Consider the following 72,089-nt stretch of genomic DNA (forward strand, 5'->3'; position numbering starts at 1 on the left):
TCACCATAGCACATACCCTCCCCAATGTCTATCACCCAGCCACCCCATCCCTCCCACCCTCCACCACTCTAGCAACCCCCTGTTTCTTCTTTTATATTGAAGGGATGAGATGATTCCCAAAGTCCCTTCAAGCTGTATAGGTCTATGATTCAATGTTGTTGTGTCACTCCTTAAATTGAGAAGTCATATCTCTTAACTTTCCAAATTAGATAAGTTATAATCTTCAGAGTTGTAGAACTTAAAGAAAACTTCTCTTAAAATGATGCATGAATGACAAGAACTATCTTAGATGTACTGTGGATTTCTCTTTGCAGTATTTTGATTCAAGTATAAATGAATCATAAATATGAGGATTATATTTCTCCAAAAATAAACATGCCTAAAATCTCAGATGATATTTTCTTGGCAAAATACATTTAGGATTTTATTAAATCCAAGACATCTGAAAAGTCAGATGATATGCTGAGAACAAGATATTCACACAAGATCTACACCTATGAAATGAAGTAAATTGAGGCAATTTGTTGGGTATTACAGGCTAAGGAGTTCTGTTGCTTTTATTCCCCTGATATTAAAGTAAAAGTAAATTTGATACTTAATAGTCTCTTTCAAGGCCCAAATCACAAAGATCTTACTACTCCCCACATCCATCCACATCCATTGTATAGGCTTCTTTGTCTAATAATTAAACAAATTCCCCTACACCATTTGCCTCTCTATTGATCATTTCTTTCAGATTGGCTTAACTGGACACGGCTCTTTCCATTAAGTTCTCTTGTCCTTTCAAGAATAGAAGCTCTTTCTTTCACACATCACATATATCAGGGTTTCCAAGCAACTCTCAGCTCATGACTATCCCATCTTCACAAAAACAAATAAACAAATAATCTGTTCCCTTGAAGTTCTTGCTAATTGAGTATTCTTTATACATTTTTGACATTGTCTTTATTATCCTCCTGGATACTTCCCTTGATTGAAGCTTTGGCACCTACTCAAATCATTTATTTCCTGTTATTCTGAGTAATGTTATCATCTACTGGACAACTCACTAAAACCTGAATGCAAATAATCTTTGAACTTATCTTCTCCTTTGCTACACTTATATCCTTCTCATGGACCCATGCAGAAATGCTCCACTTCTGAAATCAGAAATGCTTCTCTCTACTCTGAGACCACAGTTTTCTATCCTTCCCACAAGTCCCTTCAATTTCATAGATTCCAATCGACAGGTCTTTCACTCTCTCCCCTGTTAGCCACGACTTCCTTCTTTCTCCTCTATATTTATGATTCATCACTTCACACTGCCTTTCATGACACTACTCTTGCAAACATCTCAATTTTGAATAAAGTCAACTAGGTTGAGACTGCTGTTTAGTAAATCACCCAAATGGGCATTAAACCAATAACTAAGTTCTCCCCTTCTTTCCCTAACTGCTAGTAAGAAGAGAAGCAACTGAGTCACATGGCTATATTAACCGTTCCTTCTTCAAGCCATGCCTCCCTTACAACCTCAACTCCTAATATATTTTCTCAACAGAGAAAAAACAATTCATCAGAGAAGCAGTCCCTCAATTTTTAAAGAAAGGACAGAGAAAAATCCAGGTGATCTTTTTATACTTTACATCTTTAAAGTAGAATTAAAATCCTTTCTCCTCTACAGAGAATTGAGGAATGGCTTTTTTTTTAACCCATCAAGTTCCTCAGAAGCCTGTAACCCCTAAAAGCTGAATGGCAAGACTCTCTTGTTCTTTATAAATTTAGAAGCCAGCACAATGACTAACACATAGTAGGGATTCAAACAATATTCACTGAATGCACGAATAAATGACTGCATAATGATCAGGGAATTTCTGACAAGTATATTTGTAACTTCAAACCTGTAGCTAATTGCTACAGTTGCATGCTTGTTATCATATGTTCAGACCAGGATTTTGTGTCAGCAAACTATCCCAAACCATTTTCATGTGTCTTTGGTTTTACTATAACTCAAAATACACTCTGCCAAGTATAATGCTCCATGGATTTTAAACACAAGATTCTTCCAAGGGAAATGTAATCCTAATGTTTATGATTCATTTACACTTAAATCATCAAAACATCACTTAAGCATACCACTTGACTATCTAATTTTGTGTTTCCCTAACTGGATAACTGTTTATATGTTTAAGACAAAATTATTATTTGCCCTTAATTTTTAGGTAATTGACTCAATTATATACTTTGTATCTTGTGTGTAGACAAGCCATAATCAAACACAAATCAAATACACTCTGATTTCAGGACACTTCAGTCTTTATATTTGTGGATAAAGACTTGCATAAGAGAATTAAAACAAGAAATGAGAAGTTAAAAAGTGTTCTTTTAAATAAATCATTTACTGGTTAATGTATAATCCATATAAGTCATCCTTAATACAGAAAAATCTTTTGATCTGGTTGGTAGTTTTGCTGTTCCTAGTCATTTTAAAATAAATCAGTTGTCAAGTCTCAAGAAAAAACAATCTAGTATTGCAAATAGAAAATCAAGTTGGGATGCTAAAAGTTGTTAAGACCTTGATGGTGAGCTAGAGGAAGAAATTAATTTTTCTTAGAATTTAGTTTTTTTTGTCTTTGAGTACTTTTCCATGCCACTCTTACTTTGTGTCTTTCCTTTCTCCTTCTCACTGATTCTGCTCTAACTATACTGGCCTTAACAGTTTGAACTAATTTCTTTCTCAAGACCTATGCCTATTCCATCCTGTCTCCTGAAGACTTTCCCCAAGATAGTCACATGGCTCATCTCAATTAAGTTTCTATTCCAAAACTGCAAATATTACTGATGAAAAAAGAAAAGATAATGTTATCTATAGCATTTACTCTGATTAAAAGATGGAGCTAATGTTTAGCAATTCTGCTTCACATATGTATGTATGGTTTCAAAATATTCAAAGGCAAGAGAAAAACGAATGAAATTACTTTTATTGTTTTGATAGAGAAACAGGAAAGGTAGGTATTTAGACTCCTGGCTGTGTAGATAATGGAATGCTCTGATCTGGATATACACTAAATATAAGTAAAAACTGACTTCTTACTAATTACATTCAACAATATAAACTGTGGTTTTAACAAAACAGTATTTTCACATTTTAGAGTATAAGAAAAAAATATTATTCACATCCAAAACTCACTACCTTATTTTTTTCTAAATGCCATGAAGATGATGCTAGAAACTGATGAGGTAAGGATAAACAGGCTATTTTAAGCACTTTTTTTCTTAAATGTATACAATTTTTATTATCCAACTTTTTTAGCACCTAAACAAAACATATGAAATGACAACACCTATCACTCTTGAACATTTACCAGGTTCCATGGACTTGATGTGCTAAGTGCTTTATATATATTTCCTATTTCATCCTCACATCAAATAAGAAAACTAAGACTAAGAAAGTTTAGCTAACTTGCTCAAGGTTATCCTGATTTGTTCTGAAGGAGACTGGCTTCCTTACCATTCTGCAGTAATTAATAATTTACCTAGCACGAGTACTCCTGTACAACGCTGCATCTGCACACACAAAGCATGGCACTAATGTGGCCCAATCTCTATACACTAATACAGATATGAATATTTTTTAATATTTTATTTATTTGAGAGAGAGACAGAGAAGTGAGAGAGAGCTCAAGCAGGGAAGAGGTGAGACACAGACTCCCCGCTGAGCAGGAAGCCTGATGCAGGGCTCGATCCCAGGACCCTGGGATCATGACCTGAGCCAAAGGAAGAAGCTTAACCGACTGAGACATCCAGGCGCCCCTAGATATGTATGTTTTTTGAAAGGTATTAAGAAAATACTGATAAAAGGTATTATTTCAAGAAATAAATAAATTGGCATTTGGATTTTTAGTATAAATTTGCAGAACTTTTCCCAAAAGGTATATGAATACAATAAAGACATATGACCCAAGTGCTATGAAATGTTTTAAAGTAGGGGCAGAAAGATTCACTTCTTTAAGACTCTTATTGAGTACTTACACCATCTTTGAATATAGGCAAGACAGTGCCTGGCACAGGATCAAACTCAATACTATTTGTTGAATGAGTAAATAAGAGAGACAAATTTTGGGCGCCTGGGTGGCTCAGTTGGTTAAGCGACTGCTTAACCAGGTCATGATCCTGGAGTCCCGGGATCGAGTCCCACATCGGGCTCCCTGCTCGGCAGGGAGTCTGCTTCACCCTCTGACCCTCCACCCCTCTTGTGCTCTCTCTCTCTCTCTCTTAAATAAATAAATAAAATCTTTAAAAAAAAAGAGAGAGAGACAAATTTCTGAGTCTGTGATCTAATAAGGGAGACACACATACAAGCACATGATGAAAAGACCCATGGGAGGACATGAGAGGGAGCTGCTAAATCTCAGAGGTCCACTAAAAGTGTAGGATAAAGTTGGTTTTGTGTAAATGGAGTTCACAATCCTAAAATATCCTAAATTGGATCCTAATAGGCGCTTAAGGAAAGGCCTGTTATGTGTTCTTTCTCTTCCTATTCATCCGTTCCTTACTATTTAAATAGAAAATAAAACTTAAATATATCACAGCTTTACAAGTCAAAATTTAGGATTGTTGAATATATTTACACCACACTTACCTAAAAACAAATATACCACTTTTTTCCTGTGAAATGTGTGGTGGATGAAGAACAATAAATCTGTTTTCCTGTTTAAAGATCTTAATGTAATTGAAAGAGCACTGGGCTATGTTGTTTTTTTTGTGTGATTCTGGTTCATTTAAACATTGGTTTCTCTGGCTCTGTATGAAAACATTCTCCTTATGTACTTTCATATTCATTTACTGAACTGCCAACAAATATTTACTTATCACCTACTGTGTGCCAGGAGAAAAACATGATGGAATCTATAGTTTTATATACAAAGTAAAATAAAGATACTCTTTGGCAAGTTTAATATACAAAGATATTAGTCAGAATAATCCTTGGAGGTTTTACTACATGCGTAAGAAATATTAATCCAGGAGGAAGATATTTAGGAAATAAAGTGAATACACATTTTAATAAGGCCTTTTTCTAATTAAATAATGATCTTTAAAATTTTATATCCTTAATAAATTGCATTGAGCTTCACAAGTTACTATAGATACCAACATGGGAGGTAGTTCTGGGCTTACTGTACATTCAGGGCAGGACAGATTAGATGTTAAAAGTTTTGTTTGATAGAATACATAGAATTTGATAAATTTCAGACAAACAAGAAAGACAATCTAATAAATGATTTTGAGAGAGATAACCCTCAGAAGATATAAAATAAAAAATACATCCAATATATGGGGCGCCTGGGTGGCTCAGTCGTTAAGCATCTGCCTTTGGCTCAGGTCATGATCCCAGGGTCCTGGGATCAAGCCCCGCATCAGGCTCCCTGCTCAGCAGGAAGCCTGCTTCTCCCTCTCCCACTCCCCCTGCTTGTGTTCCCTCTCTTCTCTGTGTCTCTGTCAAATAAATAAGTAAAATCTTAAAAAAAATACATCCAATATGAAATAAGGGAGAAAAAAGAAATAAAATTCAATATAGAAATAGAAAATAAAAAGTATTAAATAAATGGAAGTAAGTCCTATGAGAAAAATTCATTATCAAGACATAGATATACAGACTGAATTAAAAACAATCCAGTAATGTGACAAAAAGGATAAAAGTTTGAAAAGATTAGGTCTTTCCTCAAACTCCCTCCACAATGAGATTGTAATAAAGACAAAGACCCCATATTTTTGGTGTTTGATCATCCCAGACAGCTTTCAAGTCCCCAGCTTTTCCTTTACTCTTTTGCCCCATATTTGAGCAGTAAGATCCCAAACCTGTAACATCCCAGCTCCATCCACTAACCACAATAAAAACTCAAAGCACCAGAGTCCCTCCTTGTTTCACTCCCAGATGAACTGGAGTTCTCTTTCAGGAATTCTTTTGCCTCTTAACATGAGTAACCTTTGCTTTCTATCTTTTTGGTACCTATGTGTCATTCTGCTCATTATCCATAAAGGCTTGAGGGGAAGGAGTGTGGCTAGCAGCTGTCCAGCATCCAGCAGGGGATTCTAGGTACTTATATCAAACAGAGGCCTTCCCAAGGCTATCTAAAATTTCAGCTTACTCCAGACAATCCTGTTTTTCCTCCATTGCTTTTTCTATTTTTTTTTAAAGATTTTATTTATTTATTTGACAGAGAGAGAGACAGCTAGAGAGGGACCACAAGCAGGGGAAGTGGGAGAGAGAGAAGCAGTTTTCCTGCAGAGCAGGGAGCCCGATGCAGGGCTCAATCCCCAGACCCTGGGATCATGACCTGAGCCAAAGGCAGACGCTTAACAACTGAGCCACCCAGGCGCCCCTCCTCCATTGCTTTTCCAGTAGCATTTATTACCACTTGACATACAACAGATTTTTACTTATGGTTTTTCTTAATCTCTTATTATATGTTTTTCCTACTAAAATATAAGCTTCTGACAAGCAAGATTATCACCTATTTATTTATCTAGGGCCTAGAATAGAGCCTGACAGCAGACATTCAATTTTGGTAGAATGCAATAATGAAAAATATATACCAGGTCAACATAAACAAAAAGAAAGCCTTAGAAGCAATTTTAACATTAGGGAAATAAATATTTAAGGCAAAAAAAAAATCCTAAGAGACAAACGGAAGGATATAAACTAAGGATAAGGGCTCAACAAGATGTAACAATCATGATGTAATTACACATGATAAAATATATGATCTTTATGACAATTGATTTTAAAATATGGGTTAAGTAAATAGATTTTTGGAAAAATACTAGCACAAAAAAATAGAAAACTTAAGTAGACTAATAATCAATAAGGAATTAAAAATAGTAAACAAAAATCTGTCCTTTTTCCTGCCTTCAAGTACCTTCAAACTTAAGATGGTTTTACTGGTGAATTTCTCCAAATTCTTAAGGAATAATTTTTATGTCACACAAGATATTTCAAAAAATAAGAATAAAGAGGGAAGGTTTCCAGACTTATATTATTAGAACATTTTAATCTCCTATTGAGATCAGTTGAAGGCAACAGAAAAAGGAAATCATATTCCAATAACACTTATTCACAGAAATGCAAATTTTCTAAATAAATACTCTATGAGGTAATTGAATCCTACACCGTGCTCCAGTAGAATTTAAACCAGAAACACCAGAGTTTTTCAACAGCAGCATATTTGCCAATGAGGTCATTCACTTTATTAATGAACTATGAGAGAAAAGTAACAGATTCAGGGTAAAAAATAAAGGGGAATTGAATACCCAATTATGTTAACACTCTGGAAAAAATTTCTAAAAGGCAATTCCCTTACACTAATAATATACAGTTGCCAATTTTATAGCAAACATTGTTCTTAATAGGGAAATTCCAGAAGCATTCTTTTTTTAACTCTGGAAATAAGTCAAGGATGATTATTATAACCATGACTGAGCAACATAACCTAAGGGTTATGGGCAAAGTAATCAAGCAAGAAAAAAAAAAAAGGTCAGGAAAAGACAATATTGATATTTGCATATGCTATAATTTACATAGAAGATTCTGAAGAATCAATAAACTATTGGAAATAGAAGAGATCAGTCAATTGGCTGACACAAGGCTGATTATATATATGTGTGTGTGTGTGTATATATATATACACATACATATTACACATGTATATATATATGGCTGATTATATATGTATATATATACATGTATGTTGATCTTGAGTCAGCCAATTGACTGATCTCTTGTATATCCAGTAGTTTGTTTATATATATATCTATAGATATCTCAATATTTCTCTACTTCCACAATAAAATGTCGGGTGCCTGGGTGGCTCAGTTGGTTAAGTGTTTATCTTCAGTTTAGGTCATAATTCCTGAGTCCTGGGATTGAGTCCGGTATCAGGCTCCCTGCTCAGCAGGAACCTGCTTCTCTGCCCCTCCCCCGGCTCATGAGTGTTCTCTCTCTCTGTCGACCACTCTCTCAAATAGATAAAATCTTTTAAAAAATGAAATAGAACATACAGATGTGGTTTATAATAGCACAAAAAAAAAGGACTCTCAGAAACAGCCAATTCTATTAAAGGACAAAAAAAAAAATGCCTGATAAAATAGAAGTATATACCATGTTCATGCATGGTCCATCCAATCATTACAAAGCTGTCAGTTTTCTCCAAATCAATCTGTTATTACTTAAATGCAATTTCAACTGTAATCCAAGCAGAATTTTTGGAGGAAGCCTGGTAACTCGTTTTAAAAATTTATGGAAGAATAGATGTATAGAAATATCTAGGGCAATTTGTGAAAGAGTAAGAACTTTCACTGCTCTATCATTTCCATTAGTTCCACCTATTATAATGCTGGCTTATACTTTTGGACCTAGGTTTTATTACAATTGCTGCAATGCTTAAAATTCTACCAGCTGCTTGAATTCTTTTCGTATTTCCACGATTAGGTGCAAAAGAGGCAACAGGCAGTCTGTGCTCTGTTTACTCTCTGATCCTCCCCTTTACAACACTGTTATAAATATTAATCCATTCACATGTATCTCTATAGTTCTCATTCTATAATGTGATTTGTCACAAGCCTTTTTCTTCTTTATAAAATTTTTAAATATTCTCAAATATTTTTAAAGAGAAAGAATATAAAACTAAGTGGGTCCAACTGGTAAGATCCTTGATTCCACCTACGACACACTCTTCTCTGAACAAGATTTTCTCCCATCTGAGATTCTGAGAGCTCAGCACACAGTGTTCTACTCTTCAGCCTGAGTTCTCTGCATGTGATCTCAAGTGTCACAGGGGAAAGAGGAAGATCTTTGATTTAACAAACAAAACTCCCTATCACAGATGTTTGCCTAATTCTCTCATCTTTTCACTCCCTGAATTCACTTTATCTCACAGACATAAAAACAATGCTGTTCATAGTCCCTGAATTTAATCTGTAAAATGAAAGAGTTTTAATATGTTATTTCAAGCTTTTGTAATTCTATATAGTAACTGTATATGGACAGCACATGCAAATCATGAGACTGAGATTTATACTTGATCTTTGTACCATGGTTTTTAGCTTTATATGGCCATAAAAATCATAAATAAAAAGAATTTTGTGACTATAAATTTCTATCTGCTAACTCATCTTGTCTTCATATGTTGTCTCCCATCTGAACCAATTTCAAAAACCTTTTGCAATGTCTTTGTTACAGGACCAGAACATCAAGATGCACAAACTATTTAGTGAATAGCAAAATAGTATTTTAGCACAGCATTAATCTGTAAATGCACTCACCATGTATTACATATTGTAGCAGCTTCAATATAGCTTATAAACAATCCAGGTTTTTAAGAAAGACTTCCATTCTCCATTCTTTCTTCCATTCTCTTAATAGTCTACCATTCAGACTTCCTTAATTCAAATTGTTACCACATCTTACTGTTCTAATTCTTAAAGCTGCTTAAAGCAGCTTCCCATTTAAAGACATAGTCTCTGAAGACAGTCACTAGTTAAGACTACAGACACAATTTTTGTTCAGTTTTATTTTTTAAACTTTTAGGTATTTAAATTTTGGAATAGTTTTTGACAATATATTATGCATAACTAAATGAAGAGGGGTTTTTTTGTTTTTGTTTTTTTTAAGAAACAAGCAGAGCCTTTCCTGAAGTTGTAATACCAGTTCCCAAGTGTGTATGGATTTTCATTTAAAATATAAAGCTATTAAAAGGGGAACTCAGACCACCCACTGTATTTTGAAAAAAAATTCTGGATCAAAACAGAAAACATGTAGCCTCTTTAAATCCTCCATACCAGTACAATAAATATATGATTACTAATAATCATATCAAGAAAAAAATGCTAAATTGACAATAAACATTCAGAGAAATAAGCAAAATCAACATGTACTAACATTTAATTTATGCCTTCTTTAGCTATTAAATCTGTAGTTTTGGTATTGACAATAAAATTTTTAGAAGGCATATGAACTTTAATTGTTATTTACTAATATCTTAGGTTTCCTTGATAATTGTATGCTAATTTATTTGCATATAGTTCTCAAGGCTTAAAATAACTTAGATATTCAGGATTTTTGTAGTAGTTTTCCTATGTCTCATGTGCTTTGAATTAGACAAGCTGTGTTTTCTACTCTTCTTTTAAAAGTAACAGCCATTTCAGTATTCCCATCAAGTTCTCAAATATAATCTGAATGATTTATCTATTGGTAGGTTTTCTACTTTATCTATGGCTGCATAAAACACGATATTATTTCTCTCTTCTTCTTTCAAATATTTAATCTTTTCTTGAAAGAAAAGAGAAATTAAAGACTGAATGATTAAGCTTTTTTAAAAGCAATTCTTATTGTTAATGGGAAAGAAATGAAATGCGAAAGCATGACAAAGAACTAAAAATTATCTGATTTCTCTACTGTGTTAAAGTTGTATGTACTTCCTTTATTGTACCAAAATAGCACGAGAGATTTTTCTTTCCACTAATTCCCAACACATTTTTTTTTAATTTTATTTATTTATTTGACAGAGAGAGAGCAAGAACATGAATACAAGGAGGGGGAGTGGGAGAGGGAGAAGCAGGCTTCCCACGGAGCAGGGAGCCCGATGTGGGGATCAATGTGGGGCTCGATCCCAGGACCCTGGGATCATGACCTGAGCCAAAGGCAGATGCTTAACAACTGAGCCACCCAGGCGCCCCACGCCAAAACATTTCTACAGGGCAAAATAAAAATGTAAAATCAACACTGGCATAATATTAGTCTTATACCCTCAGGCATAAGAAAATGAAAGCTCTATGTCTATTTCATAATATTTTATTCCTTTTTTTCCCTCTCAAGCCTTGACCTACTTTTACCATTAAGTCTTAGCTAGCCATTTTTGTGGTTCTGAAATGTTTACATATTTTCCTCCATTTTCATTCTGATGCATATTTACAAACAGGAATAAATTATAATAATATGAAAGGATAACTAACAAATTAATGATACCCACTTTGAAGAAAGTTATACAAAATTATTCTTCTGTAATACAAATGTTAGCATATAAAATGTAATTAAATTTTGGTTTCACTATGAAGTATATGAAAATCTTAAATATTATTTTTGAAATAGAAATATAATGTCATGAGTTAAAAAGGAAGGAAAATACTACTCAGTGAAAAAAGCAGATCAGTGCAGTTCAAGTAAATAAATCAGTTTCTAAAGAATAGGTTTCATAGTAACAATGTAAATAGAATTCAATGTGTTAATTGTACTTTCTTGTTCATAATATTTGACCTTATTAATTTTAAATATCTTGACAATATGGTACAATTCTTGATGATGTAATTCTTTTCTAATCTGGATGAAATAGCAAAGATGTTGAGGGGGTTCCTATATTTCTTGGGAGAAATCCATTTTAAGATGATTAAAGTATAGCTTTCTGAATGTCTAGTCCTTATGGCATTTATAACAAATGAAACATCACCTTAAGTTAGAATAAGAATCTAGTATTGTAATCCACTCTACCTGGTTGAGGGAACCTTTTTTTTTTTTGAATTTATTTATTTTAGAGAGAGAGCATGTGTGCACAAGCAGGGGGAGGGGCAGAGGGAAAGGGTGAGAGAGGGAGAAAAGAGGACTCCCTACTGAGCACAGAGCCCATGTGGAGCTTGATCCCAAGTCCCTGAGATCGTGGGCTAAGCTGAAATCAGGAGTCAGACTGAGCCACCCAGGCACCCCTGGTTGAGGGAAACTTAATGAGTACACATTCTCTAAACGGCAACTGAAAAAGAAGCCATTTATTCAATTGATAAGTGTCTATATAAAATTTAACATTCAGAATCTTTGCAATATGTATATATTTTAAAATCTGTGGTAATGAAGACATATGTGAAAATAACCAAAGTCAGTATTTTATTTCATTTAGTCCTTTGTATCATAACTGTGCACATAAGATATTCATTACAAGCAGCTAAATGAAAAATACTGTATATATTTCCAAAAAGTTAGAAAACAAATGGAAGGAATAATGTCTGTAAATATAGAAACAAGAATATAACTAGGAATAAGCAAGAAATACACAGGGGATATATAAAAATATTTCTTAAGTATTAAGAGAAGATTCAGTATTATAATCATAACAATTTTTTTCTAAATTAATCTATAAATTCAATTTAATATTAATAAAACCTTAAGTATATTTCTCTAAATTTGATAAGCTTATTTTAAAATGTACATTAAAATATTTGTAATTATTTCTAAAAATAGGTGGAGAATTCTGAAAAAATAACATGGGATAGGGGATTCACTTGCTCAATAATAACATTCATTACTAAGCTATAATATTTTACATGCTTTGGTACTGGACATAGATTAATTAGTAGAGCAGATCTAGAAATATAACCATATGTATAGTGAAAAATACTATAAGTTAAAGGTGCTGCTTCAAACATTTGGTAGTTGAAAGATGAATTTAATACCCTTTATTTTTTGAATTGTTTAGCTGAGTGTGCATATTTTTAAAATAGTATGTGTACATAATTATTAGAAAATTTATTTATATACATATATACATATGACATAATAAACATATACACATAAAAACTAAAAATATGTGTTTCCATATTATGGTATATACAAGTAAATATGTGTATATATGTGTGTATACATATACGTCTATATGCAAATATGCATTTATACACATACACGTGTGTATCAAAGAAGAATAAATAAAAATGCTTTAAAATATATTAAATATATTGTTTTGTGATATTTCCAGTTTGTTTTGGATTTCTGGTTTTGTTTTTGCCTCAAGAAAATTATACATAATAATAATATAATCTTAAACTCAGGATTTGAACAGGAAAAAGTTTAAGGAGGAATAGCATTTGATCCTTTTTCATTTTCCACTGAAATTACAGCAATGTAATGGTGTGGAAAAAAGTTTCTAAAAAAATTATCAATGAGAAAACTATATAAGCTTTATTTAGAAATTCAGATAGTATTATTAAACATAATTAATTTAATCAATAGGCTAATAATTTTAAAACATAATTAAAATTTTTGAAAGATTGAAAATACACTTTCTGCAAAGATGAGGTATTCTGGAATTACAAAGCAAATAAAAATAAAAGAATTTTGATAATGATTTAAGAAAGCAGCACATCTAACAAAAGGATTCTGATAGGACAATAATGTAATGATAATGCTTTGTGGATGGAGACCCTCCACCCCAAAATATATTAATAAAATTTAGGTGAAAATATAAGCAAATACATTGACAGCTCTGATATAAAAAATTCAACTAGGCAAAAAACCCACCCAAATTTCATGGAGTTTAACTTTCAAACAGGATTTAGACCATTGGTCTCCAAGTTCATTTACTCTTGGAAAAACAAAGCTTTCTGTTTTAAGAGAAAAAAAGCTTATTTTTAAGACAGGGAGAGAGTACTCCTCTACTACATGTTAATGATTTCAGTATAAACGAATCCAAAATATATGGATTGAGTTTCCTTCCAAAAGCACATGGCTTATAAATTAAAGAAAAACTCCTTGAGGCTACATGTTTTATCAAACCTAGAACAAACTAAGATAGTTTTAAGAGGTAAAAAAAAAATACTGAAACTGTAGCCAAAAGTACCCATCCCTGAATTAAACAAAACACCATGACCATAAAATTCTATTTATACTATTCAAAAAAGAATACCATGAGAAAATCCAACAATTACTAGAAGGTAAAATACACTTCTTCAGGAAATTCTGAGGTTACCTACTCTCTCTTCCAAAAATATACTGTATTTATAACATTTAAGGAAAAAATGTCATCAATCCATCAAAGAATTTAGGCACACAAAAAGGCATCACTCTACAATGTGATATTCCAATATGAGAGATGGTGATAATTTGGCCCTCTGCTCCATTAAGATGCATTTCTTTCATTAACAACTATTCCCTACTTTCCCTATCCTAAACTCACACCACCACTTCCTAACACACATAGACACACAGTATATTTTTTGCTTCTTTAGAATATATTAAAGTATTTCAATGACTGTGATGCGGTGGTGATTTTATAATGGGTCAACTAGCTAAGCTGATCTATATATCTCAGAATTCCTATCTCTATATGTTTCATTACAGGGTCCAGGAGAGGTTCTGGTGGGAGGTTTTGAAGGTTGGAAGTAAAGCAGCAGTCATTTTGTTGCTGATCCTCTGGCTCACCTCCTGGACATGAGGGAGTGGTCAGGCCTGGAACTCTCCCATCCTCCTCTGTATTGACCTTCAGCATTTCCAACTCCTGGGACAGGAGTCTGTGTCTAGCTCTATGATAAAGAGCCCTGGTTTTTATAGGAGACCCACACCAAAGCAGGTCAAAGGCAGTAAAAACTGACAAAGGATTTCAGTCCAAACTCATGGGCTTTTTTTTTGTTCTCCCCCACTGTGTGTTTGTGTTTCCAGCTCGTTCTTGCTCTCCTGCACTTTATACTCACCTTTCCTTCCCTAGGACAACAAGAATCCATCATCATATATGAAAATAAAAGCTGTATAGGGGCTGTTTAACCAGCTGCCACAATTGTATTGGGTTAAATCCCTGAAGCAAAATAGCTACCATACACATACACACACACGTGCACACACACACCCTCCCATTTCTTTAATTGAATATTGACTGGCACAGACACTGAAAACGTCAAGTCTCAGTAGAGGCAGATAGGCAGTTTATTTGGGAATCAGAAAGACCCTCAAAGTGCACTACCATTTACACAGCTATATATACTGCTGATTTTCAAGATCAGCTTGAAAATGTGTAAGCAACAAGTATTTGTTCAGATGCAGATGTTTATTAAAAGTTCTTGAAAATTCTAGCCAGTATTCTTTTAGTTGCAAATGACAGAAACCTAACTTAAACTAGTTCAGGTCAAAAGGGAATCTACTGAGTTGTGGAAGCAAATAATAAGAAAGCCAGGAAAAATAGAAACAGGAATGGAGATACTATCTGAACTTTCACTGATCTCTAAATTGACCCTCTCTGTTTTAGCTTCTGTCTCTCAAACTAATCTTTTTAAGAAAGCTTTAAAAAATACTGGTGCTTTCGGGCTTTATATGCGTAAAACCATAGATGTAACCCCAGAAAAGAAAAGGGCTCTTTCTTTCAGCTCCCGTATAAAAATCTTGGTGGAGGCCTCTAATCAGCCTCTATGATTAAGACTCAGGCAGAAAAAAGAGAGTAACTAAGTACTAGTTGGCAGATCCCAGTAGAACTACAGGATTCAGGAAAGGGGTATATTTCCTCAAGTAAGACAAGGTATGGCTATCAGAAGAAGGGAAGGGGTATAGAATTCAAAAATAAAGCTACAGATATCCATGACACTGGGTTGGTACTAATCATAGGGTATAAATTTCTTTCAAGCCTTTGCCTACTTTCTCTCACATATAGGAATTATTATAAAACATGGCTTATACAGAATAGCAGGATTATTCATGGTAATGCAAACTTTTTTTTCAAAAAAGGGTCATGGCTAATGAATTAATGTCACTTTGGTGGAAGGTCTATGCCCTTAAGTTAGTCTGTTGACAGATCCATCTTGTTCAACATATTTATCAATCATTTGAACTAGGCCAAAGATATGTGCTTATTAATTTAACAAGAATCTGAGAGGGAAAGGAAACATGCTTGATGACAGAATACAAATCTAAAGGCACATCAACATAGGCTGTGGTAATAGGAACAGAGTATTAAAATAAGAGTTAGGATTCTTCCCAAACCTGTGATTTTATAGCTCTTATACACTGCAGATTAAGAAATAATTATTACAATTAGTTTCCACATATATTTTCAGAAATTGATGGGAGGAGTCAAATGTATTTTCTCTTCATCTATATTGGTTTCATATGATTTTTAATATAGTATATATAATATATACTACATATGTGAATATATATTACTCACATGTGTGTATTTGCAGTTACATATCGGACTTAAATTTCTAATCTTAGGCTTGATCCACTAGTCCAGTGATCACAGTGATTATAATTTGCTAACTGAACTCTAACTAAAAAGTTCATCTGTGACTTTCTTAAATGACCTTTTTAGAATTAAAGTTTATGACTCAATCTGGAAAGGACATACATACATATAAGAAGTGTGATTAGAATCTCAACTACATTGAGATAAGACTGAAAACACTGAGATTCTGTGACGTAAAGATGAGAAACAACCACAAGAAGGAGAAATCATTTGTCCTCCTGAAATATGTTCTAGCTTATAGTGATTCTTACACCCCAAAGCATTACCTCATTACCATCTGCCCCAACATTCAACTCTCACCTCTGACATTGTTCAGTGAGGCAATGGGAACAGGCCTGGACTGCCCAGATCTTGTGAAACTATTATAAAACTGAGTCTTGTCTGCATACACATATTACAGAGCTCAGATCTCACTGGAAAAGACACCAATTCAGAGTAGAGTAGGTATCTGATAGAATTTAAAGAAAAGTCTCAATGACTAGAAGGTCAAAGAGTACATGTAAAGTAATAGATTTTAAAAATGAATATGAAATTAAATATTACAATGAAACATTAGAGACACAGTCACAGAATGATAATAGAATTTTTAAAAGCAAAATGTAGACAGTGTAATAAGAATTAAATTCTAATGAAGGAATGAGAGACCTGAGTGCCAGTAAAATTGGCCATCGTTGTTAAGTGATAGAGTTGAGAAGAAAGATAACATTAGATTGATTGTGGAAAGATAAAACTGCTCCTGAAGTTCCCCACTGTGTTCTTTATTAAATTTGAATGTGATTCATTCATGGCTCAATGATCCATTGGTGCATAAGCATTTGCACCAATCTATTCGGTACATGGAACCATGCCAGAAACTTAGTTAAGAGGCAAAAGAAATATAAGACATAGTCCACATAACCTACAATATCCTACAATCTGGCATATGCATGAAATAAATAATAATGCAAGATACTATTAATGTAAATACAAAAAGAAGAAAAACAGATACTCCAGGAGTTCAAAGAAAGAGCATCACTGTCAACTTGAGCAGTTAGATAATTACGTAAGCACAATTTGAATCTGTGGTCAAACCTTCCATAGGAAGACCTCCAAACGGAATAAGTGCTATTTGTTTACAAAGGGGGAACGCTCCGTCTCCTTTTTTCTTCACATCCCCTATCTAGTTAATCAAAAAGTCCTACTGAGTTTACACTATGAACATATCCATCCCCACTTGTCTCCATACTCACAGTCCTCTCCTAATCCATGCCACCATCTTCTTTTGTCTAAATCACTGAGCCAGCCTTGCAAGTGTTCATTCTTCCAGTTAAAACTGGGTTAATGATGCAGTATTGAGGTGAATATGTCCTATGGTCAAAAGGGAAATAGAATCGGAGGCACAGATTTAAAATATCACAATAAAAGTGGCAATCTGTATAGCAGGGGTCAGCAAATTAAGGCCAAATTCTGTTTTCATAAATGAAACTTTATTGGAACCCAAACACACCTATTCATTTGCACATTATCTATAGTTGCTTTCCTACTACAACAACAGAAATGAACAGTTACTGTAAAGATCACCTGGGCTATATCAGTTGCAAATATCTTCTCCCTTGCAGTAGGTTGCCTTTTTGTCTTGTTGATGGTTTCCTTCACTATGCAAATGCTTTTTATTTTGTAAAATTCATTTAGTCGTTGGCAATTGGCTGAATGTGGGATCATATTTAGAAATCTTGGCCAAAGCTTAACCCTCCTTCAGTTTCACCTCCAAGTTAACTTAAGGGTAAGACTAGATTGGACTAGAAAGTATCATCTAGACAGTGGATAGAAAGTATCACCTTTCAGGGGCATGCAGTGCTCAGCAAGAGGGGGGGCTACACACACTGTAAACCTTACATGGATGCTACCCCTCCTGGACATCAAGGATATAAGATCCCCAAAAGAATTACTTCCAATGATAGGGGTTGCCTCTAAGGAGGGGACACTAGAGTTTAGGTCTCTGGACATCTGTTTAGTTAGCAAAAACAAGCTAACATACAAACAAACAAAAAACACCAGCAAATATTCTAGATGAGACATTTTCTCTAAAACTGCCCACCTAATTCCTTAAACTGTAAAACCAGTTTCTATTTTGATAAACTTCAATTGTGTGCTTCTTAGGCCAATGTTTTCCATTTGCACCAGCAGTTAGGCACAGCTACTACTCTTTATCACCATGTCAAATTAATCTACAGAAATTTATTTGCAGCTTTATTAATGTTTTCTTGCCCTTTGACTCTGAAAACAGAGATAGGGTCTTAAGATAAGCTATGTAAGCTCAGAGTAGTACCTACAGCTTAACACCAAAATGAAAACCAGAGCTGTCAGAATAGATTTTCCTTTCATGATGGTAAAATATGCATGTGCTCTGAACTCTGTTTTCTTTGAATATTGAAGACTTGAGATCATTTTAGTTGGCTTACTTTCTGCTTTACTATAAAGGAGAGAAAAGTTAATATTTTTCTATATGCTGTTGACAAGATTTTTTATGGTCTTATAATCAGAGTTGACTCAGTATATTGGTATTCTTTCAATCCAGTTAATCTGAGTACTGTCCAAATGAATGCCTCGCATCTAGGCAAAATAATCCAAGCCATCGTTTTGGAGAACCATTCCCAGATACTGATTTAAAAAAAAGAAACCTTTAAATGAGTTCATTTCCTTACTAAGGAGGCATATTTTGCAAAAAGTTTACCATAGAGGGTCCTCAATTAAATTGTGGCATCAATTAAATTGATTTTCTAGGATTTTAATGGCTGTAGGTGTTTTGAAACATCTGTCTAAAAAATATAAGATAAAAAATAGAGGCCACAATGATTTCTGCTATGTACTAGGATAGTAGAACTTTGAGGTCTCCAGTGCCCATTTTTACCTGTGGTTAGTGGGGCCAGAAGTGTATGGTGAATAATTAATAGCCCTGACTAGAGATCTCCATTCTGAGAAAGGTAGTTTCTCTATTGAAAGCCTGGTTAAAATTCTCAGTTTTCATTTGAAGGTATCATCTGTCTCTTATATAAGGCACAATTTTGGATCTTCCCTTTAATCAGCAGCACAGAGTATCTATACTCCAGATATTATCAGAGAGCAAGCCTAAATCCTTTTTGCCCCCAATACTAATAAAAATATTCATTGAAATAAATATTGAGAGCTGCCTGGAGCCATATAATTCATCTTTTTCTCTTGACATTTTTTTTTTCTGATTAGATGAGAATATCGGAGAGCTTCATATACAGACATTTTATCACCCAATCATCCTCTTAGATTAAGGCATATGTGGTAGTCTGAATAATCATCCCCCAAAGATGACCACATCCTAATTTCTGTATATGTTAACTTACACGGCAAAAAGGATTCACAGATCTTGCGATGGGGAAATTATCCTGGATTTTCCCACTGAGTCCAATGTAACCATGATAGTCCTTATACAAAAGAGGCAGGAGGGTCAGAGTCAAAGGAGACTTAATTACAGAAGCAGAGGCTGTAATGGCCAGGAACCAAAGAATGTAGGTAAACTCTTGAAGCTAAAAAAACGTAAAGAACACATTTTTCCCAACAGCTTCCAGGAAGAATCCCAGCTCTGCTAATATTTTGGTCTTAGTACTGTTAGACCCATTTCAGCACTCTAACCTCCAGAGTTATTAGATAATATTGTTTTGTTTTGCTATTTTAAGCCACTAGGTTTGTGTAATTTGATATAGCACAATAAGAAACTAATCTAGCAAGCTAAAAGAAAATGTATGTAAAACCTCTCACGGTTTTCACTGTACTAATATTTGTTGAGAATGCAATTAACTCCACCACATTAGGTCTTCCTTTTAGAGTTATTCGAGAAAAAAATTTTTTCAGGTGTCAATACACAAATAACTTGTCCTCTCTTGAGCTACTAAAATCTGTGGATTATATCCCTGATTATTCTTTCTCAAGAGGCCATCACTACTAAGAAACTCCAATCTAATCCATTATTATGAACACTAATTTTATCCCTGGTTCAGCTTTACTTTTCTGTTTTTGTCTTCTCTTTGCTCTTTTTCTTATTTACTGTTATAGCACCTTGTTTATGTATAAGCCATTTCAAATCATTTTTGAAGATGAGTATAAATAAGTCAAAAATTAAACAAATAAATTTTTAAAAAAGATTTATTTATTTGACACAAAGAGAGAGTGAGACAGAGAATGCATGTAACAGAGGGAGAGGGAGAAGCAGGCTCCCCACTGAGCAGGGAGCCTGATGTGGGACTCCATCCCAGAACCCAGGGATCACCACCTGAGTCGAAGGAAGATGCTTAATGGATGAGCCACCCAGGCACCCCTAAACAAATAAATTCTTATAAATCTTTTATTAAGAAAGATCTTCTTCATGCTTAATTGAAGTTCTCCCCCATTGTAAATTAATTTCATTAAAGATCTGGCTATAAAGAGATTTGGAAAGAAACCATTTTGAAAAAAAAAAGTATAAAGCTTTCTCATTTTCAACTAGACTAGCAAATAACATTTTTAGTGTATAACTTTTTTTTTAAGTTCACTTATGTAAAATCCATTACATAGCCTCCACTCTAGAAGTAGAATCACTGATTACATGATTTCTCAAATAATGTAATGAACAACTGTATTCCTTTTCTACATACTATACGTTTATCATTTTTTATTTCTCTTCATAGGTGATAATGAGAGATTGATATTGGCTATGTCCAAATAGGGATTTGATTAAGATTGGTAACTGTGTTTTAAAAAACTGTTCTTTGGTTTCTGACAAGAGCTGCTTACTTTTTGGTTAAGTCTTTGTAGTCCATAACACTGGCCTCCTGTGTTTGAAGGGCTCTTGTGTAAGGATGAAGAGCTGGCTTTCCCTGCTCTTTACCCTGTAACTCATGACATTGAAACAGCCTAACTTTGTCCTCATTGGGATAGAAATGTTTTCATTTAATAGCTGTCACTGACCACAGCTCATTCAATGAGCTCCACTTAGCTGTAACTCTGCAAATATATTTCCTATAGTTGGTGCTGATATTGGGGAATTAACCTTTCATGCCTCTTTCCATTTGATCCTACCTGTTGACATTTGTATGCCAAAAAAAGAATACCTCAGTGGCATGAGAAAGAATAGATATGAAGTTCCAAAGTGCTTGCCTGCCAAGTCGACAGGTTTAACTGAGGAAGGTGACTGGGAAAAGTGTAAAGATCATGCCAGACATTGGGATATATGTTTAGAAACAGGAAAAAAAAACTGACTAGCAGGAAAAGCTGGTGGGAACAAAGTCTCTGGGAAGTAAGCAGATGATGGCATGTGACAAAGTGGACCACAAAGAGGTGAACAGAGGAAGACAATATGCAGAAATGCTTGCAGCACTCAACATGAAAATTGGACAGCGTAGTCAAAGAAACATCAGCCTAAACTGGTCAAAAGCACATTTGGATTTGGCTGTTCACATCTTGTTGTTGAGCAAGAATTCCTTGATCATGTGGGAAAGCAGGGAAAGTCAGCACCCAAAACATTCATGGAGGCTCATAGACAGACTAAGGGTGACAGAAAAATGGCATATTATAATACTGCAGGGCCAAATAACAAGATTTCATTCTGGGTAATGAGTATCTGTTTTTTTTTTTAATAGAAGGAATGGGGTAAAAATGCTTCCAAATCTACCTGTATACAATGACAAGTGCTTATATTCATCTTGCTGGTCTGTTTTCTAGCTTTCTGTAATTGCATTTCATCTCTTTTTGTTTAATGACTGTTTTCTTCAATAGGCTATAAGCTCCAAAAAGGCAGAAATTATATTTTGTTCACTATTCAGTATCCAGCAGCAACTCTAATGCTCATCACACAGAAGGCATTGATATTTATCAATATTTAGATATTTATCAAATAAATTAGTATATGAATAGCAAAATTCAATTTACATGGGTACTTACCGGTATTTGGCTGACTTGTTAAACTATGACCACTCAAAACTAGATTTGGTTTCTGTTTCGACAAAACATTAGTATATTTGAAACATTGAAATAAGTATTTCTGTGTTTAACTATTTATCATTTTCTAGGCATTGTATTAAAAAAATAGGACTTAGCAATACTTTCAGTCTTTTCTGGCTCTGGATGACTGAGAACAACCATAAATAGAACTACAGACCTATTTGGTTTTGAGTTTTTGTTTTTTAGTTTCTGATGTATGGAAACCATTAAAAATACTAAATATTTAAAAGGTGAAGAATTTAGATTAGTTTTAGGATTTAACAACAGGTATAGTCTTTCCTCCATTTGGTTGTCAACCTCTGTATTCACATTAAGGGGATGTTTGAACCTATTCGTCACCCCTAGATAGCACTGGGTAATCCAATGACTTAATTTAGACATTGCCATATTCTAAGGAGACAGGGATATTATATTCTCCAGAGCTCAAACAACCTCAGTCTATCTAATCTCTAATTTCTGTTTCTGGGAGAGAATCTAAACACAACCTATTTTGTAATGTTTTAGGAGGCAGCACATTCCTGCTCACCAATGATACTAATAACATCTTGGGAAAAACATGTGCCTGGACATAAAGGTCTCTCAGCTCATAGGGTCCTGATGAATCCTTTCTTCTCACTGACAATCAACATAGTCCCCATTGCAGGAGGTGGGTTTTGTGGAAGAACATCTATCTTCAAACCCAGGAGTAATCAATGGCATGACTGAACATATTATACCACCATATGGAACGGTGAAGGAAATTAGAGAAAAGGAATAGTCATGTAGGCACTGGCAACTCTTAAGCTGAAACTCTTACTATAATTTACTTTCAAAACCATGAAACTAGATTTCAACTCATTAAAGCCTGCATGAGGATTTATTTTCAGAAATCTTCAATTGATTACAATCGATACATCTTTAAAAGAGTCTTGCCAAACCCAAGAGTCCTCTGCATAGATTATTACTTTGTGTGGCAGGAATAAATGGAGGGGAGCCTACAGAAAAACATGTTCTTTCCTGAAGAAGCATGCCCTTGAGGACAATAATGAACTCAGGAATCAGAGCTTCAAATTTAGAAAGCATCTATTTTATTAGTGAAAAGTGTCTGCTGAAAAGTGCTCTCCATTTATTCTTGCTTTTACTCATTTTTTTTCCTGAGAGGTGAGACCTATAAACAATAAAAAGATTTAAACATATAGACTGAAGAAGCAGCAACACAGGAAAAAATATATGTGTATATTGGTATAGTGCTGTCAAATCTATTAGTAAATGCTCTGGAAATACATAAATATGAGATTAACCTCAGCCAAATTCTTATTTGGTGTTGTTTTGTTCTATTGCCCAGAATACATAGAAAGTTTAAATCAAAGGCAAAGATATATTTTACTACCTTTTTTCCTCCAGTAATCTAAACTCTGTGTTGGAAGAAAGGTTTTGTTGTTAGAGGCCAAAGCAGAGGCACCAAGTTCCAGAGAACTTATGTGACTTATTGAAAGCAGACTGGTACTTAGGAGGCTCAGCTCCTAAATCAGATTACAGAATTTGGGTTCCAGGCTCACCAACTGTAGCTGCTAAAGCCAATTATTTAACTTTTCTAAGATTTATCTCAAAATGAAGACCTATTTGTGACATAAGTGTTGCAGATGATTGGTATGTGACTAAGCATCAAAAATGTTAGCCAGTAGCATGATAAATATTAATGATTTCCTATGAATGAGTGTGTGTGTTTTAAAATTTGGCAGCAGAGTGTAAAGAAAGGGGTATGTATATAAATGATTTTTTTTGCTTTAGTTTTTGTTCTTTAAATACACTTTAGATTTTACAGCTGTTTTAGGTTGACAGCAAAATCGAGGAGAAGGTTCAGAGTTGTCATATACTCTCTGCCCCCACACATGCACATGCTCTGCCATTATCAACATCCCTACCAGAGCGGTATAGTTGTTACAACTGATGAATCAACATTGTCACATCATTATCACCAAAGTACATAGTTTATGTTAGTGTTCACTTTTGGTGTTGTACATCTTACGGATGTGGGTTCAAATTATTCCCCAAAATGCCAAAGAACAGTCCATTGCCAGTATATTTAATAATTCAAAATTATTAATTAATAAAACAAATCTTATTTCATTGAAACTATAGTTGACTGGGATATAACAAAAGAACGCTAAAAGACAAATCCTTGCGTGCAAGGACTTTACTATTTTAATGGAATAATAAGTGACACTATAACATAAAATTCTTATTAAAGTGCTTTTTTGAGAGTTTATACCAGGGAAGGCAATATCTTGGGACCACTGTTATAGGGAAAGAGACAGGGAGATGAAAATAATTTAGATGTATATTCTGTTTCATAAGCTTTTTATTCTACCGAGCTTTAAGTTATAAAATAAATAATACATCTAAATAATTACAATTAAAAGTGACAACAAGATGTGATCTAGAATTGTCAGAATATAAAGAATTGTTGGAACTCACAAAAGAGGAAAGATTTATTCTGGCTAATCTGACACTGTTTAATGAGGGAGTGGGTTTATTAACAGATTTTAAACAAAGGCTGAAGCTTTATTCAGAGAAAGAGAAAAGATAAGCAAAGTTACAAAATCAGGGAAATGTGGAAAAAGGCCATTTATTCATTCAATCAATTCATCATATATTTATCCAGTGCCTACCAGGAGCCGGTTCTGGGATCAAGCCCCATGTGGGGCTCCCTGCTTAGTGGGGAGTCTGTTTCTCCCCACCCCTCCCCCTGCTCATTCTCTCTCTCTCTAGCTCTTTCTCTCAAATAAATAAATAAAATCTTTTAAAAAAAAAATCCTATCCAGAAACAAAGCATAGGATCATAGGGTAAGAGAGAAAAAAATGAAACAAGACGAAACCAGAGAGGGAGACAAACCATAAGAGACTCTTAATCTTAGAAAACAAACTTAGGGTTGCTGGAGGGGAGGGGGGTTGGGGGATGGGGTAACTGGGTGACGGACACTGGGGAGGCTATGTGTTGTAATGAGCACCGGGTATTATATAAGACTGATGAATCACAGACCTGCAGCCCTGAAACAAATAATACACTATATGTTAATTAATTGAATTTAAACTTAAAAACTTAAAAGAAAATTAAAAATTTAAAAATTTAAAAAAGTCCTATCCTTGAGGAACTTACACTTTATGTTAGGAAAGCAAAGTTTCAGTTTGGTAGAAGCCAAGGAAACCAGAAAATTGATCAATCAATCAATCAAAAAACATTGGGAAGAAGAGGAAGATAATGCTTGGAAAGATACAACAGAGCCAGGTCATAGAAAGTTCTGAAGGTTAAGCCAGAAAGTCAGACTTTTGTTGTTTAGATGAGGGTAAGCCATTAGTTTTTTAAGGAGCAAAATATCCTAATCAGATCTGTACTTTAGGAAGATTAATTAGGTAGCTAATTAGTAAGATAAAGCCAAGAGAGAAGTGGATAGACTTTGCAGTAGTTCTGCAAAGAAATAACATAGACAAGCAGGTCAAGGGAAAAATACGTCAGTTTCTGGAAGAGGACATACAAGTGTTTAGAGGTGAAGTAATGCTATAAGGACACACAAAAGTCTGTGTCTTCCAAATAAGTCAAGGCAGTACATGGCCTGCACTTCATAATGTAGCTCTGTACAGGGGAGAATAAATTTGTGGTGTCCACCTTTTCCTCCGATAGATTAATTCTCTTCAAAGCGGTCAATTAACTTGATCTTTACCCCTTTACAAGCCTTTACTTTTGCTGAAAGCAGTGACTACTGAGATAGAATGCATCAGCTTCAGATAATCAGATGGACCTCCCATCATTAAATGTCCCTATTCTGAAAGGAACACTGAGGAACTTGGCTAAAGGGGCCTTTTTGTTCCAGTTTAATTCCATTGTCTTCCTTGCTATTCATCTGTTTAGCAAATGAGGAGAGAAATTAATGACAATGATGAATGAAAAGCAGAGGGAAATGTGTAGGCATTGTAGACTTAAGCCAATCCACAACTGTCTCCAAAATGAGTCTGATGCTTATTTTCCCAGTCCTTAGACTCCTGCCTCTATTCTGTTTTTCTTTATTTTTCCATTGTTCTCAATAGACCAAGGTACAAAGTGAGTCCGTGGTCAGCTTGCAACAAGAGAGGTAAAGAGCTGTCTACAAATTAAATTCCCAGCTCCAATCTGTAGGAACTGATAACTTTTTTCAAACATTACCAACAGGAGATTACAAAAGAGACAGAAATACAAGAATCTCAAATTACCAGAATAAAACACAGAAGATTATCAGTACTCACAACCTTTTTGAGCACATAAGAAAACTGGAAAATGAGAAAACACATACATACAAAGAGTACACACACACACACACATAACACACACACAAAATATACTCTACTGAAGAACACTGAGAAAGAAAGGATTTAATTGGTACCTAAGTGTTTTATATGATCCTCACCTACCCTGCCAAACACACATGCACCTTTCCCCACCCTCCTTTGCCAGCCTTGTTTTCTCAGAATAAAGAAACATAAAGTACAGGATCTCAAGTTATGGGATCCTTGCAGCAAATTCAATTTCATCACTTATGTTCTATTTCCTTAGGCATTTTACTTAAACTTTCTGAGCCTCAATTTTCTCATCTGTAAACAGGACTATAATATCTACTTCTAGGTTCTAGTGTGTATCCAGTGAGATAATACAGATAAATGCTTAAAACATCAAGTAATTAACAAGCAAACAGTAAATGTTATTTGTCATTGCTCTTATTAAACCTCTTAGATGAACGAAGCCACATAAATAAAAGGCACAATTCCTTGGACATATAATGCAGTTGAAATCCCAACGTGTGCCAGCATGTCTTGAAAGTGCAAACTCACTTAAAATGCAGGCATCCTGGGTCACTACTATCACTCCTAAGAAGAGTGAGATACTTACAATCCAAAACTTAAAATAGCTCTGAAGTGTTGGCAAAGATATCCTCCTTGTGAAGGTACAATAAGTGCCCTTTGTGAATTTCACTCCCCAAGTGTTAACTGACATACAGCATGCAACACTTGACAGTCTCATTCAAAAGCAGTTTAAAAGAAAGTGCCTGAAATACAGAGAATTTGGCTGCTCATTATAGACACCACTTTGGCAAACATCATGTTGAGGCATCAAAGCTTTTCAAACAGTGGAGGACCTAACTCAGACTCAGATAAGCAAAGCTGATAAACAAATTGTCCCTGATTCCAGGGTATATCTGTTTAATATAATTGTTCTGACCAGCTGAAACTATGGCTTAGTATAATTTAACTTAAATATTCCCAACAGAAAACTATTTTTTAAATTTCTGTGTGGTTTCTTTTACACCTGACTTTTCTGAAGTAGCAAGTACAAGGATGGCAAGTCCTCACCAGCAGATCCTAACCCTTCCCTCATGTGAAACCCTCTCTTTCACAGATTCCACCTTTCTTAAGGGTCCCTTAATTCTCCAGTCTATTTAAGAAGTCATCTCTAATACTGTAATGACACAAGGGCTCTCACTTCTCCCTGAAACTGCCCATGTTCTGTCTACACTACTAAAATGGGAACAAATTTTTAAAAGAAATCTAGATGTAAGAAATGTCCTATAGTTGTTTGTACATGATGCAAATACTGGATACATCAGTTGTGATACATTCATAGTTCAGACATAAAGAACTACAGAATGTGGATCATTTCATGAGTTGTTATACTGCACATTTCCCTTTATAAAAACTTAATATTATGTACCAAAAGCATAAATGTGCCAGAACAGAGGTAGCTGCACATGCTATCAAATTATTCATTATTTTCAGCTGTTCTTTTCAGAACTACCTCCAAGAAGGCCTTTCGTCCTCTATAAATAACCCAGTTACCTTTAGTTTACAAACTTCTTAAACACAACAATTCAGAAAACACTTCTTGAGCGTTGACTGTGTACTGGCAGCACCATGCTAGGCCTCAAGACAAAATCATGATAAAAGTATGAATAGATTGTTTCATGCAGTAGAATAGATGCTATCATAAAGATGAATTGGGGTAGAAGTAGAATTAAGGGAGTAAAAGGGTCCAGATCCCAATTCCAATTCATGGAGGGGAGGAAGGGCTTACCCCTACCACCACCAAGAAATTCTCTGGATGCTGACTGGATGTTGTACAATTCAACTCAATTCTAACACTATCTACCCAGAGGTAGCAATTAGATTCCACAGGTTAAGGGTTCAATTCTACAAGTCTGCTCCCCATCCCAACTTCGGACACTAGTCACAAGCCTGGCCATAAATGAAAGGTCCCAAGACCTCCTCTTTAGGTTCCATTAATTTGCTCGAACAGTTCACAGAACTCAGAAAACACATTTACTCACTTGATTACCAGTTTATTAAAGGAGGATATAATAACGGGAAGAGCCAGATGAAAGAGATGTATAGGGCAAGATATGCGGAGAGGGTGTGGAGCTTCCGTGCCCTCTCCAGGTGTGTCACTCTCCCAGCACCCCAACATGTTCACCAACCTGGAAGCTCTCTGAACCCTGTCCTTTTGGGGTTTTATAGAGGTTTCATTACATTAGCATGACTGATTAACTCACTGGCCATTGGCAACTGAACTCAATCTCCAGCACCTCTCCCCTCACCAGAGGTTAGGATGGATGGGAGCTGAAAGTTTCAACCCTCTAATCACATGGTTAATTCTCCTGAAAACCATACCCCTATCCTTAGGTTACCCAGAAGCTTTCCAAAAATCGTTTCATAAGCCTAAAAAAAGACATCTTCATTGCTCTTATCACAGGAAATTCAAAGGGTTTTAGGAGCTGTGGGCCAGGAACCATCGACAAAACCCAAATATATGAGAAATATATTTTGGTCATCTGAATTATCAAATATATATTTCTTATAAATCACAATGTCACAGGGAGCACAGAAAAGAGTGCTTATTGACAAATAGAAAAAGTATTGGGAAGGCTTCCCATAGGAATGAAATCTGAGCTAAGTATTGATTAGCTTGGCTGTGGTATAGGTGGAACTGGGGTTGACATAAGAGATGATATGAGAGAGGTTGGGGAAGAACCCTGAGGCAGAGAAAAGCCAGACCAGGAAACACATAAGGCAAGAATTTATGCAAAACAACTCTGAGCAGTATAGTGTCAGTGGAGAGCAAATTATAAAGCATGGAGCTCAGATGTGAGGCAGAAAATTGAGTGAGATCCAATCTTGAAGGGTCTTAGAGACAAGGCTGAGGACTTTGGATTTGATCACAATCACAGTAGGATGATGCTGTATTAGTTTCCTATTGCTGCTGTAATAAATTGCCACAAATTTAGTGGCTTAAAACAACACAAATTTATTATCTTATGCTTCTCAAGTTCGAAGTCCAAAATGGGCTACCAGCACTGTGTTCCATCTGGAGGTGCCAGGAGAGAATCCATTTCCTTTTCTTTTCTAGCTTCTAAAGGTTGCCCACATTCACATCCCTTAGCACATGGCCCCCTTACATAAATTACCACGTCAATGTTACATCTCCTCTCCCTTTCACTCTTCAACTTCCCTCTTTCACTTTTATAAAGGGATTACAGTGGGCCCACAAGGATAATTTCCCCATCTCAAGATCCTCAATTTAATCACATCTGTAAAGTCTCTTTTGTCATATAAGGTAACATATTTACAGGGTTCTGAGATAAGTATGTGGACATCTTTGGAGGTCCATTATTCTACCTACACAGAAGCTATTTCAGGTTTTTAGCCAGGAGCCAAAAGACCTGAGTTAACATAAAGTTAATTGAGAATCAAGGATATTTTATAATTTAAGAGTTTCTGTATTTTAGCAACATTCAGGTAGTCATGTTAAAAAATATTTCTTTCTTAGGTATCTTACTGTCTTATACCTAGTATTTCTCCTTTCTTCTCTCTTCCCCACTCAGGGAAAGAGTATGAGAGAGAGAGAGAGAGAGAGAGAGAGAGAGAGAGAGAGTGTGTGTGTGTGTGTGTGTGTGTAATTTATAATGCCATTTTACCAAGCGCACAAGGGCTTCTATATCTAAAAGAATTATGTATGTTTAATAAATACATTTGGATTCTTAGCCTGAAATCATAACCATGTGGCAATCAACACTTTATGGCCATTAGAAGTCAAGGGCAGCCCACGGAGCAAAGACAGGCTGATCTGGAAATAAGCCTGGCTTTGCTACTTCACAGGTCTGTGTTCCTTGGACAAGCTGCCTGGCTTTTTGTGACCTATATTCCTCATCTGTTAAAGGGACACAAAAATCCCTGCCCAGCAGCTTTGTTTTAAGAGTTAAATAATATAATATTAGCATTTTGAAATTCATGGCATTAGGCTTTTATAATGGGGAGGATACCCTACACACATGTTCTACAGCACCTTACTTCTCAAATACAGTAATTGAGTATGACTCATATATATTGCAAGCTATAAAAAAATACTAGACAAAATCTCTTATATTTAGTCTTACCTGACAAAACAGTGTTTAAAAACGTCAATATAATTATTCTCATAATTATTCACCTATTCAAACACACACAAAAATTATGAAATATTTTCATTGGGTATTTTATAAAGCTACCTTCGAATCAATATCTCTGTAGGAACAACCACAGGACTGGAGCTCCCCAGTGCATTTCTGTGGGCCCACGCTGGCAGACTTAATCTTTTTCTTTGTTATCAGTACTCCCAGCTACTGAAGAACAGAAACCAGTAACATTTGTGCTCCCAGGGTTCCAAAGTAATTTTCAATCTTTTTATTTCCTCCAAACTATAGTCACCTTAAGGGTGTGAGTGCACAAGATATTCAGAAATCTGAAAAAGGTTAAAATCACATTTTCTCTGAAATACTGAAATGGTCCTCAGGCCTCTTTAGCATTCAGTCCATTAGAAGATGTGTATAGCATGGAGGACATTAGGAGAAGGAAGGGAAAAAGGAAGGGGGGTGGAAATCGGAGGGGTAGACAAACCATGAGAGACTATGGACTCCAAGAAACAAACGGAGGGTTTTAGAGGGGAGGGAGGTGGGGGGATGGGTTAGCCTGGTGATGGGTATTAAGGAGGGCACATACTGCATGCACCACTGGGTGTTATATGAAAACAATGAATCGTGGATCACTACATCAAAAAACTAATGATGTATTGTATGGGTGACTAACATAACATAATAAAATAAAATTTAAAAAAAGATGTGTATATCAATTTAAGCTAGGACAAGCAAAGGAAGGCTCCAATTATTAATATGTTCTTGTGGATGCTCATCTCAGCCAACATCAGGGCACAGATAAAATAAATTAAATAGCCTTCAGATGACAGACATTGTATAGAATGCCTCCCCCTGCTTTGTGCTCTCTCTGACACATAAATACATTACATCTTAAGGGGAAAAAAAAAAAGAAGGAAAGAAAGAAAACAAAATAATCTGGGCCTGGAGTCAGAAAGCCTTCATTTTAATCCTGCAAGCTGGAAGGGCATGTACAAATCGTTTATTCCAATTCCCTCAAGTTGTTGACTCATTTACTCAGAAAATATTTATCCAGGCCCTACTATGTGCTGGGTACTGTCCTAGGCACTAGGAATAAAATGAGCAAAGAAGATAGTGGACATGAAGCTAAGAAGGTATGTGCACAGCAGGTGCATGCGCCGTGGAGACATTTGTGATATATATGAAGTCTTTTCTCTTTTTTTAAATAGAGTATTTTATTCCAAGGTTTGTGAAATAATCAGCTTTTAGAAAATAATTTTAAGAGAAAGGTAAAACATTTGTGGAAATGAGTAACAATTCAATAAATATTATTTGAGTGTTTCTCTTTTTTCTTATATGCAAAAAAAATCCTTGATGATCCTGAGTTCAATTAACTATTCATACAACTTTTTTCTTTTAACATTTAATTTTGACATTAACTCTTTAACCCATTCCACTTTAATGAATTCTGCTCAATGAGGGGAAAAAGTCCAATATTGGATTGAGCAATGAGTAATCTATGAATTAGTGATTCTCAGTCCTTTTTTTAAAAAATCACTGTTGAGGCTGTTTTAGCCTTTCCTATTACTGTATTATACCTGCTAAGTCTAGTACCATACCAGGTTATTATAACTACCCCAATCTTTTAACAAATTTTCACTTGCTAAGATGAATTCTGTCTTTTGGCTCTATTATCCTATATTTTATTAGCATTTAGAAGATGTGTTGGCCTTCATAAGAGATTTCAGGGGGTAATTTGGATTACATGTAATCTTTATTTTAAATGCTGATCTTAGAATAAAATGCCTGATCTTTTTTATAACTGATTGTTTCTCACTTATATGGGACCTATTGAGCAGGATTTCTGGAGAAATGACTGACATCAGGGCTAATACAGGGTAGTAATAGGATGAGCCTGAAACATCCTGCAGTGCCAGAAAGTAAGGAAGTGGTAAAAAAGTAAAAATAAATGTTAAGAAGATGGGTGTGTCATAAGGACACAGGAGCTAGAATGAGGGTGTTCCCACTGACCAAATCTGAGACCAATTGAGCACCAATCAAGCTCAGTAATTAATTATAAACCATTGAAAAACAGGAATTTATGAATCCATACCAGTAATAATCAGATAAATAAATAAATGGAGGAGAAGGGAGGACTTTGCTTATAGGAGAATGATAAATGCTGACTGAAGATATGAGGGGAGCAGTGGGGGTAGAAAAAAATCATTATTTTACAATGATCGCAGTAAAGACTGAACAGGAAAGAAATGTCAGTAGATACAAATCCAGAGAAATATTTTGCTGAGAAGGATATGTGCATGGTCTTAAAATGTCTTCCTGTAGACTGCTTTGTAGTTATTAGAATTTAATCATGAGGAAATATCAGACAAACTCAAAGTAAGGAATGTTCTATTTAAAAAAAAGGGGGGGGGGGCCTGGGTGGCTCAGTCAGTTAAGCATCTCCCTTTGGCTCAGGTCATGATATGATCCCAGGGTCCTGGGATGGAGCCCCACATCAGGCTCCCTGCTCAGCAGGGAGTCTGTTTCTCCCTCTACCGCTCACCCCATTCTTGTGCTCTTGCTCTCTCTCTCAAATAAATAAAATTTTAAAAAAATAAAAATAAAAAAGGGGGGGCAGATATTCTTCAAAAATGTCAATGTCATAAAGACAAGGAAAAGCTGTAGCAATGTTCCAGGTTAAAAGAAGCTAAAGAGCCATGACAACGAAATGCGCTATTTGATCCTAGATGGGCTCTCATACTAGAAAATAGAGAGAAAATGCTACATATAGGATAGTATTAGGTCAACTGACAAAATAGGAACAGAAATACTAGTTTGGTTTTTTTTTTTTAAAGATTTTATTAACTTATTTGACAGAGAGAGACACAGAGAGAGAGGGAACACAAGCAGGGGGAGTGGGAGAGGGAGAAGCAGGCTTCCTGCTGAGCAGGGACCCTGATGTGGGACTTGATCCCAGGACCCTGGGATCATGACCTGAGCGGAAGGCAGATGCTAAATGACTGAGCCACCCAGGAGCCCTGAAATACTAGTTTAGATAAAGCTATTTCCTCAAGGTTAATCTCACTCAAGTTGAGAAGTCTATTGTGACTATATAAGAGAATATTCTTCCTTTGGGGAAATACACACTAAACAATTTACAGTTAAAGGCCCATAATGGAAGCACACTTACATGACTCAGAAAAACAAATTATGTAATATATAGGTAGATGGATAGAAAGAGGTAGATTTAGAGAACAAATGATAAAGAGAATGATGTAAAATATTAGCATTATGCAAATCTGAACAAGTATATACAGACATTCCTTGTACTTAATTTTGAAATTTTTTGAAAGTTTGAAATTATGCCAAATAAAAAATTTAAATAATAAAAAAATAAAAATAAAATAGCGAAACAACAGAGGGAAATGTGAAAAACCTTTCCACTGAACCATCTCATCAAAGCAGATTTTCCCATTATTTTGTTGCTTCACCTAGCTAATTCCTTTTGTAGTAGTTAAATGGTTTGAATTATTTATTTGTTCATTATTTACAAATTGTCTCCCTAGGAAACAAAATCCCCAAGTACAGGGATAATGCTTATTATGATTTACCACCACCCCATCATCTAGCTTAGTGAGTGGCATAATGTAGGTACTAAATAGATATCTGTTTATTAAATGGGGAAAAAGTTATCGATTTTCATATACTTATCTTAATATCTAGGTACTTTATCTTTTATTTCTAATTTTTCATAATGAGACATGTAATACTTCCACCATGTGAGACTGAGTGGGGTAGAGAATGCATATATCAAGTTTACTTACATAAGGTACTGTGAAGAGTACTATTAGAGAGTTATTATTAAAAGAATGTGATATCTACATTCAAAGGACTAAAATTTAGTTAAGAATAAAGCAAATTATTTTATCTCTAGAATTTGAAACTTTGGCCGAAAGAGTATACAATATTCGTTAATCTCAATAAATGAAAATACTGAAGTAAAATAAAACTTTTATAAACACTTCCGGCTTAGTATCTGTACCCATGTATGTGGATTTTGGAGCACAGTCATATAATGAATCAATTATACAGCTAAGGAGCTGGAAATCCTCATTTTTAGAATAAATATTGAAATTATGACAGCTCTTTAAACACTGGAGTAGCAAATTTGAAACTTTCAAAGGAGAAATAAACCACTGAAAAATACCACACTACTCATTATATTAATAATGACTAATTAACAGTGAGTGACTTTAGCGTGTGAATACTTTTGGTTATTCATCAATTACTTCTGTCCTTCAAATATCACAAAATATCCATGAATACATACAAGGAATAAAATATATTTTTGCAGTTATTTTACTTGGCAAAAATTATAAAATATATAACTGCCTAGTTCTGATTTTAAAGTTCTAAACAATAAAAAAAGGTATAAAAAAAGAGTTCCTAAGCATAAAGTAGCTAACCTTTTAAATATTGAAACTAATTTAGAGAAAAAAATAATATAAAAATAAGTTGTTTCCAACTTTCAGCCTGTGGAAAACCAACTATATAATTGAGCAAAACTGCCAAAAACAATCATTTACTTTTGCCGATTCCACCAGAGTGGGCTCCTTTGATATGAAGTGTTGACAGTTAAAGTGGTGACCCTGGTGGCAAGCAAAGAGTGACAGACAGCAGCTCCCCTAGTCTGAGTTTATGGTCCTGTTTGAGGCAAGCAATAAGAGAACAGTTACATATACAATAGCATCAAAAAAAGATAAAATATTTAGGAATACATTTGACAAAAGAAATTAAAGATTTGTAAATTGAGAACTATAAAATATTATAGAAAGAAGTTTAAAAAGTCAAAATAATTAGAAAGAGATTCAATGTTCACAGATTAGAAGACTCAATATTGTAAAGTTTTCAAATACCCCCACCCCAAATTGATCTATAGATTCGTCATAATTCTCATTAGAACCCCAGCAATCTTCTCTATAGAAACTGACATGCTGATTTTAAAATTTATATGGAAATGCAAAGGACTCAGAAGAGTCAACAATTTTGAAAAAGAATACATTTGGAGAATTTAGATTATCTGGTATCAAACCTTACTATAAAGTTATAATGATTAAAATAATGTGATAACAGTATAATGATAGGCAGGTAGATCAATAAATTGATAGTCCAGAAATAAACCCTTACATTTATGGCCAATTGGTTTTCTACAATGGTGCCACAATGTCAGTTCAATTGAGAAAGCACAGTCAAAAAAAAAAAAAAAATGATGCTAGGACATTTTGGACAATTGGAAATAATTTGCAAATAATAAGATAAAAAACTAAATTTAGACCCTATATCATAACCATATATAAAATTAAATCAAAATGGACCAGAAACTGAAATACAAGAGCTAAAACTATAAAACTTATAGAAGAAAATATGAGAGAAAAATCTTCATAATCTTGGGTTAGACAAAGTGTTCTTAGACATGACAGCAGATACATAAGCCATTTTAAAAAGCTCTGACAAAAAGGACTTCATTAAAATTAAAAACTTTTGCTCATCTATTAAAAAACTGAAAAGACAAGTCACAGACTGGAAAAATTATTTAAAAACTATCTATCTGATAAAAGACTTGTATCAAGAATATATAAAGAAATCACACAAAGCTGTGGTATATATATACAATGGAATATTATGCAGCCATCAAAAGGAATGAAATCTTGCCATTTGCAACGACGTGGATGGAACTGGAGGGTATTATGCTGAGCGAAATAAGTCAATCAGAGAAAGACATGTATCATATGATCTCACTGATATGAGGAATTCTTAATCTCAAGAAACAAACTGAAGGTTGCTGGAGTGGTGGGGGTGGGAGGCACAGGGTGGCTGGGTGACAGACATCGGGGAGGGTATGTGCTATGGTGAGCGCTGTGAATTGTGTAAGACTGTTGAATCACAGACCTGTACCTCTGAAACAAATATTACATTATATGTTAAAAAAAAAAAAAAGAAGATAGTAGGAAGGGAAAAATGAAGGGGGGTGGATTTGGACGGGGAGACGAACCATGAGAGACTATGGAATCTGAAAAACAAACTGAGGGTTCTAGAGGGGAGGGGGGTGGGGGGATGGGTTAGCCTGGTGATGGGTATTAAAGGGGGCACGTACTGAATGGAGCACTGGGTGTTATACGCAAACAATGAATCATGGAACACTACATCAAAAACTAATGATGTAACGTATGGTGATTAACATAACATAATAAAAGAAAAAAAAAGAAATCACACAATTCAGTATTTTAAAAAAAAACCCAATTAAAAAATTAGCAGAACACTTGAGTAGATAGTTCACCAAGAAAATATATTACTGGCTAATAAGCATATGAAAGATGTTCAATATCATTAGTTATTAGAGAAATACAAATTAAAACCACAATGACAAACTACAATACACATACCAAAATGAGTATAATTAAAAGACTTATAATACCAAGTGTTGACAAGGATGTAAAGAAACTGGAACCCTCATACATGCTGGTGGGAATGTAAGAGTACTGCCTCTTACAGTGTGGTACTTCCTGAAAATGTTAACGATAAACTTATCACATGAACCAGCAAACCCATTCCTAGAAATCTACCCAAGAGATATGAAACTTTACACCCACACAAAGACTCCTGTGTGACTGTTCATACGAGTCTTACTGATCACAGCCAAAAGCTGGAAATAATTAAACTATCAACTCGTCAATGGATAAACAAAATGTGGTATATCCACAAAATACTATTTTACTGGGATACTATTCAGCAGTAAAATGGAATGAAGTACTGATCCCACTAGGATTGACTTGAAATAGTCTTTTGAGAATTTATGGAGATGGAAAAGTTTTAAAACTGGATGGTGGCTATGGTTGCACAACTATATAAACTTACAAAAAATTATTCAACTGTACCCTTACAATGGGTAAATTTTATATATGTAAATTACATCTTAAGTTATTTAAAAAAGAATTTGCTACATGATGAAAGAACAAAGTGAGGAAAATATCCTGAATAATTATTTAATAGAATCTCACGTGTCCCCTGCATATATACATCACCCACATACCCATATACTTTAATTTTACATAGTGGCCCTTCCCCATTAAAATTATATCATGAAGCAACCATTTTGTAGGATAGGGTTACTACAACAAAAGAGTTAATACAGAGAAGTAAGTTCTGTCCTTCAAGCTTAAAAATACATTCCTAAAACACCTGGAAGTGATAATAGCTTTGAGAATATTCTCCCAAAAGGGAATAATACTCTGCATACTCCACCCCACCCCCTGCCCCTAGGTTGAACCACGGGGTGGGGTAGTGGTAGGATAAAGAAACCAGTAAAATTTTGAGGAATCTAAATGCATAGGAATCTTTGGCTCCTGTATTTGGATAAAGCCCAAAACATGGACAAAATCTCTGGATTCCTCATGTTCAAAAAGGTGAACAGAGCAAACTATCTGGAGGGAGGATCTAGGCAGAAAGCCTCTGAGAGCTCCGTCAAGTTTCCTATAGTTCTAGAGTAGCAAGAAGGAAGGCAATTTTGACCTGTGCCCTAGAGAGAAGTCCAGAAGCAGCTGACAGAGAGGACCAACTCCAAGAGATCTGGGAATTCAAAGGAGAGTCAATTCCCCAAAACTTTATCACATAAGCTCCTTAGTACATGGATATGATTATAGGATGAGGGAAGTAAGGACACTGAAACTCTGAATTTCTCAGATTACATTTATTCCTCCTGGCAGAGGGAGCATGAAATTAAAAAAAAAAAAAAAAAAGTTTGCTTACGGAGAAGAAGCAATAAGAAATTATATTTATTCCATACTAAATCTGTAAACTGACTCATGTCTGTTATCAACTCTATGAAGTACTGTTTCTCAACCTTTTTTGTATTATCACTTCCCCAACAAGCCTTCTTAGACATTTCTTCCCTTATTACCCTCCTCATAAAATTTTAACACCACAAATATATCATACATATATTTATATGCTATATTTATACATGTGCCGTACACATAAAAAGAATAAGATTTTTTTTTCCTGCCTCCTCTAAAAACTTATTTTTGTTTTGTTGGGAGCAATATCACCTTGTTCAGAAAGCATGCTATAAGATTCTATTTAATGCGATATAGAAAAACCATAGGTTAAATAATTGATGATATTAACTTACAGCTAGCACTTTACCAAATACCTTCGTACATAACATTTCATTTGGCCCCTTCTATAAACTTGTAAAGCACTATTATATCCTAATTTTCACAGACAATTAAATTACTATTCTGCTAATAAGCAGTTGAGCTAAAACTGGGACCCGAAAATTCAGCTCAAATTCTATGCTTTCTCTTTGACATCCTGCATCAGAAAACATTCTCTCCTGGGAATGGCAGCAACTTTCTCCTTTAAATCAAGTAACAATAAGATGAATCAGTAGAAAATATAGTACAGGGAATCACTCTATATGGGAATGAAACAGACCAAACGACTATTGTCCTGTTCATCTCTAATTACTAGGATTTGATGTAACAGCTTAAGAGATATTAGATATGCAAAATTCAATATAAAAAAGTAATGTCCAGACCACTAGGAATTTGCAATGGCTTTGTTTACCCTCCTACTGACATTGTCATATAACTCTAGATAAGTGCACTGGCATTTTAAATAGTGAGAGGCTAATGTAAAAAGGCATGCAAAAGATTACTTCAAAAATGATTAAAGGATATTAAATATATATTTACAAACACAAAGAGAAAAAAAGATTAACATATACTCAATACCATATATTAACATATATTCAAAGTCATGGCCTTGTCTTCCATTGTTATTAATGAGCTATAGCCTGCCCCAGAGAACTGATTACAAACCTAAATCCATAGTTTGTTTTTCGGCTATAAAGCTATGGAGTAAAATTTGTAAATACTATTTCACTACAACTATATTTATAATTTACATTCAGACTCTAGGTGTGAATACCAAGTGTCTTACAATTACTTAATTGAAATATTCCATACAAAATTCTTATGCCAGTACTCTTTATAAAGGAATCACCACTGCACTGTTTCTGCAATCTTAGTAGAATCACAAAAGGACACTACCTCAAGGACTGGAATTATAAGTTTATGACTGGTGGTTTGAGGAGCTTTTCTTGGCAGTGACCATGTGAAACAGCAACTCTCTTTTTCAGTCTGTTCCCACTGAACATATTAATCTCATCCTCTGGAAAAATATTTAATATTTTAGAAAGCAAGATTGAGAAGCCAACAGCAGACAACTTGAAACAAATCTCCATTTACAACTAATCTAGATGTTTGTGCCACAAAGTAAGGACGGATACACAAGGTTCCTACTCCAGCACTCCAAAACCTCTAGATGTGGATTAGGGTGAATATAATCTTAGTAATCATGGATGCCTTGGCTTGATCCAATACTTCTGGTCCAAAATGAGAAAATCAGTAGAGCAAAGAGTTGGTGAAAGACCATCCTGAGAGAGGGGCAACAAAGGCCCTTGCAGAAAGAAGAGTTTGGCATGTTTGTGGAACACAGAGAATTCGAATATGGTATTAAGTCCCCAAAGAGGGTTTAGCAGGATTGTTCTTCATGGAAATTATTTGAAAGGTTTTAGCTTGCATCAATTATTATGCTATTCCTGGTTCTACCTGGCATAATACAGACCATGAAAGAATAATATAATCAATAAATGATAGGGATTAGAATAACTCAAGTAGTAACAAGTAGTGAAAAAAAAGCATATGGGTTATGTTAGACCAGTTTTAAGAGTGTTTGAATTATTATGTATACGAAATTGACACACCAAAACACTTCTAGATGCTAATTGCTTTTATACGAAAAAGGCACAAGCTATCATGACCCTTCAAATTCAGGAAATTCAGAAAGAAGTGTGGCTTTAAAGAAGTATTTAAAACTCACTTGATTTTTAAAATAATATTTTTCTTTAATATCCTGAAAAACCATTTAGATTAGGATGGCTGTGACTCAAGTCTTTCCAAAAATGTATAGTGAAATGCACAAATGTGCTGAATCTAAGGCGATGGTGTTGAAATATAGCAGTAAGTCAACTTGAGGACAATACAACGTTTTGACATGTTACATTATTGCTAGATGAAGGACATTATCTATTCAACTATCTAAATCTATATTATGTGTATGTATATAAACACTGATAATTCTGACTGAATTGATAAATCAATTTAAGTCAAATGGTATGACAATCCATCCAAATAGACAGTTTTTTAAAATATAAAATTATTTATTGAATGCAGCCATCAGCACAAAGTCTAAAAAATGCTCTAATCAAATTTAGGAAATCAATTTCATGGTTTTAATGTAGTCTTTACTCAATTTTTACCCTGCCCAAAAGACCGTATAAATTGAGTAAGAGTTGACTAGATTTGTATAGCAAGAAGGAGAGGTCAAAGCTAATGAAAAGATTACAAGAATCACAGAAAAATTATTGATAAGTAGATGAAATATCTCAAAATGTTACAGATTAATCATATCAATATAAAAAATAAAAATAAATACAAAGTAGTGAACAAAAATAGAAAATAATGAAAAAAATGAAAATTTCATATTCAGGTGAAAATGTCATAGGTGAGTGGTTAGTGAGCTCTGCAAAGGACTTGATAGTAAATGTTTTAGATTTTGTAGGCTACAAAGAGTGTCATGTATTCTTTGTCCTTTTTTTTCCAACTTTTTAAAAAATGTGAAAGCCATTCTTGGCTCAAGGCACGGACCAGGCCTTATTTTCATATCCTCACATGGTGGCTTACTAAATGTAGACAGATGGAGTGAAAGATGGGCTTAATTATCCACTTATCTGAGTTACAAAACTCAAATTCAAGAGTAGCTTTGCAAAAGATGAAAAAGAGGAACAGGTCCCAGAATTGTCTTTCAAATATGCACAACTACAGAAGTTGATTTTTTAATCCTACATTTTTGTTAGACCAGTATTTCATCAAACACAAATCTTCACACTATTAATATGACCATTATCCAGAGTGTCATTGTGTTTTGAAAAGGGAGCTAATAAAACTTCAAATTAAGGCTGTCTCTGAGAATTGCATGAATTGAATGATAGATGTGGCTTCAACTTGAGCCATATATTGGCCACATCCTTGTTCTTTCCCCAATCCCCTCCATGGACCACCAATAAAGAGGATGGTTTAAAGCATCTGGCTTGAAAGCAACTCACCAGACAGAAGATTGGGGAAAACATGCAAACCTGAAAAGCTAGTATCTGTCTCGAGCTGTAAAAAGACATGAACAGGGAGTGAAGGGGAACTGACAGAGCAATTTGTATTGCCTTAGCTGTTCCCTGGGTGCTTACTGGGGAAAGAGTTGGTACCACAAAAATTGCCCTCCCAGGAAATTGGGAAGAGGGCTCAGAATCTAGAAGATGAGCAACGATTCATTGACTGGAGTTGCTTCACAGCAGAATGTGCAGATTTATCCAGGATAGATCATAAGTGATGGGGCAAAGGCATGTCTAGGCTGGAAAAGGCAAGGACCACCAGTTTTCTTTGAAGTTAAATCTGGTATAGAAGAGAATCCTAAAATTTCTGTGGGCTTACAAGAGGTTATAAATGTGAAGTAGGCACATTATTTAATCCACCAGCCCCCAGGAGAGGCTTTGGCATTAATTATGGATTAAAGGTCAAAGGACCACCATGCCATCAAATTTAATAGAGGCCCAGCTGGGCGCTCCAACTACCCAGTGTAACACACTCTAGTGCCACCATTGTGGTCACTGTGCTATGAGAGCAATAACACCTGGTCACCGAACCCTCTGGGATCACTAACAGCTGGACCCAGCATCAAAGCTCTCCTGGATTACTTTACCTCCCAGTACTGACAAGTGGACAAGTGGACAATCATATACACAGACCTGCCTAACCCCTTTCTATTAACACCTTACAGGTTTCCAATATCGTAAGAAATTAGAACCAGGAAGAAGGAATGGGAAAACCCTTGAAGGGAAATGAAGCTTGATGTGTAGAGTTTTCAAGTGGACTATAATACCTAAATTTATTTGAAGAAACTTCAGTATCAGTCTACTGGTCCAGAATACTGGTCAAGCTAGATAAGACAGCAGGTTTCTCTTAGCTGAGTCTGTATAATTAGAAAATGGAAGTTTCATTTTTGCTTTTATCATAACCATAAAGCATCATATAAGATATACTGAAAAGTAAAATGGTCTTTTCCTCAAATTGAACAAAGTCAAAATACAGAAAGCTTAAAAATTCCATAAGAAAATATAGACATTTAGAAATGCAGAAACCTAAAGGTAATTAAGAAATATGAAGAGAGGGGCAACTGGGTGGTGCAGTCAGCTAAGCCTCTGATTCTTGGTTTTGGCTCAGGTCGTGATCTCAGGGTTGTGAGATCGAGCCCTGCACTGAGCTCTATGCTCAGCATGGAGTCTGCTTAAGAGTCTCTCTCCCTCTCGCCCTTCCCCTCCCACTCGTGCTCTCTAAAATAAATAAATACATCTTAAAAAAAATTTGAAGAGGAAATGGGAAAATGATAATGCAAAATGATAATAAAAATAGGTTAAAATTAAGAATATAGCTAGAAGTTCATGGAGTGCTTCTATAAGAGCCAATCAAGATTATGATAGTACAATGAGTGTGTGTAACAACTGAAAGAACCGAGGGTCTTTGGTCTGGAAAAACTAAGATTTAGTATAGACATGACATCTGACATCTATCTTCCAATAACTAAAGGGCTGTTTCATGAGCACATGGAAGAGAAATCAGGTTTATCCGATGTGACTTCACAGGCATTTGGGAATCGAATTCATTATAGTTGGTGGTAAGTATGGGGACAGATTTTTATCAAATGATAAAGAAAGTTCTAACAATAAAACTGCTCAGTAAAGCTGTATTGTGTGGTAAGGAGCTCCCCATCACTGCAAGTATTTACAAAGAGGTGGGACTCAAATGTAACAGTTGGGAGATTCCACGCATCAGATATAAAGGGCAAGATTAGACAGCCTTAGACCTTCAATTCTGTAAGTCCTTGATTTTATTATACTTTATAGCCTTCCACAGATAAAATAATGAGCATGGGATGTTTGAAAATGTTTCTCAAGCCACTTCCTTTTGCCTAAAATTTTAAGACTGTGTTTTCAACTTTCTGAATTTTATGGCCAAATTTATTTACTCCTGTTATAGAGAAGATGATCAAGGGTAAAATTACAGGAAACCAATGATCTGAAGGGTTTCATTAAGCAAGGGGTCTCAAACTCTAGGCCTGCAGGAGTCAGGTAGATACTGCAAATTATTGATGTGGGCAGGTAATTCTCTCTTCTACTTTTGAAACACATCACCCTCTTAAATGTTCTTGTTTTCCCTATTTTGGTAAAAGACATGATATCTTACCTAAGTTAGTGCTAGTTGCTGTCAAATAAATTCCAGGGTAACAGTCCAGTGCATGTGTCTGTGCTCAGGGGGTGTCTTCACTCAGACTCTTTCTGTCCTGTGGTTCTGAAGATCTAGGATATTCCAATTCAGCCTTCAAAAGAGGGAAAAGAGAGTTTAGAGACTCTACTTCTTTTTTTCTTAAAAGTCCTATCAAGAATAAAACCCATTACTTCTGCTCTCATTCCACTGGTAATAGTCTTTCACATCACTTGGATAAAAAGGGGGCTGTGAAATATATTACCTGGTTAAGAAGATACTTTCCAATGGCAACTCTACTCTATAAAAGAGAGAGTACAAATAATTATGGGACAGCTACCTGTCTGCCACATGTTGATACAAAGATTTCTTTTCTCCATTATGAGAGAATCAACTGTGCAAGAGTGGTGATAAATAGCTACTGAGAGTAAAACTCAGTGAAGTGGCTTGAGCTATATGGCACACTAAAGGACACACAGAGCTGCCACTTTGCACCATAAAGGGGACGGCTGCTGCAATGTTCCAGGCGATTGCCTTAGTGCCTGCTACACAGTAGGCACTCAGGAAATACTTGTTGACCATGAACAAGTGAAGAATAAAAGAGACCTGGATTAACAGACCTTCTGATTTTTTTCAAAAGAGAACAGAAATTTCAATGTTTATATAAAATCTACTGAATTTTAAATTTTAGATCATTAAAAAAAAACCTTGCTACATATACAAAATACTTTCATGCTAATTTATACTGTGGGCAACTAATCCGCAAGCTCTGTATAACAGTTACCATGAAGTTTTTCAAAAGCATGCCAAACATTTTCAAACTATTCGTTTTATTCAAATAATTATATTTTACAAAAGAGATCAGCAATAATATTGGTTTGTTTAAAACATTTTTCCTAAGAATGTACAATCCATCCTTCTCATGGTTAGAAAATTTCACATTATCCTCTAGACATAAATATTTACTTAGGTATAATTTTAGATTCTAATGAGGATGAAAAAATAGATAACCAGAATATATTGCTTCCCAGTTTAATTTTTTGCTGGAGGTATTGGAAAAATGGTTAAAATCAAATGAAAGAGAAATGAAGAATCTGCAAAGTGTCCGCAGGCAATTTGACTTTGGCAGGCCTCCTTGGGTCCAGTTCCCCAGCTCTTGCTTGTTTATTCTTACCAATGGGGAAAATTTCTGGTTTATCTCTGAACATTTTTCACAAGTTAAATGTGACATTTTCTCTTTTCTCTAATGCTGTCTCATCATATTGTTTCTGAACCACTGGTATCCCTAAAGCTTTTTCCAAAATTGGAAGCTGTGAATCAATTTATTAAAAATCAGCCATGGGAGTTACTTCTCTTTACTTTGTCACCCAGATGTCTGGCCCTATGCACTGCATTGAGCTTAGAACTAATTCTACTCTCCTTGAACATTCAAGTATGGCCAGAATTGGTCTGAACATATAGTTTAGCTACTCCAAAATGCTTAACCAGAGTCTTGTTTTCTTAAAACAAACAAACAAACAAAAACAGAGTCAGGCTGGAACTTTTCAATCGCAAATAAAATACCTGCAACAAAAATCAGTTTCTGAAAGCAGGAAAAAAAATGCATTATATCACCTAGTTTTGAAGGACCAAGCTACTTTTGCTAAAATACCTACCCACCTTTCCATTTTCTTAAATGCTTAAGTTTACCTTGAAATCCAGACAACGGGTTAGTAGGTTCTGATAAGGAATTTACGATCTTTCAACATTCACTCAACTAATGCCAATGAGGATCTACTGATGTGTCAAGAACTGTTCTTGCTGAGTGGGCAAAACTCTATACCCAATACATACAGTCCCTGCCCCACAGGGTTTGCATATGAGATAAAAGGACATATGACAATTTAAGTAACTTACCAAAGTCACAGAGCTTGCAAGGGCTAGAACCAGGATTGCAACTCACCCACTTATTTATTTAACAAATATTTATTGAGCACTTATGGTGTTCTGGGCACTGTTCTGGGACCTATTGATATAGTTCAGTCCTCTGCCCTCATGAAGTTTATAACTTGATAGAGGATCAGCACAATAATTCAAAATATAAATAAGAATTATTCCATAGTGACAATTTACTTACACATAAAACAGGAAGGTGATAGACTGACTATATCTGTGAGAAGAACACTCATGCTAAGGGAACACCTAAGAGTTTTTCAATTTTGGCATGATTCACACTTTGGGACTGATAATTCTTTGTTGTGGGGGGTCATCCTGTGCAATGTAGGATGTTTATCATCATCAGTGGTCTCTACCACTAGGTGAAATTCCCACCAAGCAAGGACTTTTAGGCTAGGGGAAAGAATTCTGATTTTATTTTAGGCTGCCTCCTACTAGGCTGTGGTTGTTGTTGTTGAATAGCCACCAAGATTTTCTTCGTCTTTATTTTTCAAGACCTCTTCACCATCAAGCCTTCCCAGCCTCTACCCCAAGTCTCACATTCTCCAAGTTCTTTGGGCCACCCTCATCTGTCTTACCCTGCTCTCTCTTATAGGTTCCTGGGGTTTGGCACTTTGGTTACATGCATCTTCCTCCTTCTTGGTGTCTTTTCCCTGTGGTTCTTTGCCTGGAACACAGTGTCTTGCCATTCCTCCCTGGGAAACCTTATTCAGGCTTTAAGAGCTAGTTCAAGTATTTGCCTCTCCAGGTTGTCTTCCATAACTCCTTTCTGAAGGCAAACACTGTAGCATATAAGCTAGTGCTTTATTGTTCTTCACATCTGAATCAAGTTCTTCACCCTCACTGCAGCTTCCCAAAGGGTGTGAGCCAAATCTCGGTCATCTTTGATTTTCCAATGACTACCCCAGTGCCTGACATGTAGATAGCTTTGTTTCTCCACCAAAATCCATGTTACTATTTTGAACCTTCTTCCTAATTTAAGAATACTACCTAAGAAAAATTCTTCCTGTTTTTCTATCATCTCTGAGAGATGCACTTTTCAATTTTTTTCATTAGTAAATACTGATTAGTACATCTTACATAAATAAAATGTACAGATCTTGGCAGTACACATGCACGCACACTACTCAAATTTAGCTACTTAGAAAATATACTTTTAAAGTTATAGTTGTTATAGGCCATTCCTCTAAGAAAGTTACCTAGCATAGACACACCTTTAATTTTGTATTGTTTGGATCTAAATCAAGGTTACAAAAGTAACAAATGTGCGGCCCACAATCATTGAGAGAGAGCAGTACAGGCCAGTTGTGATTAATACATTTAAAACTTCTCTTACCCCAAACTATAACCGCCAGGGCCTGTCCCACCCTTCAAGGATTAAGATCCAATCATCTGGAGTAAATAGATCAAGGAGTTTATAAACCACAGGTCTTAAAAAATTTCCTCTCACAAATGCATTATTTTAACAAATGTCTTCAAAGTCAATGGTGTTGATTTTATGATGTGTATTCATATAGCCAATGAAATGGCTGAGAAAAGAGAAAGCACAATAAAAACCTGCCAGTTGATGAGTCAAATTTTAAGTAATGAGCTGCTTTGTAAACTTGGCTGAGTAAAAGTGAAATATTGTACTAACAAAAAGGATCATTACAAGACTGGCTCTTGCATTCAGATTTAGTCCAAATCGGAACAAGATTCGAAAGTCAGCTGGCACTGTGTTTTGCACATAGTAGGCATTTAATAAATACTTGCTTAGTGAACGAATATACTTTCCCACTCACCTGTTTTCCTAATATTATAATATCTGATAACTTTAGTTATATCCTTTTCACAGGATTCACACAGTTTGAACTTTGGCAAAAACAACAAATCTAAGCATCAGTTTGAGTTAATTAATTCTAGGGGGAAAAAAAGCAGCCAAAATGTGTGGTAAACTTAGTCTTGCAATGAAACCATTAAAGGCATTTCTCAATCTCCCTTTCCTTCATTCTGCTTTAAGATACTGTGTGAACCAACATGGACAACAAGCACTCACATGGACACGGCAGAGCTGGGTGTGAACCCCTCTTTTGGAGTGTTTGCCAGTGGGATAAAGGAGTCCAAAGGAACCAGTACCCTGTTCGACGTTCTCTTAGCGGACTCATCACAGTCACCATCATCCCATAACACTTATTGCAGCCGACCCCAGAACTGCCATGGGAAGGTCATTTTTCAAAATGATCTCAGCTGCCTTTCTTTTTCCCCTTAGTTAAGTTTACCTAAGACAAAGAGGTGGTTCCACTGTGCCCATTTTTGTATTATCAATCATGGAAGCATATAATTGAAGATTAGAGTTAAGTCAAGAAATTTCACTGTACTAATCTCTTATAATAACAACAGTGAGTTGGAAGAAGTGACTTCCTATTTTCTTTTGTTTCGTATTTTCACTAACCGTACCAGTTGTTTGAGTTGTGTCAAGTAATAGGATGAACGTGTAAAAACAGCCTAGCTATCAAAGGTTTCCAAAAGCTTTTAGAAAACTATCATCGTCCTTCCAGAAGGATTATCCAGTGTCCATATCCAACACAGGTACGGAACAAAGCAAATGAAACACACGATTCCCTATGCTTTAAGACCCTGTATTACAAATAGTATTTTCCCGCAGCCCTGGCTAGTGATAACACTACGTAGTTTACTTTTTGGTAATAATCCAAATAAGCATTATCTTTAAGGTCGCCTTTGCTTAAATGGCCTTTGCCCTTCCTTCGCGGTTTTCATTGCCCCCTTCCAATTAGACCCCAAGAATGCGGCAGACCGCCGTTCCTCAGGTGGCCACCACCGTCTCCTCACCTGGATCGCCTCTAAAACCTCGCCACTCCCGCTATCAAGATCATGGAGTCTGTGTCCTCTTCCCTTAAATCTAAGTTGGCCTTTGTGACTGACTCAGCCAATAACCGAAGGGACGCTGTGCGACTTACACTGGGATTGAAAATGCAATTCACACCCCCATGGTCCTCCCGGAACGCTCGCTCTTGGAACCCAGCCACCGCGCTGTAAGGAGGCAAAGGCCGCAGCGTCGAGCATGGCAGCCTGCGCCGCGGGGGCTGACGGAGGCCTCCCCACCCAGGGCCGCAAGTACCAGCAGCAAGATGGCGGCCACCGACCGCAGGCCGCGGCTCGCTCTCGGCTGCGATTAAGAAGCCGCGGGCACACCTGACAGGCCTCGGCCCGCGGAGGACGGAGCGGTGGAAAGCAGCCACTGAGGAGATGGAGCCGCTCCGCGACGAGCAGCTCGGGGAGGAGGGCCACCAGCAATACTGAAGATGCTGACGTAGAGGTGCTGGCGGAGGCTGACGAACCGCGCTGCGGTGCCGGCAGAGACAGCGCGGGCGCCCTACCCCAACCACACAGCCCCCGGCTGCTCGCAGCACCCCTGCGGTGGAGAAGCCAAGCAGAGCCTCGGAGGGGAAGTCCAGGGCTCCTGCTCTCCCCGCACATAGCCTCTCGGCCTCCCTGCGCGCCCACAGGCGCAAGCGCAGCGAGAGGAAACCTGCCCCCCCCCCCCCCCCCCCCCCCCCGCCCCGGCCCCGGCCCCACCTGGGCAGGCCCCGCACCGCCACCGACAGCCAGGCCTGTCACAGGAGGAAGTGAACGGGGCCAGCCAGCCCCAGTCGTGGCTACAGCAAGACCCGTCCCGTCCCAGCGTGGCTGTCCCCGTCACCCAGCCTGCGCCGACAGGATGACCCCACCGCCCAAGCCTGGGATGCCAGGAACGCTCTGGCCTGGGACGTGAACCCCGGAAGGAGCAGACAGCGAGAGCTGGCCTTCGGGTGGAGGAGCCTTCAGAGACGAGACTGGGACGTCTTCCAGAATGTATATCCCACCCACCCGGCCCTCATCAGATTTGTGAAACTAAAAAAAAGCTCTCCAAAGCTCTCAGCCTAAGGCTTTTCTAAGCCTCGGGAGTTGACGGCCACCACCCAGCTTGACAGACATGTGAGTACCCCATCTTAAAAGGACATCTTTTAGGGGCGCCTGGGTGGCTCAGTGGGTTAAGCGTCTGCCTTCGGCTCAGGTCATGAGCCCAGGGTGCTGGAATCGAGCCCCGCATGGGGCTCCCTGCTCAGTGGGGAGCCTGCTTCTTCCTCTCCCGCCCCCCCCAACTTGTACACTCTTTTTCTCTCTCTGTCAAATAAATAAATAGAATCTTTAAAAAAAAAAAAAAGTACATCTTTCAGACCCCTTTGGGCCATCCCACTGATACAACATGGTGCAGACAGGCCATTCCCATTGAGGCCTAGCCCCAAATCGCAGATTTATAAGCAAAATAAATCATTGTTACTTTTTTAGGCCACCGAATTTGGGGGCGGTTTATTATGCAACAAGAGAAAAGTGATACATCCTGCCTAATGTCTGTGTAATCTGTTATCCTTCCACTCCTATCGCCAGTATCCTAAATTCGTGTTCTCATCACTTGACTAGAGTTTTGCAATAGCTTAACGCTTTTCCTTCCCTCTAGTCTCTCCCTGGTTGACTTTCATTTCCGCAGTTTATCTTGCTAACTTACGTCTTGTTTATATTACTCCCCGAAATACAGAAAAATTTAAACTGTGATCTGAGAAGTTCCCAACATCTTTCTGTGGTTCTCAATTCTGGCTGTCCATTAGAATTACCCAAGGAATTTTTTAAGCCAATGCCTGAGCCTCGACTCAGAGATTCTTTTTTAATTGGTCTAAGCTGGGAGCTAGGAGTTGGTATTTTTTCAAGTTCTCCACATATTCTAAATGGTAGCCAAAGTGAGAACCACTGAAGGCAACTGGGGGCAGAAAAGAACATGCAGTGATGTGTGTAATGAGAACACAGCCAACACCAATATTCAAGGTATGAGTAAAGGATGAAGATGAAGACCAATCCAGAGTTTTCAGAGTTAGAGGAATCAGAGAATTAAAATATCTAGAAAAGGAAATGACAGGGGAGTAGAAATAGAAATGTTAGGAAGATATTGAAGGTAGTTCAGAATGTTCATGAATTCCTTATGTTGTTTTGTTATAATAAGATGATTAATACGGTTCTGATAGGCAAAGTTGACTTTGGAGTTGAAACAAAATTTACATGTATGCACTAGGACATGATTTCATTTCACATTTTAGTATATTCTCCAACCCTATCATAATTCATTTATTAGCTCAACAAACATATATCGAGGGCCTACTATGTGTCACATTATTCTAGGGATATAGCAGTGAACAACACAGAGTCTTTGATCTCAAAGAGCTTATATTCAAGTTGGGTGTGGCAGACAATTAAAAAATAAGCAAGTGCATAATATGTCAAAGATTGGTAAGTGATATAAAGAAAAATAAAGAAGGGAAAGAGGAAAAGGAACACAAGGGCAGGAGGAATAGGAGATGGAATGTGGGGAGTATTTTTTTAAGGGTTCAGAAAAGGCTTTGACTGGTAAAGTTTCCTTTGAACAGAGACCTGAAAGAAGTGAAGGAGCCCGTCGTGTAAATGGATGCCTGTGGGAGTGTGGTGCAAGAAGAACAAACATCAAGAGAGAACATGGTTGAAGTTTATAAGGAGGCCAGTGTGGCTAGTACGAGATGAGGTCCAGGAGATAACAGGGGCAAAAAGAAAGGGTTTCAGGAGTGGGGAGGAGAAATTGTGATAGACTGTGGTTCTTCATTTTAAGTACATTAGAATCGCCTAAGGGAGATTCTCAAAATGCCCTTGCCCAGTCTGCACCTTTGGAAATTCTGTTGGAATTTATCTAGGATGAACCAGACAGCAGCAGTTTTCAAATGCCCCCAGTTTATTAAGAACCATTGCTGCAGTGATTTAAATGGATTATTGGTCACTGTAATTCTATGGATTTGCTCTTAGATGAAAAGCCATTGAAGAGTTCTAATGAGAGAAGAGGCAGAATCAGTATTCTAACTAGTTCACTCTAGTTGATCTGTGGAGAATAGAGCATGGGGCAAGGACCAATTTAGATCACCTATTTGTTTTTAACATTTTCCGTAATGAAAGTGTGGTAGCTTTTATATTAGTAATAGAAATTTCTTATTAAAAAAAACATTTTAAAACAGATTGAAAGTATATCTATTAATGAGAGATAGAGCATTATATTCTCTATTATTCATCTGTTCTTCCAGATGTGTTTCTCAAGGAAAGATTTTCATGATGACAACAGATTGTGTATCATTTTGCTCTAGCTACCATAAAGTACCACAAACTGGGTGGCTTAGAAGTCCCAAATCCAGGTGTCAGCAGGGCTATGCTCCTTTGAGACGCTGGGTAGAATCCTTCCTTGCCTTTTCCTAGCTTCTGATGGTGGGCAACAATCCTTGGCTTCCAGCTGCATTAGTCCAATCTCTGCCTTTGCCATCCTCACATCATCTTCCCTGTGTCTTTGTCCAAATTTTGCTTTTATAAGGATACCAATTGTATTGGATTAGAGACCGTCCTAGTCACTTCATCTTAATTCGGTTAAATCTGCAAAGACCCTATTTCCAAATAACATCTCATTCTGAAGTATTGGAGTTTAGGACTTCAATATATCTTTTTGGGGGGGGACACAATTCAGCCCATACAGATTGTTTCTCTTGAAATCTTTAATAACAATAGGATTGGTATCATGTGCCACTTTCTCTACCAAGGCAAAAATCTACAAAGAAAAAAAATAGAGCTATTCCCAAAAGTTGATAAAATTCTTGAACAAAGAATGATTGCCCTGAAAAGGAGAGTCTATGTTATGTTGTTTGAACTCTAACTTTTTCTACTCCAGCAGACATTTCTCAGAGAATGACTGAAAACTCTATGAAAAGATCTCGTTATTTTTGGTGACTTTCATTCATGGAACGTGAATTTTCAGTGCTTTGGTGGGTTGATGTTTAGGGCTGGATTCTTTAGCCTTTAGGGCCATATAACTCCTTTAACACAGGTTTCTTGAAATTAGAGTCACCCACACCTTTCAAATTGGTTTCACAGTTCCAGAGTAATGGGAATTAGAATCTTAATTAACATTAATCTGAGAGGGTGCTTAAAACATGTCTAACCTACTAAACCACTTCATTTACCCAGTGAAGTCTTTTGTTTTCAGCACCAGAATGAAAATTATTAGGCTGACAGATGAACTTTATAGGGTGGCTGAACTTTGTTGAATGCTGGTTTTGAGAGCCAATAACAAGCTCCATAAAGAAAAATTCAAGCAACACATAATGCTTAGCCTCAAGATACCCTCAGGCAAAGCAAATCCTTATCAAGAAGCCACTGGTGACCCAACTAACCAGGTCGAGCTGAAATTAATGTGTTGGCACACGTGCTGTACAAGGAAAGTTAGCATTCTGTCATGGGACAGAGAGCAAAAGAAGATGAAGAACAAACATCTACTTCTCGATATATTATCAAACAACATGTTTGAAATTACTCTAAAAGCACACACTGTAAAGTATAAACTGTGTTTGACCCATCTATTATCTGGATGTTAAATAACTCCAAATTCATTTATTTCCACTAATCAGCTGCTACACATTTTTCTCCAGCTTCTGCCATCTGCTTTTAATTACCAAAACAGTTTGCAATCCAAATTGAGATGATAAAAAGTTAATTATCACAGGCTTTCCGCTTACAGGTGTAGTCAAAAAGAAAATAAGCAGATTTATTTAGTTCCAAAGAGAATCACACTAACATGAATCCAGAACATTGCCAAAATTACCTTATTTCTTGGATATTTCGAGAGTTCATAAAAGAAATCCACTCCAAGTAAACAGCTGTAAAATAAATTTGGATTAACAATACTAACAAATAGTGTTATTTTGGGCAGGATGGTTGAAGTAAAGTTAAAAAGACCCAAACAGGTTTCATGAAGAAAAGTATGACTATGAAGAAAAATAGCACCCCCTCCAAAAACAACAACTAAAACTGAACATCTAAAGGTAAATGTCATAACTGTTTCAATACCTAATAAGTTTACCTTTATATCATAGTCACCTAAGTTTTTGGGAAAAGAAAACCAAATGCCTGGTTTTTCTTTTCAAATAAGGAGAAATCAAGGTAAGAAAGAGAAATGAAATTAAGTTTGCTGAGGGTCTCCCATGTTTTCATATGTCACAAATTCAGTCCACAAACAGTCCTCTGGAGATTATTTCTCCCACTTTATAGATAAGAAAACTGAGCCTCGGAGATAAATTTAAGTCAAACCTAGGGCACTCTGTTATTGATGGGTACCTTCCACTTCCTGATGAACATATGATGAATAGCAAAAAAACTTGATAAAAGAAGGTTTCACTATATTTTTTTAAAGGACACTACTGGATTGACAAGTTTTAGTGTTAAAAAAAATAATAGTTCATTTCCCATTACTATATTTCATCAAGGCTCAAGTCCAAACAATTGTATATATAAATTTATTGATGTATTTATTTATACTTACATATATAGTGTATATATTATTTCATTGATTTGTAATATATAATTTTATATATATAATACAAAATATGTCAATTTTTTTTTAACATTCTGGTGTTTTTCAAGTTTAGCATTGAGCTTTGTAACTGTTGAGGATACATTTTGGAGAAGACAAAAAAGGAATAAATAGAATCGAAAAGGAAAAGGATAGCTGGACCCAGAGGAAATGGAAATGACAACCCTGAAGTGGGTTGTCAAAAGGGAGGTAAGAAAGAGAAGATGAAAGTAATCGAAGGAAAGGCACGGGGAGAAATGAGAGAGGTGACAGATGCCATATGGGCAAAAGACTTTGGAGAAAGAGCGAGAATGCTTAAAGAGATATTTTAGAAGACTTGGGTATGATGTCAAATAAAATCCTTTCCTTGGTCTCCCTATGACTTCATCAGTAAAAGTCCTTACTTGTAAATGCACTACTGCAGACCACCTCTGCCAATACTCAAATGCCAGGATTTTTTCCCCTCTCAAGAGCCAGTCAGATTATTTGGCCAAGCATAACATCCCAAAGTGACAGCAGCAGTTACTACTTAGCATCTCACCACAGCCACCATGCAGAGAAGCTTCTGCAAGACAGCCAAAATCCCCATTAGGATTCTCAGTATGGAAGGCATTAGGTGGAACCCAGAGATGGATCAAGACTGGAGGTGGCAGATCATTAAAAACACTGCAATTTTAGAAGGTTTGTTGACTTGAGGAAGAATTTCTGTGTACCTGAGTAGGATGCACCCCTCTCCCCCTTGCTTTCTGATACACGACCTTGAAAGGTACATGTAAAATGAACCAGAGGATAACAAAATAAACCTTCCTCATTCTCACCCTACTTTCTTTTCCCTGGGACATGCCACTACAGAGTTTATTAAGAAACTAAGATGCTCGGAGACAGGGGAAGAAAAGAGAGGGAGAAACAAGCATGCACAGTATCATTCTTATTCACAGAACCTGGCCTTGTCCCCTGTTGTCCTTTCGTTGGAAACACATTTGATCAAACACACGGAGGCACCCAGTGAACAAGTATGATGGACTTCTGGCATTTACCAAGTCAACCAACAACTTGAATGGGACCTTGGAATTCTCTGAACTTGTCAGGGACTTGGGGTCTCATATGTCCTTCACTCTTAAATTTGGATTAGGTAATATCAATCACAGATATTGAATTCAAGGAATAAACAGAGGCAGGCTGAACCAGCTGGGATGGAACAATCAGGGAGAGCCTGGTAATTCTAAAGTTATGAAATGTTCTTTGTAAATAAAGAAAAGGGAAGTGGCTGCCTCCCTACTCTCCCATTCATAGGATGTCTCCTTAAAAACATAATAGGCCCAAGAAGAAAACATAAAAGGCCCAACCTTTTGATTTTACAATGCAAGGTCACAGGCCTTCTCACCTTTGGAATTGTAAACACTTATCTCCAAAACGAACATACAAGTCTTTGAGGAGGTAGCGATCACACATGCATCATTGTCTCTTGATGTGATAAGAGAAGTTAACTTGTTCTTTTTTCTACTTTCCTGTGTTAATTTATGTGAAATTCTGTCTGGACTTTGTAGTCACTTTCATACTATCTTGAATGCAAATGAATCTGTTAGTAGTTTTCCAGTAGTAAGTTGTGTTCTCTCTGTATTCTGTATTGATATAGAGGAGACTTTTGCTGGCAGTGACTGGCAGGAAACTGTCATATATGCACCCACAAGGCAAAAAAGACAATGGGATGAGGCTGAACATTTGGATGGCTGGTGACATCATTTAGTGTGAACAGCCACAAAAGAAGGAGCAGTTCTCTCACAGAGAGCAGAAATTGAGATTTGCAGGAGAACTTGACTACCAAACTTGCATCTCATATTTTAATCTCTTCTAACACATCTTGAGTTTCTCCCACATCCAGTCAATCAGAAGACCTGATTTTTTCATCCTTCCAAAATCTCTTTGAAATCCCTTTGATTCTCTCCATTCATGGAGCCACTATATCAGACCATGTGGCCATCATCTCTCCCCTAGCAAATTTAATCACCTTCAGTTTTGCTGTCTCTCAAACCATTTCTCCGCACTGCTAGGAGTTGTATTTCTAAAACACAAGATCTCTGGTTAAAACCACGGCATATAAGGATCTCCTTCCTCTCGCTCCAGCTTATTCCACCAGCTTGATTTCTCATGACTCCAAAACTCTCCCCCCACTTCCTAAATGTACGGTTCTGCCATAGTACATTACTTAGTGTTACTTAAACATCCTTACTTGGGTCTCTAGGGTTTTGCATAAGCTATTTTCTTAAGACCATTCGCAGCCATCCCTCCCTCTGTTCACCATCCTCCAGTCATTACCCTCTGATCTTCATTTAGGACTCAACTAGAATGGATCACCTCCCTCTGAATTTCTTGTCTAACCCTACCAAGGCATCCCTGATTTCCCCTCCAGCACCTTGCTTTGACCTAACTGGTTGTTTATCACAGTGTACTGTATTTGCCAACTTGTACTGTCTTTTATACTATAAAGTCTTTGAAAGAATTCTTAATTAATAAATGTTTAGCAATTAAGTCAGAGGTTAATGTTCAAGAGTAGGGCTGGTTTGCATACCAGCTTGATCCAAAGCTTCAAATGAGTCAGAGGAACCCAGCTACTTTCTAGTCCCAGCTCTGCTCCCTTGCATCTTGGCTTCACTGTCAGACTGCTTCTAGTGTCACACATGACTGCCAATAGCTGAAAGTCTACATTCTCTCAAACCCAGAGGAAAAGAGTGCCTTTCTTTCCCTGAAGTCCTTGAAAAATTCTTATTGAATGCCATTAGCTTTGATTGGGCCACATGCCTATTCCTGAAGCAATCATTCTGGCCAAGGAAACTCAGGTGCTCTAACTGGGCTTGAATAACATGCTCATACTCAGAGCCAGAGATGGAGTTCACACTAAGAGATCCACATGGAGTATAGGAGTGGTTCTTCAGAAAATAATAGAGTTACTGGTACCAAAAGAAGAACTAATGCGAACTGGAAAACAAAATAAAAACTATACACCACAGTAAATACATTACATGGCTGTATAAATCAATATATGCAGTGGCTGGTTAAGAAATTACAGTGTATGAAGAAAATCCAGCTACAGATGCTTTAAATCTCATTTGTGTGATGATTTAGCTAACCTTTCCCTGTAAAGTAGATTTCTTTGGGAGCTAAATCTGAAATTCATTCAGGTCTTAGGATTCTGCATAATAAATGGAAACTTATTTCCAAGCTGCATGCAGCACGTTCCAAAAAGGATTTATGATTATATAGACTTTGACTTAAGCTTTTAGTTTGAATATGACATTTTAAACTTGATGATTGAATTTCCTCCATAAGTTGAAAACCTGGAAAAAGTTTGTGGAAAAATGACTAATTCTGGGTAATAAAGGCAAGAAGTAGCACTTTTACCATAATTGCCATTCTTAATGATTAATAATAAATATAAATAAATAGTTTATTATATATGATTGAATTGAAAAATTCAATTATACTAAAAGGTTAGGTTAACATGACAGACCAAGGCAGGAAAGGTGGAAAGAGCTAATTTATATTCAGCAAGATGTTGCCAGTTACTAACAACTGTGGAAAGCTTTAAACATACCTTTTCCCCTCTGGGAATTTTAGTACAACTTGACTGCTCAGAGAAAAATCAGCTTCTCACAACACCTTTTTGTGATGAGAGCAGGCTGCTAAGAAAGCTCCCACCTGATGGAAGTCTGAAGAATGTCTATCTTGAATCAGGTGTTATAATTAGTTTTGACACCACTTTCACAGTAAAACTCTTTAATCCTCTAAAATTTTATAGAGGGATAAATCAAGCACCTCCTACATTATATACAGTATTCCAGTGGTCTCTTTAATCTTCTCCTGTTCATACTTCGGGAGTTAGAGATATTTCAGTTATGGACATGTGGACTGCCCTAGAAGCATCAGGTAGATTCTTTTCATGCTTAAAATAAGCACTTTCCTAAATAAAAAGACTCTGTTTACAGTTTACACAGCTATATGATAAAAGAGATTCTGTTCCCCAAAGGCAGCATGATATAGCAGAGAAAGCACTGAATTTGGAAGTCAGATGCTTTTAGCAGAAGTCCCAAATCTTTGCCTTAAAACTTTTGTGACCTTGAAGAGTTTCCTCATCTCCATAGGGGAGAAAAAGTATTTTGTATCATAGAGTTATTGTGTGAATCAAAAGGAAATCAGTAACATATGCAAAAGAGCTCTGCAGACTACACAGTCATACAATCTTAGCCTCAATACTTCTCTATAAGGAAATACTTGAAAACTGTAGGAACCAAATATAATGGAGTCAAGACAGATTTGTGATATATATGTGTATGTATACATACATACATATATAACTCTCCCAAATTATAGTGTAATGATCACTAACATTGATTAAGCACTAATTATATGCAAGGCTCTCTTTCCAAATCTGGCGACAATCCCATGAGGTGGGACAATACTGTTATTTCTATTTTATAGAAAAACCAAGGCTAATAAAAATTAAATAACTTCCCATGGTGAGCGCCGTGAATTGTGTAAGACTGATGAATCACAGACCTGTACCCCTGAAACAAATAATACATTATATGTTAATTAAAAACATAAATATAAAAAATAAAAAAGATTAAGTAACTTCCCTAAGTCCACACAACTAGAAAGTGTGGACCTTTGACTCATCATAGATCAATTCATTCAAAGCCAATATTCTTAGCCATGCATAACTTCTCCATCCATACAGGTCCATGCGACTGAAGACATGGTCCTGATGTACTCCCTTGCAAAAATATGTAATTGATTCATGATAAAAAAGCATAATCAACTAATGGGAAAGAAGGTGATCATTTAATAAACAATTTCAGGAAAATCAACTTCTTTTGGTTTTATCATAGCCTCATACACCAGAACATTTAAAAACTGGAATAAGCCTATCACTTTTTAAAGCTTTTTAAATAAGCCCAAGCTTTTTAAGTCTTTAAGTCTCAAGACTTTTTTCCATACAGGCTGCACCATTTTACATTCCCACCAACAGTACATAAGAGTTCCAGTTTCTCTATGTCCTTATCAATACTTACCAATTTTTCTATTTTTATAATAATATCCCTGAATTTTATAGGTTGTTTTACACTACACATGTATTAATTTCAAATTCCAGGAGGAAATACCTTCAAAAACTATAAAAGAAAATCAAGAATGATATAGTGAGATTTTGTTGAATGTGAAAAGGTTGAATTTTATGTCCCTAATTATGGAATTAGTGTCTTTATCTTGAGACTTCCTTATGATGAAAATCATTGAAAATGCTTTCTTCTTCCTATATTTTCCATCTCCCTTGAGATTGCCTTACCATGAATTGATAGACAGCCTCACCTTCATCCTCTCCATTATCCCTTTTATCCATTTGATAACTAGTTGTCCTTACACATGTTTCTAGAACCATTTTTCTCTTCTTCATCACCACTGTCATTGCCTTGGTGTGGCCCTCATCAATTCTAGTCTGGTCTGGAGCATTTTCCTCTTCTCTTTCTGCCCCTCCAAAATTATTATTCAAAGAGGCAAACATAATTATATCATTGCTTTGCCTCTTGCCCCACCAAGGTCTTCAGCTGAACTTCTCAAACACAAGGTACTTTGTCACATTTGCATGAAGCATAGAAATCATTCTACAACATTGATTTTCTTAAGTAAAACAATTCGAACTATTAAAATATGCACAACTGTATTGTGTAACTTGCATAAATTTTAGGCAAAGCCATACACTTCAAAAGTTTTTCCCACATTAGGACTTTGGACTATGTGAACTACAGTGCCACAACTCAGAGTTTATTTCTCTGTCTATAAGGGAACATGAAGGGGAACTTTGAGAAATACTGATTTACAGGATAAAATATAGCCTCCTTAGCATGTCGTAGGAAGTCCCCTGTGAACTGGCACTTGCCTATCTCTAGACTCACTTCCTGCCACCTTCCTCCATATCAACACCTTATGTTTCAGAAATGCCACATCATTTGTGGTTTTCAGAACATCACTCTACTGTTTCATATGCTGTCCTTCTCTCACAGAAGGAGCTTCCCCATCCAGTCCTCCTACCCAAACTGTTCTATGTGGTGAACTCCATTTTCACCTTTCTATCTCCACCCACATATTTCTTCTTTGAAGCCTCCCCAGCAACCTCCTCTACCCTCCACTCCTTCAGAGTGTTACCTAAATCTGTCTCTCGCCTTAAGATGTCAATATTTTGAGAGAGCCTGTGATTAAAAGCATAGTTTCTAAAGATAGTCTACATGGTTTTGAACCCCAGTATCATTTTCTACCTGTGTGACTTAAGCAAGTTAACGGACTTTGCTGCACCCAGATGTTCTCTGTAAAATAGGCTGAATACCAGTGCTTACGCTACAGGGCTGTTGTTAGGCTTCTAGGGGATAATATACGTTCAGGGCTTAGAAGACCTCCAGGCAAACGATCGGCATTCACAAAATGTCACCCGCTTTTGTCTCAATCATTTTAGAATCCTCAGAACCTGCCGCAGAGTAGGTACTTGGGAAATGTTTATTGAAGCAAATTAAATTCTCTTCTTACTAAATACATGTTTTTGGCCTTCAGTTGTTTCTCTTTGGCCAACAGAAAAACATTCTTTTTTAAAAAACTGAAAGCTATCTTGGTGACTGAGAAACCCCAAAAGTACTGCTCACATCTCTGGTGTTTCAAATTATTTTGTGTGCCCTGCCCTAGACTTGGCAATGGTGGTAAAATGTCACAACAGCTACATTGAAAGAGGAAGGAATTAAACACTGATGGTTTGAAAGGGAGTTCATTTTCCATTCTGCTATCAGAAAGTGGTCCAAACCTCCACACAGGACATGAAAAGCAAACCTATACTTGGAGACCCATCTTTCAGAGTTATGAAAACCCATTACATATTTGTTGAAAGGAAAACGTTTGTGCATTTGGACGATAACTCCACGTAGAGGGAGAAGGCTGCCAGAATGCGTGTATAATTGCTTGGACTGCTCGGGGTTTCGTTCAGGGTCTTGAGACTGGTGATAGATGAGCCTAAAAGGACTGCTTTAAATAAACCAAACGTCTTGGATTAGTGTCACTGGACTTAGAGCCCCCTGGGAAAGGCCTGTCTCCCGTGATTTCCAGTATACTCCACTTCCAATGAGCTGGAAATACCACAAGAAAACCGCTGTTCTCACGGTATTTTTGCCTTTTCCATTTCTGGTTTTAGCTAAGAAAAAAAAATGGCATGTGTACATGACAGAATAATCAGAGCATCCAAATATTTGATCTTTAAACTAAATAGAATTCACCGTGAGTTTCAAGTAAATCCAAATAAAATAACTTTGGATACATTCTCATAAGTCTCATTTAAACAGATATATGCCTACAAGTGAGCCAGATTTATTAAGCATTGACTATCCTGAAATTGTATTCCATATACATTAATTGAAGACAAAATGGCAGAATAACTAAAATTGGTTAATGTCTCTAAATTTTTGTTTAGAGATATTTACTTAAACTACTTCCAAAATGTGCTGTAAATAAGTAAGCGTATTTAAATAAATATTTGGATGTTTTTCTAAAAGAGATTGACTTTTGTCTATTTATAAACTTGTAGAAGAATTTAATTCCATGTTTTAGATTATGCTTCAATAAAACGCAGCAAATATTTATGAGTCACTAACTGTGTGCCAGGCACAGTGCTAATAGCTGGGGACCTACTTAAGGCACATTGACATATATACTAATTATTTTTAACTATATGCAGTTAAGAATATTTAGATAAGGTAACCAAAGGAATCTGAAGAGAGAAAGAAAAAAAATACAATGCAAGTCATCAATAAGAGTGTTCTTTTCTTCAAGTGTGCTTAATGTCTTTTCTATTATTAGTAGCAGAAAACAATGACTAAAAATTGAGTGAAAATTAGTGTGTTTTTTAATCCTACAAAATCACGATTTTTGCAGACAAGGTAATGTTTCAATTTACCTGTAAAAAAAAAAGACAATGATTGCTGTTTAAATTTTCTGAGTAGTAAATGTTCACAAACCAATTAAACACATCCTAGTATCAAGGTAATTAGAAATGTTATTATTCGTATATGTACATATTAATAGACATGTTGATTAACTGAATCTATTAATTTTTACGTACATGCTATGTACATAATATGCAGATACCATATAATGGTTAAGAGCTCAAAATGTGGAGTTGGTCAGTATATACGTGGGTCTGAATATTTGTTCTTCCTCTTCATAGCTGTGTGGTTGTTATTGCTTAAGAGCTCTGTGCTGCAGAGTCCACATCTGTAAAATAAGAATTATAACAGTAACTACCTGATAAAGTTATTGAGAGAATGAAATAAGGATACACATAAACTGTTCAACTGAATGCATGCATAGTGAGCATGCAGTAAACATCTGCTTTAATTAGTAGTAGTGATACTAAAAAGGTTAATGAGAAATGAGCTTAATAAGCTACAAACTTTGAAGAAAATTGAGATTGGGGATAGTTAATGATGTTAACATAAATAAGTTTTACGAGACTAGAAATTGTAACAACTATGAGTAATGAAACCATGTGTATATTTCATAGTTGTCACTCAAACGTATGATAGTACCTGAGTTTAATTTTTTAACACTGTACCCAGAGCATATTCAAATCCAGGAATTTCAATTATCCATCTCCAAAGAATATTTCTCTGCAATTCTGTGAATATGTCTAAGAATAACTAACATATAAGTGCAGTTTGACTACTATCTCTCTGTTTCTCTGTTGTGAGTTCTGTGAGCTGTGAATAGTGTGGTGATATTTGAGCTGCTACTAGAGTTTCTACTATAAGCATGGGGCAGCATTTCCAGTCTTCAAACAACCCCCACTGCTAGTGTAGTATTGGAAATATAGTGTTCCTGTTACTTAAGAACATTAGGAGAATGTGGCTTTGCTTTAGAGAATCCATGACATCTCTATTAGAGAATTTTCCTCTTAGCTGGAGTAAATACTTCACTTGCCTCAAAGAGAAATAGCAAGCTTATATCAGAACAACAGCCTTAACCCTAGGTATGCATTCAGATAGAGGGGGGAGGAAAATTAGCAGTTTTCGGGGGACTTCTGGATCCCACCACTGGTAGGAAGGAAAGTAGACTGTCTGCTTGAGAGTGCTTCTCAGTCTCATCTCAGCACTGCAAGTTAACTTCTCAGGAGACTTCCTCTATATGCTATAGGAAGAGGAGGAACCTGCACTTGCCCAGGGGAAATGAAAGAGGAGGAGGGTATCTTGGCTCCATCCTTCAGCCTGCCCCAGAGGCCAACTCAGTACCTGGTAGAGAGTCCTCTTTATAGTGGTAATCATTTCCCAATACATACACATATCAAACCATTATGTTGTATATCTGCAACTGATATATGTCAATTAAGTCTCAAAAAAAAGGGGGGGGGCTATGAAACAGTGGAAAAAAAGTGATTTTTTTTTTCCAAAGCTGTGTCTGAAGTACAGTTCAGGAAACTAATACTCCTGAACTGTAACAGAGTGTTGCTTACCATGGAAAATAATTTGGCATGACAAGGAACTCTTATTCACTGAGTCTAAGGTTTAGATAGTGGAAACAGTGTTATGAAGGGTTTATAGTTGAGAAACAGATGAGTTAATTAGAGAAGTTTACATTAATGGAAAATCACTGAGGGTCAACACTTTGTCATATGCCCTCATGAAGGGCAATCACAGTTAACTTATTACATGACATCAGGAAAAGCTTCTTCTCTCATGACGTAAACCAGTAATATTTATCATTTGTCAGGTTAGTCTCTTTAGGTATCAGTTGTATCAGCTTAAAAGTAAATTAGAAAATTGTTTCCTGTTTGCCCATTTAACTTTGTTTGCTAAATAGTGACCTGGATCCAGGATTAATGACCAAATAAAATATCTCCACCTTGTCAGAGATCTAGCAATTTTAAAGCCTCACAAAAATGTCTTGTTCCCATCCAGTCTCTGCCTCTTTTGGGACAGCAAATAGCAACCAATTATGGTGCCTTTACATGGGGCTGGGATGTGCCTGTTAACAAGTGACTCATCTCTCTTCATTTAATATAGTTGCCAGATGTTAAAATCAATATCAAACTCCAAATAAAACTCTTAAGAGATCTACTGTGTCCTTGCCCAGAAGTGCATTATATACCTTTCCATGAGAGAGGGGAGGAAAAAGTCAGGCAAGAGCAAGAACGCCAGTGGTAGAAATAAAGAAACCTCCCAGCTGTGCTAACAGCTACACAATTTAAGAGGATGTTGGATTGTGACATGTAGTCTCTCTCGGCATAAGCTGGGAACCAAGATTAATTAGGATCATCTAGTAGCTAGAAGCCAATAAGGCCCTAGAGAAGATGGGGTACCACCACACAATAGACTTCTGATTATTTTGTATCCTAACTAAATTTTAGGCTTAATTGGCCTGGAGAAGTACCCATGACATAAGTGACTCTGAATTCTCCAAATCTATGTTTTCCTGTAGTTAAAACAATTAGTGAGTACAGGAAAACATTAAAACAGATCATATTTCTCTTTCTGGGGAAAACCTGAGATTTGTTTGCTTTTGAATCATGAAAAAGATCAGAATACTTTCTTTCTACTCCTAGTAAGTCATTAGTGCCTGTCATCTGAAATGTTGCTTTTGCCAAAGATTGTTTATAAATGAGCAATTAGAACTTACTGAAGCATTGTAGATGAAGCTTATTTAATTGATGAGTGAAATAACACCATATATCAAGTTGTGATTTTTCTTCCTTAGTAAAAGCATGTGACATTAGGAGACATAGTGCAGAGCTTCTTTGTAAGAAAGTCATGAGCCAAGATTGAGACTATTTACTATGGAAACAAAATGGGGAAACTTTAATGGATATAAATAAAATAATAGCCATTTTATACTCACAGCAAAAACTTACCTATATATTTTTGTGTTGTGTGTGTGGGGGGGAGAGAGAGAGAGAGAGAAACAAGCAGGATAAAGGATGACATTTATTTTGAAAAAAAGGTAGCACTGTTTTGATCTCTTATGGTGGTTATCACAAATACGAAAATCACATTCCTTTGTTGAATAAGAGTCAAGAAATTAGCAGAGATAAAACTCTGTATCATTTCAATAACTATGCAAAAAAATTGGAGGGAAAAAACTGCATTTCAAGTCAAAATGATCAGGTTTTCTCTCTTCCTATATAACATGTAATATAGATTGTAAGTAATTATAATACAAGGATTGTAATTTAGCTTCTTCTCCACACTCCTATACTTTAATTTGATACAAAATGATTTATCACAGTAATATTTATATTTTCCTCATTTGATCCGCAGGGGATAGAAATGATCCACATACTATTCTTGCATGATAGATATTCCCAAATCTCCAAACTTAAAGATCATAGCTTCACAAGGGAAAATTACAAATAACCCTCTATCAAAACACTGATTCTTTTTCTGTTTCTTAATAAAGCACTTTTTAGGATTAAACTTCCTTATAGAGTATCAGTGCTGGAACATGATTAAGATAAAGCTGAAGTCAGATAGCTCAACAGAGAAGCAGTTTCTTGACAAGCTTCCTTTCTCCAGAATGGAGTGGACTTGCAATCCATTGATATCAACTACTTCAGCAGAGCAAACTGTGTGAAAGCTTCAAACATTGAAATTGGCAGATTTTAAACCTTTATATCTTTTTGTCTCCTTTTTAAAAGAGTTGTATGAAACAGAAATACTATCTTCACATGTAGAGGGAAAAGAAACATGCTCTTTCTTGGAAGTTCTCAATGAATGTAAAAGTAAGTGAGAGGTTCCCTCCAATGCCAAGGGAAAGCCTTGAAAGCAGGGGAATGTTTTGTTAAGATTAGCCATTTCCCTCCTGGCGGGACAACCAAGGACAAATTCCTCTATCTCTATTCTTTGCCATATCCTCTTTATTCAAGAATAAAATCACTTTAAAGTCACTCTACACTCTGTGGTGTTGAGTAAGTACTTTACCTAGAGCTGAGGGAAAGGGAGAAAAAAACAGGACCCTGACTCCAAGACACATAGTATGGAAGGACATGGATTCATGCAACCACCCAATATGACAGGCACTCATCATTCCCTGACTCTGAAAGGTGATGTGCTCCATGAACTGTAGGAAACTTTTTTTGGGGGACAGAGGGACAATTATTCCATATTCCTCTGTTTCCATGTAGAAGGACTCTACTTAGATGAACATTGTCTTTCCCACCCCAGGGAAGGAGAAATAAATGAAATATCTGAATGGGGAGTTTCAAAAACGATCCTCAGATCTTAGCATGCACCATGGCACCCATTCTCCCTGAGATTTGGCAGGAGGCTGAGAGAGTGTTTACTGTACTGCTCCATCTGTGCACTTGGAAGTCTACTCTGGTAAGGGAATCCTATGATTATCCAGCTTGCCAGTACTGGGGTGGGGTGGGGGGAGTTAAGTTTAATCATGGGATAAAGGATTATTAATAAGCCCATTCCCCTCTATACTTAAATCAGCTTTGTCAATGTAACAAAACAAGTAATATTTTGATCTCCATTCTTCTGACTCCTGCACTTAGCTCTAAGCATGTTCCACAATTATTTGGGAAAGAGGGGATTTATTTACTGACTCACCAAAATCCTAATAGCTTCCAGCTGTGTAAATAAATTAATGTTCATCAATGAATAGCTGGTTTTCAAAGACATTTTCTTTTATTACCATCAAAGTTCTTACTCTATTAAACAACTGAAAACAAGAAAAAATGATTAATATAAATGGAGGGGAATGTGAGTCAATGAACATTGAAAGGAATCATGAATATGATTATATCTATAGCCTTAGAAACCTCCTTGGTACTTAGAGACCCATGAGTGTAAGGACCTCCACATACTTGCATCTTTAGGACATTTTGGGCATGGTGGATTAGAGAGAAATTCCAGTGAAGTTCATTGAAGGCCTTTATTAGTTTGCAGTTTCATAGACATGGTGATGGACTATTTCATTTTGGGAGGGGAAGTGTTTTGTGAGATGTAAGAAGAAATATTGAATATCCCACTGGCACTATTTCATTTAATCCTCACAACAACTGGATAGAAGAGGTACTAGTCTTTTCTCCATTTATAAATGAAGAAACAAGGCTTAGACACATAAAGCTGCTTGCCCAGGACATCAAAGACTGGAAATAACTGAGCCAGAGTTCACTTCCAGATCTGTCAAAATCAAAGCTCTTCCTTTAACCACTCTGTCATTTTGCCTTACTCATTTTACTACTACCAATGTCAGTCACGTTGAAACTATTCAGTAAATGCTTGTTGAACTGAATTAAGAGTTGAGTTTAAAATAAGCATTAAAAACTGTTCTCTTCACTCAGTTTTCATGTTTATAAACATTGCAATTGATAAATCACCTAGAAATAGAATAAGTTAAATACCAGATAATCTGAACAATTCATGAGATTAAAAAACCAGAAGGACTAACTCATCCAAGAAAAAATTCAAGAATCCTGAATATGAAGTTTGTTTAACAAAGTGGTGACTAAAGACATAATAATAGCCAACAAATATTTTTCAAGTATAAATGTGAATAGTGAGAGGATGAATTTAATTAAATATATCAATTTGAGGAAATGGAAATTTAGGTCTAATTTAACAGAAAGCATTTTAACCATGGGAACTCAAATGTCACAGAATAATCTCAAGGGAATAGATCTTCTCCTTCAGACATTTAAAAATAGATTGTGTTTATTACCCAAGAGGAAAGAAGGAATATGTCCTCTCAAAGACCTACACATAAATGTTTATAGCAGCTTTATATGTATTGCAAAAAACTGAAAACAATCCAAATGTCCATCAACAGTTAAATAAAGTGTGGTATATCCATACAATGGAGTACTATTCATCAATAAAAAGGAATGAGCAGTTAATACATGCAATAACATGGATGAACCTCAAAATAATGATGCTGAGTAAAAGAATCAAGGCCAAAATAGAGTACATACTCTCTGATTCCATCGGTATATGTCTATACAATGATCAGTGGTTGCAGAAGATGAGAGGTAAAAGGGAGAGAGGAATGACAAAGGGACATAAGGAAACTTTTGGGGATCACATATGTTCGTGAGCTAAATGTAATTTCATGGGACTATACCTATGTCAAAATGTATCAAATTGTACACTTTAAATATATGGAATTTATATCAATTATACCTCAAAGCTGTTTGAAAAACAACAAATGAATAAATATCTTTAAAAAAATAGACTGTGGAACATCTACAGCAAAAGGTTGTAAGACATTGTTCCAACAATCAAAAGAACACAATGGCTCCATCTTACTCTTTTTCCTCCACAATATACCTCCTAACTACCCACTTCTCTCATGGTCAGTCTCTTTTCCTGCATTCTTAATCCATTCCTACATTCTATATTGCTCTTTGGAGTAAAGAATAAAGAAAACAAAATTCATTCACAAATTCCACCACACAGAGATTATGTTTATTAACATTTGAGGATATTTCTTCAGTTTTTGTTATCAGGATCATACTCTCAGTATTTGGATTTAGTTTTAATATTAGGTTCATAAAAGTGAACCCTCTTGCACTGTTTTGGCAATGCAAACTGGTGCAGTCACTGTGGAAGAGTATGGAATTTCCTCAAAAATTTAAAAATAAAACTACCCTATGATTCAGTAATCACACTATTGGGTATTTAACCAAAAAAGACAAAAACACTAATTCAAAAGGATACATGCACTCCTGTGTTTATAGCAGCATTATTTACAGTAGCCCAATTATGGAAGCAGCCCAAGTGTCCATCCATAGATGAATGGATAAAGAAGACGTGCTATATATACACAATTAAATATTATTCAGCCATAAAAAAGAATGGAATCTTGCCATTTGCAACAACATGGATGGAGCTAGAGTATAATGCTGAGTGAAATAAGTCAATCAGAGAGATAAATACCATATGATTTCACTCATGTGGAAGCTAAGAAACAAAAACGAGCAAAGACAAAAAAAAAAAAAAAAAAAACGAGACAGAGACAAGCCAAGAAACAGACTCATAACTATAGAGAACAAACTGATTATCAGAGGGGAAGGGGGTGAGGGAGTGGGTGAAATAGGTGATGGGGATTAAGGAGAACACTTGTGATGAGCACCAGGTATTGTATGGAAGTATTGAGTCATCTATATTATTCACCTGAAACTAATATAATACTGTATGTTAACTATAGTAGAATTGAAATAAAACAATTTAAAATAAAGTGGCCAAAAAAATTAGGTTAATACCATTTGTATTGTGTTTTATTTAAACTTCCTAATCCTCAAACTTTTCCAATATATAGAAAAATGTAAAAAGTCTAACACTTATATAATCACTCCTTGACTTGTTTGTCCTTCAGTTATTTCTTTTAAAGAAACAAACATTTTAAAGTCCTGCTTTCCATTGTAAGCAAAATCCTGAAATTAGTATATATCATTATCAAATATGTATTTTTGCCTTATTATATATGTATATACACAAAAATACATACATTTTGTTGTGCTTTGGACAGTTACATAAATTGTATCATAAGAAGCATAGTTTTGCATCTTCCTTTTTCCATTCAGTATGTTTTCTGAGATTCATCCATGTTGATGCATGTCAATCCATTTCTTTTGGATGTCCTATTATATGTATAAATCAGTTTAGCATTCCTGTTTCACTTAATATTACATCATGATTGTTCTCCAAGCCTTTGTGATTTTCCCTTTTTCAAAGGCTCTTCCCCAGCTCTTTCTGGCTGGCTTTCTCCTTCAGGTCACAACTCAGAGAAGGTTCCCACATTACCCTATCTGAAGTAACTTCCATCCTTGCCCACACCCAACAAATGGTATTCTCTTTTTCATGTCACCCTTGAATTTCTTTTATAGCATTTACTTTTCATTTTCTCCACTTGTTTTTTTTTTTTTAAAGATTTTATTTATTTATTTGAGAGAGAGAATGAGATAGAGCATGAGAGAGGGGAGGGTCAGAGGGAGAAGCAGACTCACCGCTGAGCAGGGAGCCCGAAGCGGGACTTGATCCCGGGACTCCAGGATCATGACCTGAGCCGAAGGCAGTCGCTTAACCAACTGAGCCACCCAGGCGCCCTTCTCCACTTGTTTATTGTATGGTTCCTCCAAGAGATGGTAAGTCGCCTGAGGACAGGGAGTTGTCTTCATTTTTCACCTTTATATTTTAAAGAGGGATGTCACATTAGCACAATGCATGCCACATTAAAAAGACTGAACTAATATTTAGAGAAAAAATAAAGGATAGATGAATGGATGATGGATGGCAGGAGTAATAGATATGGATGGTTGGATGCTGACTATGTCATTTCTGGTTCTAATTCTATGAGGCCCTCGTCAACCAAGAAAAGAGGCAGAACTGAAATGAAACAAAAACATTTATTTGGGGTCTCAGAATTGCAATTCAGGTAACACAAATTCCAGTAAATTGTGTCCCACTAGGGAACAAAAGTCTGAGGTTTTTAATGACAAAAGGGAATGCTTGTGTCCATTGTTTACAAAGAATTTTGATCGGTGTTGGAGGCAAAAAACTAATGTTGGCTAAGCATAATTGGTTGCTAAGGCTATCACTAAACAAAAGTATGTTACTGTAGCAAGTTGCAGATGTTCTTGCAGTGTCTTTGGAATATTTGCAGTTTGGCCCAGTTCAAAAGTTCATCATTGTATCTGGGGAGGAGGTGCATAAAGCCCACCTCCTTAATGGCCTTCTGGCTTCATTTTAAAACCCCTTTACATAAGTGACTCCATTTTATTTTACTCTTCACATCCCATTCTACCATCAACAAAAAGCTAAGCTAAGCTTCTTTCTTAGCTTTTAATTTGTTTGCTAATTAAAGCAAACAAATTAAAACAAAAAGTCCAGGAGAACTTAAATTTCATATCATATCCCTCAGCCACATTTGAGCTTATCTACTCTGGATGGCCAAATAGCTAGGTCTACTGTAAAAATAACGAACCTCTAAATGCTGTGCTTACAGTTAGAAAGCTACAGTTTAATCCCTTCAACTTCTCTTCAAATTATTAGTTCAAACAGAAACTAAAATTATGGCCATTCAGCTAGATTACCAGAATATATCCTTTATTTTATTATCCTTAGAAGTATTCAGGATAGACCATTAATGATTTATGGCTAGTTTCATGAATTGTTTATTATTTACATAGCACATGGATTATTGTTTTTTATATCTAAGTAGAGATTTTCTAAAGTTTTGGAAATTTGAAAATATTTTTATGCCTACACGTTTCAAGCTACTTTGTAAGTTTTATAGAGTTTGCTTTGCAGTATAATGAAAAATGGGAAATTTTATATAGTAATTTAAAGTTTTATAATACCTATTAAGGAGCACACATGTCCTCCTTACTCCAAACATACATTCTTCTGAAATAGTATAAAAAAATTGTCATTTGCGAAATTGGCTTAGAATAATTTAAAAATACATATACTTTTCCTGAATTAAAGTGGTTATTTTTATCCTTGAGATATCACCTAGATTAAAAATATTCTTTGTATTTGAGGATGTCTTAAAATGGTAAACATTTTGCAAATGTAATAATCTGTTTTAGTAAAATACATAATAAAATTAGGTAGGATATATTGTGCACTTAACTATATGATAAGCACTTCTACGTGTATCTCATTAAGGCAGCACCAATAAGGTTGATATTACTTTCTCCATTTTACATACAAGGATTGAAGAGGTTATTTAACTTATCCAACTAAGTGGTAGGACTAAAACTTAACTTTAAGCTGTCTTTTAACCACTATACCGTAATGGAAATCAGGTGGAGGGTCAA

General features: G+C 36.0%; 1 long non-coding RNA gene across 1 annotated transcript; it reads right to left on the reverse strand.

Moving 5' to 3' along the window:
* Nucleotides 1–17,249: 17,249 nt before the first annotated feature.
* On the reverse strand, nt 17,250–49,001 carry LOC141372835 (uncharacterized). Its single transcript, XR_012378297.1, has 3 exons — nt 48,762–49,001; nt 43,852–43,984; nt 17,250–17,366 (listed from the first exon to the last, which is right to left on the reverse strand). It is a non-coding gene; the product is annotated as an uncharacterized lncRNA (long non-coding RNA).
* Between the last annotated feature and the right edge of the window lie 23,088 nt (nt 49,002–72,089).

Source organism: Callorhinus ursinus, unplaced genomic scaffold (genome assembly GCF_003265705.2).
Source record: "Callorhinus ursinus isolate GAN/ISIS: 27379988/994484 unplaced genomic scaffold, GSC_fseal_2.0 scaffold5, whole genome shotgun sequence".
Taxonomy (NCBI): domain Eukaryota; kingdom Metazoa; phylum Chordata; class Mammalia; order Carnivora; family Otariidae; genus Callorhinus; species Callorhinus ursinus.